The sequence below is a fragment of the Pholis gunnellus genome (genome assembly GCF_910591455.1).
Source record: "Pholis gunnellus genome assembly, chromosome: 3".
Lineage (NCBI taxonomy): Eukaryota > Metazoa > Chordata > Actinopteri > Perciformes > Pholidae > Pholis > Pholis gunnellus.
This window is the reverse complement of record NC_136529.1, coordinates 24,064,001-24,136,089: the sequence shown is the minus strand read 5'-3', so window position 1 is coordinate 24,136,089 and position 72,089 is coordinate 24,064,001. Positions and strand designations below refer to the sequence as shown.

Below are 72,089 nucleotides of genomic sequence, written 5' to 3'. Positions count from 1 at the left end.
GGTTTTGTGTCTTTCATTCTTGTTTTACGTTTTTTATTCTGCTACCCTCCTCTCATTCCGGATCACTTCACTTCCTGCCTTTGTGTGTTTTCCCGCCAGTTTAGATAAGATAAAGATAGAGTTTTATAAATCCCGAAGGAAATTCTTTAAAGAAATATATTTTACTCCCACCACCAAGCTTCATGCATCCCTGAACACAAGCATTCATTTTTTTTCACCGCCTATATGGTGTGGAAAGAAATTAGAAACACTTGACACGATGCATAGTAAACTGTTTATTACCTACATCCTACCAACCACTGGTCCCACAAACCCCAGAGGTGTACTTTGTTGTCAACTCTCATGGGAGCTTCATTCTATCGTTCCAAGTTTTCATGATTTAATAAATCAATTAGTTCCTAATGACTTCATATCATTGTTTTTTTTTTCCTGTTTCAATTAGTGCTTTTTCAATAATTATTTTAAATACCAATGTATTGGGATCCTCACTCAAAAGCGTCCAATTGCAGCAAAATAGAAAAGATAGATAACATGTTTACCACGGCTCATGATTCAAAGTACAACACTGGATCAGTGGGGTAGGGGAGCTCTCACACACACACGGATGCAGACACACATTTACTCGTGGGCTCTGAATGTTTTTGTTTCACACAATATGCAAATTACCTGTAACTCTCCTAAAATAATAAAAAATAGCTTATTTTTTTTTTACCTCAGATGGCATTGATTACATAACTAATGTTTTGAGAAGAAAGACGTTAACATTTTGCTATGACTGTTGTTTGTTGTAGTGACTCAGTCTGTAGTCTTGATGGAAGAGGATGAGGGTTAAATGGTGTAAGTGCTACGGAATAATTTGTGAATGTTGACGACAATTTCAAAATCGTAACAATTTATTTTGTTTTAAATCAGGAGAAAATTACAACTGAACTCGCTGTCAGCAGTTGAACAGTTTGCAGACACTGTGCGTGTTGAGGAAGTAACGACGTGTTAAGAGTAACTGAATTATTTTGTCATTTTACTATAGAGATTTTTGCAAGAAATAGTTACCACCTAAATACCAACAGCACTTGATATCAGACAGTCAGCTGTCACCTGTTCTCACTCCCCTCTGTCTCCATACCAGCCCAGTTCATTTGCTCTTTGTCTGTTCGTCTTCATCTTTTGTTTGTTGTTCTGTTACCTGTTTGCCCGTGACCTTTCCTTCTGTTTCTTGCCTGTCGTTTGGACTCTAAGCCTGTAAGCCACCTCCAATAAATCATTGCATTGTTCCTCCCGCCTCCTCATCCTTCCCCTGCTGTCTGTTTTCGACAATGGAGACCATCGCCCAAAAAAACATGTTTGGCCACCACTGTCCTAAACAGTCTTTAACAATGTTAAAGGCTTATAATGTTATCTGTTAATAATGTAGCGTCTATCCGTGTCCGCTGGAACCTTGCTTTGCTGAGTCGACGGCTATTTTAGGCAGAGGGAAAAGCCCTAAACATGAAAAAAAAGGCCATCAAACAAATGAATGATATCAGTTAATAAGACATATTTTACTGATTACAGACACTAGATGTCAAGACTCTTCTGGGCTCCGAGCGTCTCTCTGGCTCTGCTTATTGGACAAGGCAATCAGTAGGGGAACCGAAGAAATCAACGCCTGCCAAAACAATGCAGACGCATCTGTGGTCATAAACAATCTCTGGTTAAACATTTTAATAGTCTGTGTTCAATACTTTTCAAAAGATTCTTCACCTGCCAGAGGTTCTGGGCCATGGGCCAACATTTAGAGTAATGAAGCCCAACTGAGCTTTGAAGAACAACAACAACTAAAGCAAACCCCCGGCCCAATGCATGTAGTGAATACAACTGCAAAGTACAAGTCATCCACTGCGGGGGCAGAGGAGTCAACACCATATACAGTAGAGACATAATAAAACTGTGTCGATAACACCTAACATATAACCTGTTTTTCCGATGTTGTGCTTCATTAAACCCATAATCTGCAATCCAAGCTCCACCACCATCACAATGAGACTGGTCTTGTCGCAAAAAAATATATATGTATGAGTAGATAATGAATGATGCTTTAAATGCTTTGAATTAATAGCTTCAAAATAATTTCAGGAGTAATCTTTAATATCCAGCATCCCGTTTCCTATCTGGACTTCTCCTACAACTACTCCAATAAAAGGAAAAATAACATTATACACGAGTATTTGACAATCCGCATGGAGTGACTCAGAAGCAGAGACCCCTCTGACCACCAGGGACTCCATCAAGAAACATTTGCGACTGGCACCATGAGTGATGAGTAACATTTTTCCGAAAAGGGTCAAGGTCAGTGATGTTCTAGTTGACTACGCACTGAATACAAGGTCTCAAAGCTCAGGGGCCAAGCTGTTCTTGGTTAATCAAGCTGTGGCTTGTTTTTTGTTTTTTTTTGCTCTGTTTCACTGCTGGATGACAGATCACAGCCGGGATCAAGCACCTAAGCTTTTACATTTGTTGTCGTAACGTCTTTCCTGGAAAAAAAACCTGTGATGTACAGGGAGTGAAATTTCTAAAGAGAATATATAAATATGATTAGTAACAAATACTAAAAACGTAGGTCATTTCTCTGTATCTTCCTTACAATACATGACAAGAAATGGATTTTTCCAAAGACCTGGCAATGTGTGGTATAAAAAAAACATTTCATGCACGTGCTGAAGAGTGCACGTAGAATGGACAGTGTCAATACAGGCTAAATGCCTTTACTCTCTGCCATTGGCAGGAGGGCTTGAGATGACACATTAAAATGCAGAGAGCCACTGGGGCGTCTCACAAGATGCAACAGAAGTCTAAAAGCTGCATTACACGTCCACTCTCGATAGAAAGTGTCAGACATGATCAGGGGAAACGTAGAGCTCTTACAGGATGAAACCATGTGGGTATGTGGAGTTCATGCTGCGATTACAACCGGATGTGTGGCCAGACCTGTACTGTAAGCTAGAGACATAAGAAAGAGCTGCCTATATATCACAAATCCCATTTTGCAGATGACAGTGGCAATTGCTTTTTTTTCTGCTTTCATCAAGTGTTTAAGGCTTTACTTAGATGTGCAGAACTCCAAACTGTGAAAATTGTCAGCAAAAGCAAAATCCCACCCTGCAGCAAATAAGGCGTTTCCCATTTCCCCAGTGTCAGCCGCATAAAAACACTAAACAGCCCTGACGAATCTTTCTCCTCTTCATTTTTTCTCTCTCTATTTCGAATCGACTGTCAACAGATCCTCGAGAATTTCAATTGTGTGACATTTGTGGGCGAGCAATTCAAAGCATTGATATCCGCAGAGATACTGAGAAAACGCAACGCATCTCCCCCCTCCCCCCCCCCCCCCCCCTTCCCATAAGAAAACTCGCAATTGGAAGTTTCAGAGAGGAGGCAGTGGCCTCAGACAGAGCTCAAAGACATGGTTACTGGACTGTTCAAAACTAAACGAAGACTTTTTCCTCTGGAGACCACTGAAGCCTTCCTGGAGCGCAGCGCTGCAGACTTCTCCTCTGTGGCAGCCTTCAAGGTGCAGGAGATAAGAAAAATGAAAAATGACACTGTGGGGAGGCTGAGCGCTCTTGTTCTGGAAAAAATAGACGTGCTCTCTCCAAAGCATTGTTTATTTAGACTTTTTGTCCTCAGGAATAGTGTCTTTTGTAGGCTACCATTGATGGTCCCTCGCAGAGCTATTCGCCATAAATTCATGCCCTATTTATATATTAACGCAGCAATAGAGAAGTCTTTTTGCTTAAACTTGCGCAATAATGAATAATGACACCATCAATTCAAATTGGTTCCCTAAAAGCGCCGCTTTCACTGTGCAATTCTGCCCAGCAGGTTGTGATCTCCTGGGGAAATGATGGCCTGAGGGCCTCTAGATTAAGACATCTTTGTTTTACTGCTTATTTAGTAGCTACATGTGTCGCATTTATAATAATTGTATTTGTAAAATGACGCCGTGGGTTGGTTTTCCTCCTGTCGGCACTGTTGTGTTATAGGATGCAAGCTTTGGTCTCTTGGATGAAAGTTGAACTTGCAACACACCTATTCACCACCTCGACCTTCACGCCCTGACTTTCCGCCCCGCTACATGCGGCGCACTACTTCCTAAATTAGCACCGAGCGTTGGCGCTGGATAAACTGTGAGGTGCAGCAGTTACTGTTGGGAATGGAAAAAAGGGCCACAGTGACTAGTAGTGAGTGTGAGGCCATGTTATCTGCACATCCACAGGCACGTTTATGCAGAATTTAAACAGGTTGTCACGCTTCTCTCTTGAAAATACAGAATCTCATTGTCCTTTTTGTGCTTAGAGCAGCAACTAACATCAACTTGTGGAGGTAAAGAGACGACAACAAATGCTCTGTGCTTGTGGCTCACCCCTTACAAACAGGTTCAGTTCAGTTCATGGCTGGGTTAAAGCTTGGCATGGTTTCCTTTTCATTGTGATGGTAATCTATTCATAACCTTAACCGTGGCCTTTTCCATTTTTTAGAACCTTACCAGAACTTAACCATAATGTAAGGACCAAGATTTAGCGTATCTTTGTCCTACTGATGCAGCACTAGATCAGCAAAAATGCCCATGTCAGTCCTTTTTCATGACTAAAGACCTGTTTTAAAAAGGTAAGGACAGTCACTAACTCGTGGCCAGCCAGAGAGTTAGCTTTCTATTATATTTATCATTGTTGTGTCTTTCCTTTTTAAAGCTGTGGATCAATCAAATCCAACAACTGAAATAACCTCCCACCACATTTCAGAATTTCAGAAGTTGAGCATTTCATTATGCTCAACTTAAACAACACGTCATGGCTTGTGATGTTCAGTAGTATTTTTATATTTCCATTCTCCAACGGCCTTCTAATTAACCTCATTTCATTCAACCTGATTATCTAGTGAATAAACCCGTTTAATAGGCGTTTTGTTTTGATTTATGCCTCATCTTGAGGCAATGATGCAATTATGCTTCTAATTATGTGTCATTCTCGCAGAGATATTCCACCTTGTCGTTAGATTTGATGTGTTTTGTATGTCAAACACGGTCCGCTCTAAAAGGTGAGACTGAAAAAAAAGGAGAGACTGAAATGAAAGTTTCCATCACATGGGTTCTGCTGAGTTTGTGTAGCGCAACTATGGAGGGGCATCTCTCCCAGCGAGCCGGAGCCTGAGCTGGAATCGCAGCTCTCCATTTTGAAATTGGCTTCTCGGAGGGCTTGGTGCTCCCTGCGTTGGCGACCGCGTTGAAGGGAATGGACAGCATCTGTGCCGCCAGCTGAGTTGACTTAAGCCTCCTGGCAAGTGTTTCATTTGGAGAGCGACTGTGGCGGAGAGACAACACATCCACACATCTCCGTGTTTGTTTTTATATTACATGGTTTGTTTCAGTCAAACTCCTGTCGGTCTGTTTTGTCTCTTTTGGGCAAGACATACTATGGTGGAAGTCTTCGGAGAAGGGTTGCTTAGCAACAATGGCTGCGGTCAGGGCAAATTTATTTATAAAGTGTGTGTTTGTCAAAGTTTGTCGGACTGCTTTCAGGAACAAACAAGTACAAGGGAGTACAATATTAGCACAAATATGTTGGCGTCCGCCTTATTTTCTGAGCCATAAAGTGGTGCCACAGTAATGGCAGCACTGCCCATATGGTCTGGCAACGATAAGACATGATAAACACAAGTCTGTCAGATTGCTTTTTTAATTCAGTGAGCAACGTCCCTTCAGTTTCATGGTTTAGTCTTTTTAACCATTCACCAAAAATCTAAGCAAATCTATCCAAAAATTAGTAAGATGTGTCTTCAGAAGGACTTCTTGAAAATGTGAAAGAGACCCAAACAAAAGTTAACAACAATCAAAAACAACCACAGTTGCAGCCCGGCCTTATCTCCATGGTGTCAAATATACGACAGATGCTTTATCACCACCCTCTGTGTGATACCATCGCCCTTTATCGTCTGTTAGAGACGCACCCATTGACTGTATATAAGATAGAGTTACGATGGCGTCACCCATTGGTGTGTGGACTGCCGTTTTGAAGCCTCAAGTTCGGCACTTTGGCCGTTGCCATTTTGGATTACCACCGTCGCCATCTTGGTTTTTGGCCATTGCCATCTTTTTGCAACCAGCGGTGACATGAGAGGGTACAACAAAATAGAGAATGACACATTTGTAAGACTTGAAACTAGCAATTGAGACCATAAACTCATGTTTACTTCGTTAATAAATCAAGTGAGAAGTAGAGTCGTTTTCTCATAGTATTCTATACAACCCAGACTTCTTTTTGCAACCAGAGGAGTTGCCCCCAGCAATTAGAAAAAATTAGGTTTAAGGCACTTCACCGTTGGCTTCACATTTCAGACCCGGAGTTTTCCGCCTGGATGGACCTGGCTGTCAAGTAACTCCAATGTGAACCCATCCGCAGCAACATTAGATACTCAGAGCAAGCTCTCCGGAAGAGACAACATAGGGAGGAGGTCGGGGTGGATGGCCTCAAGTAAACACATGACTTTAACCCAGGAGCCCGTTGTTTGTGTCCCTTGTGAAAACAAAAGTCACCGTTGGCTTGTTTACATTGACATTTTAATTCACGTGGACTTGATATGCGCAACAAACTTACTTATTTTAACCCAAACCACGATCTTTTCCTAAACCTAACCAAGTAGCTTTGTATGCATTCACAATGTTTACCATGTGCTAATAACTGCGACTGTAGTGACGCATCATGATCCGACACGTAGGGCTACCCAGTTCGTTAAAAAGTGACCCCAAGGGGTCTTGACCAATAAGTGTCAGTATGTAAGTTTGGAATAAGATCGAGTTGGTCTGAACCCTGTGTGGATCATACAGTCTGTCCCACAGTGTGAAAAAAATGTAATATTCAGGTTGTTACAGGAGAGGGGACAGGTCAAGTTCCTCGTTTGAATTGACTGGAGACATTTCATGTAAAAAAATGTATCAAGCTTCACAGTAAAATACCGCCGTGGTCTGTTTTGAATATCGGCAGAACAACAGAAGACTCCCTGAAGAATCTCTGCTCTGAGAATCTTATTCTCAATCGGCTGTGATGGATGGTTGTTGCGGTCAAAAGTTAAAAGACTCAGCCAAGAAGTTGAATGAAATGTGCATTTTACTCCCCCGTGCTGAGAATTAAAGACAGAGCTGAATTAGAGGAGCAAGTTGACAGATAGATGTTTGTATTTTTGGACTGTGTGCTTGCATCCCATTCTTTTCTTTTTGAGTCTTTGGTTGAAAACCTTTTGTCCTTGATGTTTAATAATGACAAAATAAAATCTGTCTCAGGTGTAAATTCAAATAAAGGCAGGAATGACATGAAAATCATCAAAATGCCAGAAACAGCTAAAACACATCCAATGTTGGTCAGAATTCTTAATGAATGGCTCCTCATAACTGTTGATTAAAACCTACAACATTACATAATATGAACGCCTCCATATTGATCTAAGGCAGGAAAACCACTGCGCAGGAGGGCCATAATTCAGAGATGACGCAAAGAAAAACCCCACAACAACTGTGTCCTCCAGCGTACAGTATGAACTAATACGCTGTCCTTATTGTGCGTTCTCTACAGTTTCATCAAGTCACGGAGGAGACGAGTGATGTGCGAGGAAGCCCTGTGGAAAAAGATCGGCTGTGTAAGGCGGCAGCTCCGGCTCTGTTTACTGTGCTTTGTAGTCACCAGGCCCACGGCCATTTGTCACAGTGTTGGCGCATCGGCATACAGTAGAGCCCGCCCCGAGCTGCTCCGTCGTTCATCAAGTCGAAAGCTGATGAAAGACTTTTGACTTAAATGAGACAAAACTGAATAGAGCCGTTTGCGTCGTCCCAGTGTGAGCATCCTTTGTCATTTAAATGCCTTAAATTCAAATGACCCACATTCGCTTGTCCCGGCTCCCTGGGTGCGGGGAAAGATACACAATGACACAAAATTATCATTTAAATGAGACGTAGTTATGTTATTTGTAACAATGTCATTATCTTCAAATACGCCAGGCATAAAATTGCAATGTGATTACCCTCCCTCAAATTAGAATTTAAATAAATCAGCATGACAGTGATATGAGCGCGCTTCAGTTTTTTGAGTCGAGGCTAGAGTTTGATTGAGTTGTTTGACGAAATGTGAGACAACACGAGGAACAAAGACCAGAACGAACAATATATAGTTCTACTGCAGCGACTGCAGTACAATAACAACAAATACATCGTGTGGGAGAGCTTCCATCCAGCTTTAATTTACAATGTCGTTTTTTCACAGACCGTAGCCTTAATAGACCACAATGCAATTCAGCCACAAGACTAGATAGTATATCTTTGTTCACAACCCTCGTCTATGTGTCGTTATAAGTTATTCTGTGAAATATAATTAATCATAGTTTACTGTTGGGGAAAATCTAAATGACTAATTATAAGGTGTGCTTAAAAAGCTTGGTGTCCTTATGTGTCCTTGTTGTGTGAACTTCCTCTGACATTAAGCGCCACAGCTGTTTAGTCTATCCAAAAGAACACTCAGCACTGCTTGTAATGGTAAATAAAGTTGTAGACGGTGTCAATACTTCATGGCGTCTTCCGATGATAAAAGTGACTTTTGTACTAGAACGAATTGTTAAAGTGTCCCGATACTTAGAATATGCTGAATGAAGGCAATTCGTGTGTGTTATGATTTTGTGACGTACACTACCGTTCAAAGGTTTGGGGTCACCCAGACAATTTCGTGTCAATTTTCAGTTTCTTCGCAATTTCTCGCATGGAATAGCCTTCATTTCTAAGAACAAGAATAGACTGGCGAGTTTCACATGAAAGTTCTCTTTTTCTGGCCATGTTGAGAGTATAATCGAACCCACAAATGTGATGCTCCAGATACTCCTATGTAGATATTTCATTAAAACCAGACGTTTCCACCTAGAATAGTCATTAACCACATTAACAATGTATAGAGTGTATTTCTGATTAATTTAATGTTATCTTCATTGAAAGAAACAGTGCTTTTCTTTGAGAAATAAGGACATTTCTAAGTGACCCCAAAACTTTTGAACGGTAGTGTAGATTGCATGTGACACTATTGTTTACTTGGTATAAATATGTGAGGCTCAGAGTCAGACCTCTGAGCAGCCTTGATCCATGTATACTGTATGTGAATCAACTCTGACTCCTTCTTGCAAGAATAAATAGCCAATTGTTTAATGATTTTCCATCGGTCTCGGGTGAATTTTTCTAACATTTACATTCCTAGAGCTTCATTAGCAGGACTAATATTGTGTTCAATACAGGCAGCGTCTGAGGCCTGAAGCCATTTTGAAATCAACCTAAAACACACCGTAGCCTATTACTCCACTGAAGTAAACAAGGCAGTATGGTTGGTTGGATTGATAAGAGGCCATCGGGTGTGCCGTGGTGATTCGCGAATTGTTGTTTTGCTCAGTTTTTCTTTACATCTGGGGAATTTTAAAGCTGCATGAATCAGTTTGGCCACTTGCAAGTAAAAAGCTCACATGTTTTGAAATAGTATGACCTCTAGCTCTGTTTTGATCTCCATCAGCTCTTTGGGCCTTTATCTCTCCAGATGCTCCACTATGTTCCTTAGCTTGTCACTAACTTGACAGACTTGAAGACTGACCAGTGTGCCTGTCAGTGCTGGACAGGTCGTGTTACCTGTTGTTGTAAACAAGGTTGATGAGAAAGCCTTTAACCAAGTAGTGTTGTCTCTTAAACCTAACCAATCGTTTCACAACGTTGACCTCGTGGTATTGTGCATTTTTGCAAGCGTGACACGAAACATACGCATGAAACAAATTTTCTGTTAAGCGTCAACATTCAATGTATCTGTGGTTTGCAAAAATGTACAACGCCAACACAGAAGTGTAAACACAGAAGCCTGCAGCTTTAAAAAAAATCTAAATGTGATAAATCAAGAGCCAAAAACCGTCAAGTTAGCAGCACCATCTGCACTCAGACTAATATCAGCTGTAGCCTCGTATGTGGAGCCTATTTGGAAAATATGTTTCTGAAGCATCTTGGCCTGCTTTTGCCTTTGGCAACATCAATAGTCATTGTTCATGCAAATATATTCCAGATATTTCCGGCCTCATCAGGGTTTTTTTGCGAGGGGAATATGACTGAGCTGCTCTGAGAACAAAACGAACAAAACGCGCTGCGTTTATACTGTTATCTACAGCACAAATGTATTTGGAGTAATAGATTTCAATCAAGACGGTGCTAATGCTATCAGAGGAGGCTGGTCTGTCCATTCAGTTGCTTCCCTGTTTCTGAGCGGCCAAAGGGAGATCAGTAAGAGTCATTGGTTGAAATTATCTCAATATTATTCATACAATATTTTTCTTTCTTCTTTTAAAAAAAAAGGACACTATTGAAATTGTGATTTAAAATGCTTCAAGAGCAACTTGTGTAAGAGCAAGTCATGTAGGTGTCATATCTTTATTGTGCAGCCTCCTTTTCACTGAACTCAAGGTAACTGCTGCCTCCCTCAGATCGAGGCCTTGCGGTTTCAAAGGACGTTCAAGTTGTGCTTTATCTCAATGCCTCTAATATCTCCTGCTGACACACACAAGAATAGCTCTTCATATTACTTATAATCAACAATTTCAACCGTGTTCTGGGATTTTATCCATCATGTTGCATCAGAGTGCGCAAGAACAAGTCCATGGCAAATGACCGTACTTTTAGAGATACAAAATGCTTTTTGTCGTATTCTTTTACACTATTAGCCTGAATCACAAGGGAGGACTTCATTCTGTAGGACAGGACGGGACATAATGGGACTGGCTGGGACAATATACCTTAAGAATCCCAAAAGGGGATTTGGTGTGCTAGGGTACAGTAAGGACAGGATATCAATGAATGATAAATGCACATGAAGCAATAAAGAAAGGCTATTAAAAAAAAGAGCATAAAACAGGCCCCGGGGGGCACATAAGTCGCTGTAATTATCCTATTCAAGAGCAACAGTACATGTTAAGACTCACCCTATTTGTCCTTGTGAAGTTCACGTAATGCATAGAAGCTTCTCCACCGGCAAAAAAAAAGGTGCAAAATGTAAGATTCAAACACAAAACTAGATTCAAGACAAATGTAAATGATGTGGGAGACTCTGCTCAGACGTCCCAGAAACTGGCACCTGGGACAGATCTTGTTGGCATTACGCTCTTCAGTGTTATGATCCCCATAGTTATATTTTGGGGACATTTGGTGGTGTGGTAGCAGTTAATGGGCAGAAATCCAATAAGTCCCATTGATTGATTTTTCCAACGGTGGGTGCTGCTGTGTAGCTTCCGGTTCAGACTTTGTACCATATGTTCCTCATTTTCAGCTCCTGTAATGTTAACCAGGCGAGGGTGGGTATGTGTCGTGTTGGGGGCTTAATATTGAAGCAAATATTTCAATCAGAATACCACATGTGGAGATCTCCACGGAGGCATTCTGGTACTGGGCACATAAAATATCGGAGCAAAGAAAATATGAGCATATTTATTAGATTTGGAAATCCTCCCACTGACATGAAAGACATCCTGGGAAAAACATCAACAGCTTTATGTTCTTTTATGCTTTACTATTTGTATGATGTGACTTTGTACAGCATTTTTAAGTATTAATGCTTACGCTTTGCATCATATCAAACCCTGTTTTTGATTCTACTTATGGTCAACTGTTAAGTAATTATTTCTCCACCTTTTTTACTTTTTATTTGTTTGCAATGTTGTGGTTATTTTGGTTGATTCATATAGTAGCCTGACTACTGTTCAGTCTCTTTACACCATGTTTTGTTTTCCTTTTGTAGTCTGAGTAGCATTGCCCAATCACTTGAATGCAACCCTAAAACAAATTGGCTATTGTCAGAAAGCAATTTAAATTTGTATTAACTTAAAAAATAATTTGTTAACTGAGTATAAACTGGCTGCTCGTGAAACAATTACAAATCTCAACTTTTCTCACGTTGCTAATCTGACTGTAAACAATGACCAGCGTACAGAAGAGGACGTTTTGGGCCGGACATCCAATCCCTGTTGACCGGATATCAGGATATCAGATATAACACCATAGTCGTCCCCAGACTTCCTCAAAAATCCTGTCCACCCAAGCACTATTTAAAACCAAAAAAATCTCCGTCCAGATGAAAATGCAACAACACAATTGAAGCAATGTCAAGGCCAGTGGGCAACGCGCACACACAGTCGTGTTTTCATGAGTTGTGGTACCAGCCTAATGTCTGTGTCATTGGACACATGGAGACATGGGACATTATCATTGTTGGATAATGTAGCAGTAGTGACATCTGTAGCGTATTCTGGCGCCTCTGTTACTCAATATAGTGGAAAACTAACTGTACATTCACTTGTAAACATGTAAATGGTTTTGTTTGAAAGGTTATTTGCCTTTGCTCGACTTGTCGTCTCATTGATGACGCCTCACAAATCGGATAACGGCGCACACTCTGATGTTACAAGCCCAAAACTCCTCCGTCAACACGTTCCGCAGAGTTTGCTAGCAATCAACAACTTTAATGTGGAAGTTGTATTGCTGTAGAGTTGATCAATCCTTCTATTGTGTGGAATGGAACTTGAATTGATTTTGTTTGTTCCAAGACCATTTTTAAATATAACTCCTATTTTGGAAAGTGTGGTCCAATAATCTGCAGCATATCGCTGAATTTGTCAGCCGCACGCGTCTGTAGCGACTCCGACAGTTATGTTTAGTGTAACAACCCAAAAACCTGACTCTCACTAACTGGCAGAGTAAAAACTAATTTCCTAAGATGACAGGTGAGAGAATGCCATGTGTTTGCTCAGGAGGTGCACGCCGCGTTGGTGAGTATTTGTGGATGTGCTGAGTTTGTGTTGCCGTCACGTTGCTGCGACTGGGTTGGCATCGTCTTTGCGGATGTTGGTAAGCCTTTAATATGATTTGGCATCTTAATTATGACCTTTTTGTTTTAAGTGATTGCATTATGCTCTGGTGTAAAGCCGAGGATGAAGAAAACACACATTCTCTCGAGTAAAAATTCTTTATCTCATAGCAAACATGGTATTAGTCATTGCTTAAGGCGTTTGCTCTTTTGTCAATTCAAATACCATCTGGGTACACACAGTCCCCCGCTGCCCATCTGTTTGCGCAAATTCTTTTTTTTTTGTCAATTTCACAGACAACAGTGCTGCTTATAACTTGACAGGTGGGAAAGGTGGGAAATTGGCAGCTTGCCACAACACCACAGCCAGCGGGCCGGTTGCTCCTGCAGTATGTTACTGTAGACGGAAGCCATTGGACGCTGATGATAATCAACACGGTAGGTGTCAGAGGTAACTACAGAGGAAGGTTTAAAATAATACGTCAAATTGGAGCCAACAGCATGAAGTTTGACTTAGTATTCTTGTAAGTGGACCTTTCCGGTATTATTTTTCACAGGTTCATTGTAATACTGTGTGATGTTTTTGAAGTGGCAGTTTTGTGTCAAGGAAATGTACATGTTTTAATATTGTTCTGAGACATGAATTCATGTTTTTGCGTTGGGTAAATAACTATGTGATGGATGTGTGCAAAACTACCTACGGGTATCCCTCATTCTTTGGTACTTACCGACATTTCCCTTTTCCCAATATATTTCAGCTGAACATCTCAGTGCCCCTGAATTGATTGGAGGGTTATTCAGATCACCTGTTGTGCAGGGTGTGAGGACTAATTAAGAATTGAAAGCGGCTTGGTGCGTTCCCCTGAATAGCCAATCAGGGTGTGACTACGCCCTTTCTTTAGGTCTTAAGAGAGGTGGGGGAACTGAACGCTAAGGGCGTTCTGCTCTTTAGGCCCTTGAGACTTGTTTTCTGGCTTAACGTGTCTGATTGGTGTGATTGAGATGGTTTTAAGTGTTTTAAACCAAGCTGGAGTGAATATGAAATGACAGCTTTCCTCTCGGTTACCTGCATCAGGACACATCTTAAAGCTGATCTTTCATGCAAATTATAACCGACTGGACGTAGGCTGTTTTGTTTATTAGTTTATTTTCATTCAAACCCCCTTTTAAACACATCTCATTATTATAAAAGGAGGCATTTTTATATTGTGAAGGCACTTGTGAGATTTGTCTCTAAATATTTCAGGCTTTGTCAGCTGTAATCTGGGTAATGTTGCCACTCAATTCCCATGAAAAGACTAATACCAACAATGTGCTTCGCCATCTGGTGCTTCAACCTACTCTGTTTACAGTAACAAGACCATTGGTTCCTATTCTGTAAATCCATAAACAACTATTCAATAATAGAGGAATTCCACACTATTCTTGTCTTTTACTTCTTGCCATATGCTACTGTGAAAATATTTTTTTATAAAAAGTTATTAAATTTAGTTGTGTCTTCTTGGATTTTTAAGTTTTGGTCCAGCTACATTATCTGACTCCTCCTTTTTAGGTGCTAATTTTGAGATTAAGAGCATTCATTTAGCGGAAAACAATAGATCTATGTAAAACTATAGATTAGTAATGTCTGCCTAAGCAGAGAATGTCTCTCTGTGTGTGTGTGGGTGTCTGTGTGTTGTAATCGGAGCATCACTGTGCTATGTTTGATAAAGCCAGTCCTCAGGGGTGTGCACGTGTGAGAATCAGAGGAGGCGTGTGAGAGCCAAAAGACAGGGGGGTGCGAGTGAGTGCGATGGCGTGAATGCGATGGGGGTTGCGGGTGCAAGTGAGGGGTGTTCGGCTGTGACGTGAATTTAGTTTGAATTGGCGTAGGAATATTCCAAAAAATTTGGTCCCAGTCGTATTTCATTGCTCAACTGATCCGTTTCGTTTGCTCTTTGCTGTCGTGTAAATACTTGAACCGAATATCAACATGTTGTTTCAACACTTTTAAGGAATATAATACAACACATCTTTTGTAGTATCATGGTTCCACATTATGAGCCAAGCTCATCAACACACCAAAGACGGTAGGACGGCGTCCCATCAATGGAAATGGGACCATCCCCAGGAGCGCACTCTCTCTGTCAAGACAATTCCTGCCCATTCATTGGTTGTGCCCAGTTCTATGCGCTGAGCGACTGCAGCAGCGTAGCAGGCAGCCAGAACATTAAAGTGTCTTAAAACAAAATATCTGTTTGTTCATTTTTGCCCATCACGATTTTCATTTTTTTAATATGCTGGGAGGGTTCCAACAGAGCTTTAGGGTGTAGTTGCCCTTTTCTAAGGACTTGGATTAGGATCAGGGACAAAAAACCTTGATCAGGAACATCCCTCATACAGTATGCATCAGATGCACCAATCGCATGCTGTCAGTGACTGTTATAGTCTGCATGTCACGTTAACAGGATCCACTTTAAAAAAAGGGAATGTGAAAAATAGTACAGGAGGTAATTGAGGGCTGGTATTCTTTATTTAATTTTTTTTTAAATGTTCAATCCACCGTCCTTCAAACCATTTGACTGACTCAGCTTTGTGAAGACTGCAGTACAAGCGATGGCTCAGTAATGATGAGCACTGGTCAAGAAGCCAGCAGAACATGAAGGCCTCCCTTTTAAAAGCAGACTTTGATAAAAAGCATTTGTATTGGGTCATAATGAAATACTCCTTTCTTTTTATATTTCCTCCACGGCAATAAACTACTCTTTGCTGGCTCAGCAAACATGAGATGATAAAAGGATGGCGGATGCACATTTGATTGTGAAATCTCCGCCATAAAAGCGAGGATAAAGTGATTCTAAATCAACCATAAAATTGCAGATGGTAATCCAGTGCATGCCAGTAAATATATTAAATGACTATCATCATTATCGCCTCTCCCTGCCTGACCCATGGCATACATCATTACCTTATCAATGAGATGGAACTTCATCTTTCTTGGAGGAAAGTGTTTTTCATTTGATTTTTCACAAAAAAATAAGCAGTCAGTGTTATGTTTGTTTTGTGTGACAAATACAATATCTAATATTCCATAAATTGTTGGGCCAAGAAAGTAAAATATTACAGCTCTGTAGACGGTGAAGTTCAGTCTGTACTTATTAACCTTTTACATTTTGCGAGAACATCCTCAAGACACAAAAATAAACGCGAAGCCTCAAATTGATTTATAGACCGAGATCAAGTTGAGATATGTGAGCTCTGCAAAGCAGTAGCAGCAGGATTCCGGTCAGTAAGACAAGGAAATCAGATAATCTGCTCCAACATCAGATAAGCGTCGACCTGTTAGCTCCTTGCCTCTCCTCTCATGTAGAGAGGATCAATGTCAATGAGGTCGTCATTCCTGAAAGTAATCGTTCCGATGGCACTGCTGCTGGTGGATGATGTCAAGTTTTTTTGGCGGTCCGATGCATTGCAAAGTCCAACTTACTGTGGACAGGAACACAAAACCACCGTGAGCTTCTACATATATTCATTGGTGATCGGCTCGTAGTACAGGGTGACACAGAAATGTTTCAAATTCAAAACCAAAGTCGATACGTTTGGCGACAGAACAAAAACAAGTCGTGAAATTGGTCCACATAAAGGAAATCCTGCAATGGAGATGTATTTTCACAGACAGTGCATGCAGAATAACTCATCAATAGGGCACTCGAATAGCAAAATACCTCTTTAATTTAATGGATGTGGATGTAAAAAAAAAAAAGTGTTGCTCACAGTATTCAAAATGACATTAACCCAGGGGGCGGTAACCTTTTCCATATAAAGTTCCATTTTTACATTTTCTTAATCAGTGTGCCATGTCAGCATCAGGTTAACATTAAGGTTAATTATGACACCACATCAAGATTTAAATCTCCACTTTGAATGCAGGCAAGGTGCATAGCAACGTTTAAAAAAATCAATCTTCTTGATTCTTAATTTCTTAAATCAGGACATTGTTCTTACATAAGAGCTTGATACAAGGCTGCCTTCCTTATGTCTCCCTTTTGAGGTGTTTTAACTCCTTTGGTCGAGCCAGCTTGTGGGCGACGTATTTCCAGCCGCTCAACTGTCTCACTGATGTCTGACAGACTGTGGCAGATGTATGTTGGGACAGCAACACATTTTGTTGTGTTTGTAAAGTGAACGCAGTTGTTTTCATTTTAATGAGCAGGGCATTGGCTACCTGTGAAATAAACTGATTAGATATTTTAACACCAATTTGTAAGTTCAAACAATCATTTACATGAATACACAGTGCACAGTTTCCATGCTGGCCTTTCAGTTAACAATATATACCAATTTAACATGAAATATTTAAGTTGTGTTGACAGACACATAACCCTTTCTACTCAAAAAATGTAAGTTACACAAACAAAGACGTGGAAGTTGTACTCAACCTTTTGATTCCTATAAAATAAGGATTTAGTAAAAACAGAAGATTCTGGTGGTTTTATGTTAAGAAAGCAAAACAGTTTTGTGTTCATAACACTGCAACTGTTTGTGTGATTTAGTGATATGAAGATTAAAAGAAATTGAGCACATATTGTACAACCAAGCATCGTTCAATCAACTATCATAATATATAAGTGCACAATGTATGGGTTGTCAATTGGCCTTGAACTTATTGAGCTATATATTCGCTTCATACATTTTTGTACAACTCAAATCTAGAATTGTTGACGCTCACGAGTGTTTGTGTCAAGTGAACGTATTTCGTCCTGAGCATTTGTGTCGACTCTACAACGTGTCATGGATGGATTGGGGTTTTCAGTGTTGGCAAACCTTGGCATCTTGTCTGCAATTTTTAAATACAAGTTCTGTGAGTTTGAACATGCGTTGGGAATAAGCGGCTCTGGCAGAATGGAAGAAGATATCGGAGGAAGAGATGCTGTGCATGGCAAGTATTTGGTGAGGGAGAGAGAAATTTGAATGTGCATGCCAGAGATGACACTATAAAGCCAGAGCGGCATGTTAATGTCAGGTGGAAAGGGTGCCACCGCCTGAGGACATTTTACCCTCTTTACTCTCTCTGTAACAGAGAGCCAAAGGGAGACTGTGAGTTTTGACAACTAAACTCTGTAGGCGGAATCCTCCCTCGGTTTGGTTCGCTGCAGATTTATTGTGGCCATTTTGCGGTATGTGGCAGCAAAAGTAAAGACTTGTTTATTATTTCTTTGCTCTCTATTTCATCCACTCTTTTTTTATTTTTTTCCCCCCTCCTGAAGGTCAGAAGCAACAGAGACTAAATTGCTATGACTGTGGCGCATCGTGGCTGATCCTCTCAGAGTAGGAGGGTATTTCAAAGTGCCGTGTTAGGGACTCGGCTCAGAGCTTATCCCACAAGTAACCGGTGTGAAAAATGCGGACCGAATCTTTTGAAAGACCTCTTCTTGCCTCTGCGCTCCCGTGCAGGTGGCACGAAGGGAACTCACAGTAGATAAAACCAAGCCCTCACCTGATTGGATCAAAGTGGAGGAGCCTTCTCAGCAGCACTGCAGCAGCTGGGAGCCAGAGGGGAGGGCCACGGCCAGGCTCAGGCCACTCAAGCCAGAGAGTCATTAGTCTTACTCCGAGCTAAGACCGGGGCCCGTGGGGGGAAAACGCTCTCCTCGTACCACGCCGTGTCAGAAACAGGCTTTCTCTGATCGATTACTGTACAGACGTTTTTGCAGCATAACATACATTAGTAGAATTAAAAGGAGCATTTTATAACCTATATTTCGTTAGAATAATTGGCTGCATTGTAGGAACGCTGACGGGGAAACTGCAGCAGCTGACCCAAGATGCTGGATTGATTTTTTTTTATTTTTATAAATGCCTGAGTCTGTTTTTGCACAATTAGCTCTATATATTTCAACATCAGTATTTCACCCTGCTTTGTTTGACGCATCATTTTGAGTTTGAACAATGGGTGATTTTCTTTTGTCTTGCCAAGCTTGGTCATCAGACCATCAGACCATCCATCTTTCCCAGAGTCCTGCAGCGCTGCAATACAACTTTCATTTGAAGGAGAGTTGCTAACGCATGTATCAAAACCACACATACTCTGATCCGGCTATCTGCATTACACTTCCCCAGATGGCCTGTAAATTATACAGCTAATGCCCTGAGCATCTTATGACAACATACCATGTATTAACATATGTATTGCCATGCACTTACATCAAGAAGTCTATTTGTCCTTTGCAGAGGACGTTGTATCCAGAGTAATAATTGTCAAACCAACAACAGTGAACCAGGATTTGCAAGAGGCATTAAAGGAAATTTGTTCAGTACCCTCAACAGCACTTCAATAAATAATACAAACGGCTCTGAAATTGCAGCGTTATTGAATACAAGCCGGGGGCAATTCCTGGATTACCCTTTTTTTCCCCCCCGTGTATCAGTTCACATTACACAGAGTGGGAGTATTTACTGTGGAGGAACTTTATTGGATTTAATCATCATTTGAACTTTTCACTCCACTAATCATCCACTAATGCAGCGATTACATGTAATAAGGGCTGTGACTGTGTTTTTATGATTTCATGTGGATCTGTCATATTTCCAGGGCTGTCAATGTTTTAAGTGTCGAGACCACTGATAATTAAATCTACGATTACTTATTTGATTGGCCACTAGCAGGCAGCGGAAACACGTCGTTGACGTAACACCTTTACCGCCAGCTTTGTTTCTCTGATGGGAGTGTGGTTGGGGTTTGTACTGTGGGTTTTGCCTACTGCGACTGAAGACGACACTTTCAAGGCGTGAACCAGAATGGTAAAATTGTGGACCAGCCAGCTATACAATGAACTGAAACTCACGACAAAGCTCCATAAAGCTGAGCGGAGCGGTACATAATCCTCTGTAGGTGCAGCACTACGACAAAACCCCTTTGCCGTTTCCCAGACTGTACTCATGTAATTCTCACATATAATATAATATAATATAATCTCATTGTAATTTGTAGTAATCGTGAGGATGTGCAGGACTGCCGCTGAGGAAGTCGGGTGACGTGGTATGTAGAGCAACATAATCTGCATGAGGAGGTTGATTGATTTGGTCAAACAAACACAGGACTTTAACCCAGGAGACTGCTGTTCATGTCACATATGAGAACAAAAGCTAATACAGACTTATTGTATTTCTTGCCAACATGCTCACAGCTTGTTGCTTTGGGGTTGTTTTGTATTGGTGTTTATTTTTTTGTATTTTTTTTTTTAAGCCTATTACACATTTGCCACCATCGCCAATAGGCAATATCCAGATTACTATATAAGAGTAAATAAAAGAATCACTTCCTGTTTAACATAACGAAAAAAGAAAAAATATGAGAGATGGGGAATAGCAAAAACATTTGTATTCATATGAAAATGTCACAAAGTAAAACTTTAAAGCTGCAGCAATCAATATTTTTATATTATCAATGAACAAAGGAATGATTCAGTGAAATGTGAAAATTGTCGCCCCTAATCAACAGACTCATCACTCAACTTTGCAGCTTGACTCCACTTCACCAGGACTTTTTAGCTTCTTTTTTTTAAGCTCATTGTTTTGGTAAGTCTCACAAATAAAAAGTTGAATTCACAAGTAATAAAACTCTTCCGGCCTCCTCCTCCTCCTCTGTTGGGAGAGCAGGTGTCTCTCCTTGTCGCTCCTCCATGCAGTGCAGAACGAGGCGCGAACACGTGACAGCATATGAATGGAGAAGTGAGGTGAATCACGGCGCCACCTTAATCTGACGAGGCCGATGCCTCACTCCCTGACCCGACAGTGTTGGGCTGTGTCCAGGGAGGGGCTATCTGAGCTGTCTAATATAGGCCCATCTGCCATCCTCCCCGGAGTCCCCCGCTACCTTTGCCCCACCATGTGTTCCCCACGTAGCCTACATTCCCAAATCGGTGGCAGCCCACATTCAGCATCTGTCTGTGCTAGATACGTTTGTCTGTGCTCCCCCGCTCGCAGCCCCTCCAAATACAAATACTGGAAAGCTTATTCTCGCATATTCCCCAAACCTCTCCAGTAAATTATCACCTCCCCAGAAAGAGAGCGCCGGGTCGCCTGAGTTTGGATTGCGCATCATCGAGTGCTGGGCCCAGGCGGTTGACATTGCTGTGCAATCATCATTACCCTCACAACTGCCTCTCGAGTAGGGTCACAAGGAAGTCAGCGCTCGAGTATCATACGATAACAGCTATGTAAATGCTTGGATGTTCAAACTGCCCCTCGTCTGCAGAAGTGTATTTTAGTGCCTGTTTAGCTGAGTTCTAAAGCTTTGTGGAAACTGTGGTCTGCGTTTAACCAGTTTAATTTTCATGGTTTGTGATCTCTTAGGAAGCAAACATACCGTGCTGTTTATGATGAGATTTATCTTTTGACCATGAAATGGTGTCTGCAACAGGATGAAGAGACTCCTTAAAGCATATGTAGATATTCGTGTTTGCATAGAATTTGACCTTGCAATTAGATATTTGTCTTCTCATCAAGTCATTTCCAATAATGTAAACAATTTCCTGGAATCAAATGTATTTTTTCTTATGTTTTGCCTAATTCTGGCGCCTTTCAAGAAACTGAATAGTTTCTATTAAATCCTTGACACAAGATGGTTTGTAATGTAAATAATCTTACTTCTTCCCCTTGTTGTAAAAGATGAGGCAGATCCTCTCAGAAGACTTGATAGGCTGCCTGGATCAGAAAACATGTGATTCAGCGAGCCAATCAGATTTGGCTCCCCTTCTGATGTCACCTGCGGGCTCATTAGAAAATACCTTTGCAAAGGTTCGCCATATTATCCTCACAAGCCAATCAGAGCAGACTGGGTTTTGATTTTTTGGGAAGGGGACTTAGAGAGACGGGCACTAAAATGTAGCGTTTCAGAGTGTGAATGCAGGGATATTCAGACAGACCCTGAGAGGAAAATAATAAGAAAAACTAAATAGAAGTATGAACCTGAAAAGGAGCATGATGTGTCTCCTTTAACTCATCATTTTCTGCCACTGCCAAGAAGTGAATTTTGTACTTTTTTAATTACTAACACAAGATTCAGCATATATTGAGCTGAGAATTGATTATCCACTTTTATTGGAAACTTCATTCTCGATATAAACTGAATTAAGATGTACTTGGTTTTCACTGGTGCTTGTCCATCAGTGACATCATTATATCCCTTTTAATAATTATTACTAAATATTTCCAGGAAACTCCCGAGTAGATTAATAAGGAAATACATAAAGCCCAAATGCATCCTTCCTCTTCAACTCGACTTCTAAACTGTAAAATGTTCAAACTAGCACAAAACGTACACATGTCTCTGGAAGAGAGAGCATCGGTATTACACCTCAGCTGAGTAATAAAGCATTCTGAAAGGCACCACTTCATGATTTAGTTCCGCAAATGTTCCACAATGCCACATGGATATTCAGCGTGCCCCCCCCCCCAAAAAAAGAGAAAAGTTTTGCCACATTTCTTTCCTACTTTTTAAAAGTTGCTGCTCACAGGGCAAAAAAATGTGTTGATGAATGAAGCTCTCATACAAAGTGAGTTGCTGACAGCTCCGGAGACCCGGGGGACCAATTCATTTGCGGCGCGATACGTTGCGATCGGTCCCTCAGATGTCCCAGACGCCTGAGCACTTTGAAAGAGTCACAGGACTGTGCTGGCACCTTCACAAAATTCTGTGAATCTGTGCTTTGGAGCGCAAAGCCCCCGCTGCCACTGTTGGGCAGGATTTCTCATTACCCGACTGTATGAGTCAGACATCCACTGGTTTGATTTGCACTTATAATTTTCGACGCAGACTGCAATAGGCCGGTAAGTGGCTTTACGTGTGTGTCTATTGAAGAAGCAGATTGTAATATGTGCGGCTTTATCAAGGAATATGAAGTCATCTGGTATGAGGCAACAGCATGCAGACGTTTTATCACCCCTACACTGTGAAATGATAATTGGATCCACTGTTTCCTTTTTTGCTTTTGTGATGTCGGCCTCGCGGCGTTTTTTTTTTTCTTTTTTTTTTTGGCAACATGGGAAGAAATTTGTATGGCAGGGGAAAGGGTCCATTTTTCCTCGTTACTTAATGCAGCGATTCCTTTCCAGTGTGAGACCTTCGAGGCAATTCTGACGTTCATTTGACTCGCGTATTATTTATAACTCTGATTTCCGTGAACCGCTGTCGGAGCGCTTAGCCTGCGAAAGAAAAGAAGGCTCTTGCACGTCATTGGAGCTCTTAAAAGTCCACCTTGTGCTTTAATTCATTGACCCTCACTCTCCTCTATTCATCACGAAACAAATGGCGATGTCCGTAGAGAGACGCTCGCCTCTATTACCCGCTGTGAATTCCATTAGCGGTACGGACACACAATATAGCATTTCTTTAAGCCTTTGACCTTGCCATTGTAATGGACTGGGGGGGTCATGGGATATATGTTGGGTACAGTGCATACAAGTCTGGTTAAGTCTATGGCTTTCACGTTTATAGGCTAATCCGCTCACCTCTATCCCAAGTGCTGCTCCGGTTGTTTAATGAATAAATCTTTATTCATTAATCATGTGACCCCCGCGACCCCGACGTGGCCTAACACAATGCGTGTGTTGGTTGGATAGCGGCATTCACATAAGTCTGCATACCCGCGGTTCACCTGGGGGCTGTTTCGCGAAACCTATATGGCGGATTAAGATTTCATATTTTTCCTGGTTGAATTTGAGCCGTGACTCTGTTTTATGAAAGCTGTGGCACATAAGTTACCGCGGTGATCTGTTCTGTGCAGCTAGCCTGCTCCACACCAGGCTTCCAGCCAGCGTGGACTGATCCTGGGGCCTTTTCTCTTCAGTCAGCAGTCACTGCGATCAGAAACCCATGTGTTTTTACAGTTATTCCATGTTCTTGTGTATGTATTCATCATGCATTTAACATATCACAGGTACATATTGCATTACAATGAAGTACTATTATCAGTGAGCGATATCATTTATATTATATTTTTTCATCTAACAATTGTCATTGACATTAGTTATATAAATATATTGTTAGAGATTTGATGAACATATTAGGCTAGGTTTATAAATAGCCATTTTTTTTATTAGTAATATTGCCAATTAAAGGCTGAGTTGCAAAGGTGTTTTCAATGAAGTCCGTAATAAGAGCTTATACAGTCCTCTAGAGTTTCTTCCTTTTTATGGCGTTCCCTTTTTTTACACGACGTCCTAGATGATGAAGCGCTAACACTCAGAGGGGCTTTTGCGACGGGATATAGTGTTTCCAGTTGGCTTTTATTAACTACTACCTGCATGAGCGATACAGAGTTGCTGGGGATGGCGTACCTGTGCAGACTGCTGGGTCCCGAGATTCAGCATTTACATTTCTGTGCTCTCGGGTGAATTTTCTGGCGTGTTCCTGGGAGACGAGGGGTTATGCCTGTCAGCCATTTCTACTCGCTACCTTTGCAGATCCCCAGCCAGCAGCACAGCACACATACAATCTTGCATAGAAATGGCATTCGGCCTTTTCAAGTCACTCGAGAGTCGCCCTGGACAAGGCCTGTGACATCACTGTTGACTGCAATGTCCTCGGTACATGTATCTCGGGAACCAAAGGGCTCCCACAGTAGCATGAAGATGGGCTGTGACCATTAAATGCAATATCAAAATATGCTAACATGTTTTTAATCAATGTATTGCTTTTTGATGCATTATGTATTATAGATTATGTGTGTGTATGTATGTTATTCTTCCATGTGTATTTATCCCAATTTGTGGTTATAAAGTTTCATAATTGTATCCATTCCATATATCTTTTTATCTCAATGTGTAAGTCCAAGTCCTGCCATTTTCAGTTGTAATAGTTTTAGATTTTCTCCTCTGACAAGTCTATTTGGTGTGTGTGTGTGTGTGTGTGTGTGTGTGTGTGTGTGTGTGTGTGTGTGTGTGTGTGTGTGTGTGTGTGTGTGTGTGTGTGTGTGTGTGTGTGTGTGTGTGTGTGTGTGTGTGTGTGTGTGTGTGTGTGTCACTTTCTGACTTGTGTAGAAACACATCAGATAGCAGCAGGAATGCTGCACGGTGTGGATGTCCTTCAGGTGATACTAACTGCGTTGTCAGACTGGCTCTCGCGCTTCTGTCAGAAATATGATATTTTCCTGTGAGCGCCGCATCCCCGACATCTTATGCATTAAGGACTAAATGAGCACATCCACGAGACGTGATGCGTGCATCCTTCTGGAGTCCACCCCCGCCGTCTCCGCACCGCGTGCAGAAGTGCCTTCACCCTGCCACATTAAATAGAACTTAGTGTTGACCTAGTGGTGACGGGTGCCAAGCCTATGCCTTTTTTTAATGAACAATACTCACTGGATCAAGGTTATCGTCTGGTGACTCCACAATTGTAAGTGTGTTGCCAGACGCTGCAAGACAACATCAGACTGCACACAATCATGGAATAACGTTGGCGGCCTTGAATGAAGAGGAGTTGGGAGTCAAAGCTTGATTGGTAACCGTCAGATGGCTGAGAGTACATTCTTATATTCTGTGTATTTTGTGCTTTTCGATTGTAGAAAATCCTCTAAACATATGTGTATGTTGTATGACAAAACACTGTCCAAAGGTTCAGATAGGCAGAAAAAGACAAAGATCCCTCTGAGCAACAGTTGAATAAGAATACAGGAACTCACCAGCATTGAAATGTGTGCAGATTAAAACAGGAAGAGGTTCCTGCTTCAGTGCCAAGTGCACAACAATGCAAATAATAAGCGGGAATATTAACAAGAATATTTTGAGTCCAAATGCGAGCAGAGCTGTGTTTCAATAATAACCGAGAATCACTTCTGCTTTTCTGGACAGGAAACAGAATCAGAGTATTCGGGGGGTAAAATAAAGCTTCCAAACACTGTGGGGACATCGACTAAACTTAAGGTTTAATCACTGAATTATTATTCTTTTGGGGCCAAAACTAATTCAAATGTAAAAACACATTTGGTGTCTGAATTATACTCACTTTGTCTGACTATACAATTGTTATTATTGAAGGAAAGTGTACAACTGTTAACACTGGCTCTGTCCCAGTATTACACAGCGTAGCGTCCTCCTGCTCCCGCCTCCGTCTAATGCAAGTAAGTGGACGTAAAAAGAGGCACAGAAAATGGCACTCTAAAACCAATAAAGCAATGGGATCCAGAGGAAGTATTTAAGACCTCACACGAGGGAGACCGTCCCTGCTGTCCTCATATCAATAATTGAAGCTTATTGTTGCAGGTAGTGCTGCACGGTGGCGCGGTGGCTAGCACTGTCTGTCGCCTCACAGCAAGCTGGGGTTCAATTTAAAGATAATGGATGGATGGATGTTGCAAGTGGCAAAGCTGAGCTGTCGGATGGAGTGTTTGCTTTTCGGCTGTTGAGTAAATGCTGGTGTCAAAGCTCAATGCGCAAAGCTAGCCAGCATTGCTCATGTGTAGAGGGGAATCCCTGAGATCCATCAGTCACACCCAGTTACATCAACACCAGCTATTGCTGATGTAGTGTAGAAACCTGTCGTTAATGTAACAAGAAATAAATAATCAGAGCTCACAGTTGTTCATACATCTATATGAAGACTTTAACATTTTGTGAAATACACTTTTGCTCTGAGGATGAGATGATTAGATTGACGTTTGTTTTAATTCATGCATGTTAGAGCTGGCGCGTGCTTAGCTTAGCTTAGCATAGCTTAGCATAAAGACTGGGGGCGGAGGGAAACGGTTAGCCTTTCTACCAGTCTTTATGTTAAGCTAAGCTAACCCAAACAAACTTGAGCTCAGTCGTTAAACTGCAGATATTGATTATCGATCTTTGCTTCTAGCCGTCAATAAAAAAAAAGCGAATGAACTGCTCCTCTCACGATGAACTGGTCGCCGGATTTTGATTGACAGAGGTCAAACTTAATCCTAACTTCTCCCAAAAAACAGCCAGTTTAGCATTCGTAGACTATTTTCCCGATACAATTCCTGTGTATCATTGATCTTCACTTATTCATTCTTATAAAACAGCAAAGCCAGGAATATGTACAAACACATTTAGGAGCAGGAGGTGAATAATCTATTTAAATATTTAGTAAATTATTTATCTTTTTTTAAAAGAAGTGAGCTTGTGGCACCTTTCTTCATAACTTCACTGTGAATATTTTATTGTCAATTCTTTAGTCAACGAATTAAAAGAAAAAATATGTTGGTTGAAAACTATTTGTAACATATGCAGCACCAGTACAGAGGCCTTTCGAATGTAAAGGGAGTGCGCACACACACACACACACGTGCACACGCACACGCACACATACCCACACACATTAAGCTAAATGCTATAATAATAAGGGCAGGGTAAGTTATGAGCGCCAAAGACACATTATTGCAAAGTGGATGGTACTGTGTCCTTTGAGAGGGGGTTTGTCTCTACACGGATTATTAATTCCTAATGCTGAACCAAATTGCGAGTGGTAGAGGCTCCGCTCTGTGCGGCTCCGAGCAGCTTTACGTCATGTATTTAGAAAAGTCTGTCCAGAAACAAGCAGCGGGGAACTTTACATGACATTATCTTCTAGCTGCCTGCTACTCCCGAAAACTTTTTGTGGCTTCCCATCATCCTCACCTCAACTCATTTCTGTGAGACATCACAAGATGTAAGACACAGTGAAGGATGCCGAGGCCTCCCAGACCACATGACGAAGAATCCCCAAGGCCTTGTTTTCAATGGTTCCATTGAATATCTTCATTTTCATTTTTTTCAAGCACTGCAACATCAGCCACATAGGTGAAATATGTTAACTGTATCCACAAATGTTAGCATGTTGTTTTTCTATGCGTCTGCCTGCTTGGTGACTGGACGTCAAAGACTCTGGAGTTGTCTGAACGATAGCCACTGCATACTGTGTGAAACCGAGCTTGTGGCTTTAGATATAGCTTTGATTTTGCTGTTATTGTCATTAATTTTATTCAGTATTTTGTCTATATTGATCATGTCTTAATTAAGTCAAGGCATGTCAGTAATTCTCGCACAAATTTGACGGCTGGAATGCAGACATGACACGCACAACGACAGTATCTGGGGACTGTGCTGGCAGGCTGTTTTTATAAATCATTACTATTTTTAGTATAGTTTTAGTCAATGAAAACTGTTATTGTCGGCAGATTACATTCTACATTTGACTCATTGTAGTCTCGTCAAAATATGAGCTGGTTTCTTTCTCCCAAGCCTTGCTGCTGTTATTGTTAACTTTAACGGAACCGCGTTGCCTCGAGTCCTCCTGACTGTGCTGCTACTGTAGTCCTGTTTCCTGTGCTTTCCGCGCCATATCACAACTGCTGCATTGAATAAAAAAGTTATATTTTGTCTTTTTTTTTTCTCTATCTCTCTCTTAACTGCTTTTCACTCTTGTCTTTTTCGTCAACAACATTGCATGCTGATGCAGTCACAGTAAGTGTTTAATGACGCTGGCGCCATCTTGTCATCGTGTTGTCTTACTCATGGAAAAAAAAAGGTAGTTGAAGAAACATTTAGTCATAGTTTTTGTGAACAACATCAAGACTGCTCAGAACTCAATCAGAACATGGATAGATTGCCTAACGGGCACAGACCCACGTGCACAAGATAGAGGCTTCCATGAGACACAAATCAACAAAGAGACACAAATCAACCAGGTGGAGATTTAAAATGACCCCAAAGAAACATAAAATGACTAAAAAGAGGGACAAGAAAGGGATTACAAAGACACCAAATGACCACAAAGACACACAAAACAACTACAGAGATATACAATGACCACAAAGAGACACACAATGACCACAAAGAGACACACAATGGACACAAAGAGACGCAAAACTACAAAGATACACAATGACCGTAAAGGGACTCTCAATGACCAAGAAACCAAGCAATGTTTGTTTTTTTGCTCAAGTTGAAACATTCTCAACTCCTTGGACAACCACAGGAATCGGCATAATAATGAATATGTACGCAATCGCACACTCTAAAATTCACTTTGCGTTCTGCCAGCACAATTTTAAACGGTACTTACGAGTCCGTACTGTTGAAGGCGTGTTGCTTGCTTTAGACAAAGTTTGCAATTCTTGATGATGTTGTCGCGACTTCACTTCAGCCGGCTAGTTTCCGTTTAACTCCAGAATTAGATTTTCACAAAGAGTAAGGCCTGAGGATTTCTCCCCACAGGAAGGGATTATCACAAAAAACTCTAAGTCTTTTTCAAAGCATCTCCTCTAAGAAGCTTTGTCCAAACTGTATATTTCTCCAGCTGTGATGTAACTCAGCATCTCCACGGAGAGCAGTGATTGTAATGTTGCAGAATTAGCTGCCCCCCACCCACCCACCCACCCCGTAATGCTAACGGCATGGGCGTCCAGCTGTTCACACGGTCGCCAAAGAGCCGAGGACCTTCAAAATGGCAATCAGAGGGTCCATTATCAACACCTGAAGGTCACATATGTGAAAGCTGTCATCACTCAGCAGCGGCTCGCCTTAGCAGCAGCGGCGGTTAGAGGCTTCAGAGTGTGTGAGGCAGATGTGACCCACGCGGTGAGAACCCTCACAGTGACACTTGACGCTCCCTACCATCAACCATCAGACATGATTACAGCCCTCGCTCCATGATCCAGTGCCTGTCTGAGCCCACTCCTTTGGTTTCTCATGATTCTCTTTTGCCGCCGAAGCAATCAAACCAGAAGCTCATCTCAGACAGAGGCGTGACCGCGGCCGCGACATTTGTAAAAGTCACACCACAAACGGGGAACAGTTTCTCCAACATCTTCTGTTTTATTCATAAGGAATGAGGACGTTTCAACAGCAACCGGTGTCATATCTTTTTTTTTTAGCGCTGACTGGAGGTGGAGGCAGAGATTTATTCACCCATGTGTTCACCCGTGGATCATACAAACAGAACTGTACGGAGAACGTTAAGTCGTCTTCCATCAGTGACGGCTGGGACCAAACAGGCAGTCACACCATTACCAGGATGTAAGAAAGTAAAGCAATTTTAATGACATCAAAAAAACAAAACACCAATCGACATTCTTAACATGCAATGGCTGAATTTTTACAAAACATTGCAATTTTTCTTTTTCTGAACATGGTGCTAATGTTAATGCTGAGCGACATAGTGACTGTGTTTTGCGTGGCAGTATATTGGAAGTAACAGAGTAAGGCTTGTTAAGACTCATGTAACGGTTTCATCTCAGCACGCAACCAGATTACAGTAATCTGATTACATAAAAAACAGAGTGTGTATCCCATTACAGGTGCTGTGCGCTTTCTTCTTAAAGGGGCACTCCACCAATATTCACATGGACATCTGAATAGTACTCTGTATGATCGTATACAGTTGTATAATGTTCTGTGGCTCCGGAGGTGCTTTGTCAAGACGACTGATGATGATGTCACAGTGATGTCACTGGGATTATCCCAATTTGGACTTTGAGGCCGCAAGTGACTGCGTTACAAACTGTTGAATTTAAAGGATTTGGGTGTTTATCAGGCAAGATGAATTATGGGAAATGTAGGATCTGGTATTTTTGGAGCTTGACCCAAACTAAGGGCCGCTTCCACTTTAACTATTTAAAAAAAAAAAACATCTCAGTCCTCCAACATTATTGGAGTACAATACTAGATCACTGGAGAACTGCTTTAGAGGAATAGTTTGATGTTTTGGGATGTTTTATGATTTATTATCATTACCTTTTTGACCTTTTTCAGTCTTTATGCTAAGATAAGCTAACTGGCTGCAAGCCGTGACTTAATATTTACCGTAAGAAAGCGAATACGCATATTCCCCAAAATGTCAAACTATTCCTCTGAGGCTACTTCTTGAACAACTTCATTTGAAATACCGGCTATCAGCAACAGTGGCATTGTAAAATAGTCTATAAACTGGATTCAACTGTAATGGTGCTTTTTAATACAAATTCGGGTATAAAAGTGATTGACTGGACGAGACAACAATTTCTAATAATCAGATAAATAATAATGAATCATGGGTTACATTTTTGAATATCTTCCGTATCTGGTATGGCAGTGTACGTGTTGTTTACAGTGAGCACAGACTGAGGCCTGTCATTTATTCTGTCCAATTGATCTAAATGCGAAATGCGAAACAAGACACACTATAGCTTTTCTTCTAACGCCACAGGGAGATTGATGACTCGCTGTTTGTGATATGTAAATTGTTATTTTGTCAGGTACAAAACCACTGGATAGAATAAGTTAATAAGCTTCCTTCTATATACATCTTCCATCACATTTAATGAATCCATTTCAAATATAAAAGGTCAGTAACAGTCAGCTGCAATTGAAAAATATCAACTTGATATTCCCACTTATCTGAGAGGCAAAGCTGCATATAATGATGTGCAGTGGAGAGTGAAATGTTCCAAACATTTGTACAAAACGCACTGCAGCTGACGTAATGGAGATAAAACAAAAAAAAAGAAGAAAATCCAAGCCCTCTACGTATTTTTTGTGTAATAATTATAAAAAAAAGACACTCCGCACATACAATATACACTATATATACACAGTATTTAGTAAGAGTCATCCTGTTGCGACTTGACAAAAACAACGCTGTATAAAATGAGGGTGGCAGTGTGCAGTCGGCAATGACACATTACATTTGACACCAAACATGTGTGTGCTCGGTATGGATCATGTCTGTTTTCCCACTTTTGTATCTGTTCCTCCCGGCGGGGTTGGATGAAAACGTTTTCCCGGGAGTCGATGGATGGCGCTCCTCACGCCGGGGTCTGAATGGTGGCCTTGATCTCGGCGGACGCCCTCTTCGCCTTCCGCCCCGCGTACTCGCCGATGAAGGAGCCGTCCTCGTTGAACTGGACGTCCTCGTCGCCGTAGTCCACCAGGCTGTCCCCGCTGTCCCCGGCTTTGATCTCTCTGCTCAGCGAGTGCTGGCTGCCCTTCAGAGGCTTCTCGTCGTTGTCACTGCGAGAGAGGGCGCAGTGGATTTAGAATCGCCTCATTTCACCCATGGCTTCACTCTATGGTTTATTGTGTGTGTGTGTGTGTGTGTGTGTGTGTGTGTGGGGGGGAGGTAGGCTGCAGCTATCACTGCCTCTACGATGAGCTTCTGTGACTGACATTGACCTATCTCCAGCTGACCAATGGGAAATCATCGCACGGGGACCCACATGTTGTGACGGTGTTAATCCTCACACTATACGCGCATCAATGCGTTTGACGAAGTGATGGTGAAGAGGAAGGGATCCCTCCTCTTCATACTATAGATATCGAGGGGGACATTAAACCGCTGCTGATTGTTGCAGCTGAACAATCTTCGGGTCTGTGACGCATCCTAATGGCCAGACTACTAAACCGCTAAACGCGCTTTCATATGATTTCGGTTCATAAGTGGTTCAATTAACATTATAGCCTTTGACGTGAACTTAGCGCCGCTCGCACCAGCTTTTAGTCGAGTCAAATCTAACCTCGTTAAATCACAAGTATCTGCCAGGTGGAAATGTGGGCGCTTATTAGGGCTCATCAGGATCTAAATTATGACGATGTGAAGACGGTTTCCATGTGGATTTGGAAAAGCAGCTGATGGATATTCAAAGTAACTTAAGTGTTACATTTGCGAACAGAATTGGGTGTGGTAGTGGACATGCACATGCAGCCGGTATCCTGTTTGCTACCAACTTGTGAAACCAGGTTGTCGTTTCACTGAGGGACCTAATGACACTACTGAGCACACACATTTCTCTATATATGCATACAGTATATAAATGAAACAAATCCATCAGTGAATGGATGATTTGTTTCCCTTTTTAAAGCAAAATAATTTGGAAATACACTTCAATTTGCGCTCTTGCTCAGAGTTAGACGAGAAGGTCGATACCGCTCATGTCTGTACGGTCACTCTGAAGCTGCCGTCAGCAGCCGGTTCAAAGATACTTGCGCTCCTGTGCTGTCTCTAGAACATTCTCTGCAAAGGCCTTGGTTTGGACTATGGAGCCTCCGGGTTGTTTCATAAATAAAGCACACCTGTATTATTCTTTTACAATTCTTCTTGATTTTCCGCCCTGTACTATTTGGATTATATATGAAAGTATTCATGACAAAGAAATGTATCGACGTGCAAATTAATCGCACAAAAACCCCCCCGGCCCCGCTGTGTAAAGGCCTTTAGGAGGGAAGTATAAAGCCAGTGGGCCACCTTGGCCCAAACAAGGTACAGACATTAGATTGATGGATTTTCTCATCTAACTCTCGCAAGAAAGCCGATAAGCACATATTCCAAAATGTTGAACTGTTCCTTCTGAGTTCAAAGGACCACTACCACAGTGAACCGCTAGTCTGAAACTAGCTCGTGAAACAAAACCGACAGGAGTCGTCATGACGGAGTATAAATCCCGTCACACTGAGCCGCTTTTGACTTCACCGCATCAGCGTGTGTTGTGCCGTGCAGATCCCACTGATTGGAGAATTACGCCGGGACCCAGACCCATCACCGGCCTGGAGATGAGCTGCTTTCAATGACACTGATTTGGTTTTAGCCTCCTGTTGTGTTAAAGCAGCCTGCGCTTAAATCCTATCGCCACAGCTCCCATCAATATCCAACGTGTATCGCTAGCAACAACACAACACCGTATCTAAGAGCCCCTACAAAGGGATGCTACCACTCGGACAACACCGATGTGTAAACAGCTCAGGGATGCTACCTGCTGTTTATCACATACTTTCCAGGTACTCGGGGGGCCATCAAATGTCTTGAGCAGAGGAAGTGCAAGGCTCCGCCTGCACCTCGTGCATGCTGGGTTGTCTTTTCCGCGAGAGGAGAGAGAATAACGGAGAGAAGATGACAGCAGAGGAGGATTTCATACACTGTTGCACGTGAATTGCAGTGAGGTGGTGAAATAGCGCTCCGGGGGGGCTCCGCTTACCTGTATTCACAAAATGTGTCGTCATTCATGCCCTGGGACTCCACGTCTGGGTGAAGGTCCTCTTTTTCTTTCACTGCTCACAAAATGAAAAGAGGATATCAGCGATTTCCCCCGAGAGACGGGCTGCCGATGAAGTTTCAGCCTCGGTCCCCGATTCCCTGCACTTATTCACTTAATGAAAGAGCACTGCAAGCCTTGGAAAACGATTGCGACATTTCAATCAACTCAAAAACATCTTTTCCATCCAATTTCTGTAATTATAAAATCTCATTTAAGATCATAATCAAGCTGCACCTTGAACAAACTGTTTTCTTTTTATATCAATTCAAACAGTATGCATTCAAAAAGTATACTTCTGTATGTGAAAAAAAAACAAAAAAAACAAACGTAAGGGAATGAGAGAAAAGCTTGTCGGAGCTGCGGATGATAATGAGAAGTTAATGAGAAAACAAAGGACACGGCTGCGTCTCGCTCTTTTTATTTGTTTCTGCTGACGAGCGGAGCGATCGCTGCCCGGACGACAACCTGATGGCCATTAGCCGTGAATAATAAAGCCGATAAGGACCCTCGTGTCCCCAACAGGATGAATAACATTGAGGTGCCGGGGAGCTTATGTCATCATTCCCTGCTCGGCCACCCCGTGGGCAGCATTTGCATTCTGTCTCGCTCTGGGCTTCGTTTAGATTGCTGCTCGGAAAAAACAACAACAACAACAAAAAGCTGCGTGTCTTTAATAATGCCAAATTCAAATGATGGACATACAGTAGAAAGGCTTATTTCCCTATCTGTACACAAGCCTATTTCATGTGTGAAATTTGCATGAAAAAATAATTTTGTGGCTGGAAGCAAAAAAGAAAAACTGCTTCCGGTAATGGCTGCAAGTTTGATTGATCATTTCGCTCTTGGCAACAAATAGCTGAATAGAAATATAATGATGCTCCCGGCAGCATTTACTATTCAAGCAAGGTGATGTGTGTGTGTGTGTGTGTGTGTGTGTGTGTGTTTGTGCTTGACGGCGAGCACCTACCGGAATACTTCCCTCCTTTATTTCTGTTGACAAAGCATGCGATCAGCACAATGAGAGTGAGGAGAGCGATGGCGCACATCAGGCCGATAAACCAGCCCTGGGTGGATATTCCTCCGTGGACGCTGGCCAGACCTGAGGAGGACAAAAGCCGGTGACTTTGACACGCCTTGGCCTTTTCATCGTGGACACTTGATTGAATGTTTACATCGACGGGGCCTATCTGATGCAAAAGGCAAAGGGTGGCGGGGCCCGCCGCTGATTGGAAACGGTCCAATATTAATATTAAACAGCTAATCCCGCTTGTCTAATTAATCAAGTACGGGACGCTGTACAAATGTAATTCCTCTCGGCGGGTCCGCGCAGCTAAATTAAAATCCGAGTGACAACGCCGAGGACCACACGCCGAGGCTTGAGTCACTGCTCAAGGACGCGGAGGGGTGCACCACGAGAGGTCATTTAGTTTTGCCTGCTTTTTCCTTTTTTTTTGGTCTTCCTTTGTTGTTTGGCATCCCCCTCCTCACCTGTTAACCCGGTCGTGATAACGTCTTCAAATATGCTAGAATTATCGAGCCAGCTGTTAGGAATAAGGCGCACAGTGTACTCTGTCCCAGGGTCGAGCCCGTCGATGACGTGGAAGGTCTTAGAGGTGTTTAAGGCCTCTGATATCTTCCAGACACCCTCACCTGTGCAGAGGGAGGAACGGTCAGGACGGGTTAGTACCGGTGACGACAACCACACGACCATTGAATCCAACAGTGTATGAATGGAGAGACATGGAGGGACGATCACAGACTGTCACTAAAACTCACTCGTCACAAACTACCAGAATCTAAAAGAGAGTAATACGAGCTTACGGTTGTTCATGTGCGCGATATAAAACTCTGTGTGCTCTCCTCCAGATATCCAGCTGATATTTGCAAAGCTGTCGCTAACGGCTGAGCTAAAGCTCAACAGGGCCGGGGCTGGAGGTGAAATGAGAGAAGATGAGAGAGAAGAGAAATGGTTAAAGAGCGGTTAGTGAAGGACGCAGCAGATCGAAGCCGTCGTGGAGAGGTTGTTATAAGATGATGAGGAAGTTGCTCTTCTCCTTCTATGAAAGAAAGCCAGAGTGCTCTTTTGTTTCCTAACACTATTGTAAGGAGTATCCATTACGTCTGAGAGGGGGACGTTGGGTGAGTCCCTCGGGACAAGAGATGCTGAAATGGAGATTAAAGGAGAAACACAGAGGTCTGCTGGGAGATTTGTCATCCAAACTCTTTGACGATTATTAAATGTTCAATATAGTTTGAAAGAATAGTTTTTTTACAAAAGGCTTCATAGTTAAATGTATAATATTTCAGATTATGAATCTATAACAGTTAATAGATTACGTTCTTATCTTTCAAATCTGTAACTCTTAGAATCTGCAGATATGTGTGATGCATGTCTAATATCGTTCTAGTTCATTCTCTCCTGTCGTTCTTTCACATACCTGCGGCTATAGGCGTGTAAAAAGTGATGTCAATTTATTTCAAGAGACATGAAAGGGTCCCTGGTACATTATATCCGGGGTCCTTGCATCAGAAAACAATTACAATTGTGTTTTACTTGCCAAAAAACATAAAATGTACTTTCCTTTTGGGTTTATTTGTTGTATAAAAGCAGTCAAATTTAACTTATAATTATTTTCATTACCTATTAACCTCCTGATCATTTCCCCCACTGATTGATGAACCATTTAGTCATTGGAAATAGTGAAAAATGCCCAGCAGCTGTTCCCAGGCCCCGAGGTCACACCTGCAAATGTCTCATTCTGTCTAACTCAGCCCGAAACACAAATCCATTAATATCCATATGTGATAATTGAAATTTGTGATTTGTGATATTTCACATTTTAAAAGCTGGAGGAGAGAAAAAACGTAACTTAACAATTAATCTGCGATCAATGTTGTTTCTGTCGATTGACTAATCAAATAACTGTTTCAGCTCCGAATCTTAGTTTAATAAAAAAATATAAATCTGAATCCGCCTTTGAAGCCAACCATGTGTAATTTAATACCCATTAAGAACAGTGAGGACATGTCCTCAATGGTAACTAGCCCTGCTATACTCTTTTTCTTTGAAGATCCAATTACAAGCGGGCTTTAATAATTACATTTTATGTTATTTGCTTTGAAAGCAAGATCAAACTCCCTCTGCTTTAAGCTTTGTCTGCCTCAGACATATCATGTAATGTAGCCTTTTGATACCCAACTGCGAAGACAAACAATCTAATAATGGAGTGAATGATGTGCATCATTAGTATGGGGGAAGTGTACTTTGACAGCAGCTGCCAGAGCCAGTCAACAAAGCACAATCCACTTCATTTCCCCACGGCAAACATGCAAAATCTTCTGCCGTGTCTCCAGCTCAGGTGCGTTATTTGCTCAGGTGATAATTCTCCACACAAGGACACCTGCGCCGCCCGTCCCAACCACCGCAGATGACACTCTCCAGCTAATGTTGATGGATTAGCCTGCGAACTATGGTAATTCCAATCACTGGAACTACCCGATGACTTTGACTGACAAAGGCCCCCAAAACTAAAAATTGCCAGGGCCGGCTGCCTCGTTTTGTCACTGCGCCCCTCAGCTTGCTATTAAATGCTGCAGAAAGCAGCTGCTCGCCCAGCAGGGAGCTGGTGCTTCAAAGTCAGACGGCTTTTTTTTTTTATTTTATATTTTTATAGGAGAAGCCAGAAAATATTCGGATATAGGAGCTGACAACAGCTCCCACTTATCCACTTATCTCAGTGTCCCGTAAATATCACCCTCCCAGTTTGAGCTCGCTCCCCCGGCCCCCCCCCCCCCCCGGCCCGGCCCAGGAGGACGTTCACCCTCGCTGCTTTTCCCTCTCGGCTCGGTTGGTGGCCCGGACGTCTTCTTGTCCCTGAGCGATGTTGCTGTTTACCCAGTTGAAGATTACATGGAAATGCCAGGTGACTGTTCGGTCAATACTCTGACGCGTACAGGGGAGGGGGGAGGGGGGCTGGGGCCCAACAAATCAATCACTGACAATTAGACATATCTGTCCCCTTCAAGTGACTGCAATCTAGCGCTTCACTGTCGGGCTGGCAAATATAGATCTGGTATCTTAGGTTTCCCCGCGGTACAGCCGGGAAATTAAAACCAGCCTTTTCATCAGCACGCTACCTACGGAAGCCCTGTGAGGAAACAAAAAAAGATCTGGTGACCAATTGTTTGAGTCTGATCGCATTAGTTTTGTTGTTTATGAAATAAGATATGAAAAAAGGTTTTGCCAGTACAATCATAATCAAGTTTTTCTCCTCAGGATCATTTTACTAAAGGCTTAAACGCACTGAAAGCATCTGACCTGCAGGTTTTGAAGTGACCGAACGCGCCCCCAGTATTATGAGTATTAAGTATTGTGAGGTCAAACCGCCTCTACTCCGACCGTGCTAAAATTGTGACGCGACAAACGAGGACCCAGCCACCAAAGCTGTTTGGAGAAAGCTAAAAGGTATGAAAAGCTGAGGATATTCCCCCGGAGGACCATATGTTATTCTAGCACACTTATTTATATCAAATCAATAATTTAAAATATAAGGTGTTTCAGGGTTTATGAATAATACACACATTTTGCCAAAATAGGGACCTTTATTCTCAAATACTACTAATTCTGTGGCCTCAAATCAGATGCCTGCAGTGCACCGTGGGAGCATCAATTGACACGTGTCGAGTGATGCACGTCATTCATCACTTTCAGTGAGTTTGGGCCTGAGGTGTTTGTCGTAATACACAGAATATATGCACCTGGTGTTAAGAGTGCATGGAGAAATAAAAACCCTCCTGAAATGAAACGTAAATGCTTTAGGTCCTATTTAGAACATGAAGGAGTGGTGCACTTCAGCCTCTTGTGGCGGAAATGAGTATTACAACAAACACTTTCATCTGTCTTCACAAATGGGCGGAAAAAACGACAACTTACAAAAAAATGACCCCGGCTAAACTTTTTAAAGTAAAACATAATAAAAAGGAACTTTGGAAAGATTATCCTGGCACCACATCACCTGTTCCTAAGTCATGAACACAGGTGAGAAAAACATTTAGATAAGATCTAGAAAATGGATAACCAGAATTTTGTTCTTATTTCCACTGGAGAGAATCTGAAATAGCTAATTAGCCTTCGTATTTAGTTTCCCGTTTTTCTGTGTGTACTCCACAGTTTTGGTTTGTCTCGCTGGATGGATGCTTGTAGTGTCGGGATGTGCTGCCGCTCTACCTATGGTGGAGCGAGTGGGTTTGGTCACTGGGGACTTTGGAGTGCTTGGAGGTGAGGGGGAAGCTGACTTGCCTGAAAAGAAAGACAGACCTTGTGGTTATCATTCGGGACGCTACGTTCTACTGTTAGCACGCATGCTATTTTCAGCTAAACTCTAAAATTAGTAACTAGTCACGTCTACTGTGAAACAATCTAGACTCTGGAAAACACTTTACAGTTCTTATACACAAGGTGAGATGTTTTATTTGCATTTAATTTGACTTGATCTATCCTTCTTAAAGTGAACACATTTTCTTTGTGCACATCATTGAGAGGGAGAAGAATGGATGTCTGTTGCTCTTCCTCTTAAAGCATCATTTATTTCCTCAGCTTGAGCTAGACGCGTCACACTGAGTCTGCTGTTGTCAGGATAAAAGTCAATATTCGTTTACAGTCACTAATGAGCCCAGATTAATATGAATTTATAATTAGGTTACTCATTACCATTGCTATTAGAGAGAACGCCACAAACTTTATTTAAGAAGTTGACAATGTTATAATGAAAGGAGGCATCGGAGTGCTCTCTGCTGAAGGCAAGGGCAAACAGCCGACAAGGTCAATTATCTGCAGAGGAGCCGAGTGTTCGGAGCTTTTTAATTCGGCACAGGAGGAAAAATAAAGTGTGTCGACCTGTTCGAGAGTCAAAACCTGATGATTTATTCAGGCCCTGTAGCATCCACACCTGTCCACATTTCTACATCTAAAAAGCATGCAGCCGCTACTTTAAACGATAACCACGACTGCGGAAAACATGTCAGACCAACATACAGCGAAATTTAGACATTCCCAAATGAGGTGTTCCTGTTGTATGTGCGAGGTCTGACATGCCGCAGGTTCTACGTGAACACAAGTGCTACATACTGAGGCCGACAGTGGAAGCCAATGTGGGAGCTGCGGGGGGAGGGGGAGAACAAAAAAAGGAAAGACAGAAAGAAAGAAAAAAGACAGAAGGGACAAGCAATGCTAAGCAGATGTTGACACACACTCCGACATTTACAGTACAAAAGGTAACGCTCACAGCAAAGCAGGTTTTAGAGGCGCGAGCGAAAGACAATTGACAGAAACGACACCGACATAAACACGCGTGCAACAGCTCCACAAAACTCAATACAAATGTCGTCTTCCCTGGAATCATTTCTTCCTTTTTTTTTTTGGGCTGGCTTTTCAGCATGCAAATAAACAACCCCTAAGAGCCAATTAAGTTCCTTTCCCAGATTGTGAGGATTTTCTCAGTAAACACTAAGTAGTCGCAAAATTCAACACCTGCAGCGTGTTTCATCATTAAGTTGAGCCGTTTTGTTGTTTTTTTTGTTTTCGCATAACACAACCTGAGTGACGCACTTAAAGCCTTCGGGGTGCGTTTGTATTAAGGAGTGCCCCCGGGCCAATTATTTCTGCTGACAGTATCTGTTCCTGCTGTTTCCTGTTTCATTTCCCGTCCGGTCGGTCATCACACCCGCCGCCCCGCAATCTCACTCAGGCTTGACTTTTGAGTTCTCGCCCAGCCTGAAGTGCGGCGCGGCAGTCCTCAACAAATGATATGTAATTGAAAAGAAAAAGATTACACGCTGCTAGCCGGCTCATTATGATTACTTACCCGGCAACTCTTTTCGTGATTACACAATTCAGTATGAGAACCTTCAGTTTCCCCTCCTGCTCAAAGCAATTTTCTTTCTTTGCTGATTGTTTCATAGCTCGCGCTCTCCGTCCAATCAATAAGCACTTGCTCTCTTGTGACAGTGACAAATGAAAACCTCCACTGCGTCCGTATGAAATTGTTTATCCACAAAAATTACTTGCATAGAGATATGAAAAGCTTTGCTGCCCGGGGGCGCGGATCATACGACTAGTTCAATGCCGTTCTTTGAAATAGTGAAATGGCTCCGTCACCTACTTCTCTCGGCCTGAATGTGTGTTTCATTGTCTCCCCCGCACCCACCCACCCACACGCACACCACCCAGTCAATTGCTTTGCGGGACCCTCCCCCCCACTCACTTGTTTCTAGGGTGGTGGTGCACTCCTCGCTGACGACAGGCCCGCAGCCCACCGTGGTGCAGGAGCGCAGGTAGAGCTTGTACTTGCTCACGGGCTCCAGGTCGCGCAGGATCCACTTGGTGGTGGCGGGGTTGCTGATGTCCACCGTCTGCAGGGGCCCCACTTCCTCCGTGTCGTTGACTAGATGGAGAAATAAAAAAAAACATATACATGTGGTGTATATATACTTAAAAAACGTTGTAGGCCTCCTCTCAAACAGTCAAGTTGCAGTTTACATCACTTTATAATTTGATCCGGTTGGACATTACTGTGAAATCATCAGAACTAGCATTTGAATTATTGAGTTATGAAAAAAAACATCTTTTGTGAGGTGTGACCTTTGACCAGTGACCTTTGAGCATCAAAACCTAATCATTTCTTTCAAATCCAAGTGGACGTTTGTTTCAAATATATGGTCCGTTGTTACACTCATTTCCAATTCCTTGTCCTGATGGTATTGTACCATCACTGGAAGGGAGCACCTATGAGCACATACCCTTGAACTAGATTGTAAATACAGTGAAAAAGGAGAAAAGAATGAACTGTTTCATTTTCATTTCATGTAAAGTTGAAAAGTGCTCTATAAATAAAATGTATGATTATAATTACACGCCTCAGATTCCGTTGTGGCATTGACATCAGGACACTTTCTCACACGACAATGAGTAGAGACGGGGCCTGCGAGTGCCTCGTGGTACAAGGACGGGGCACTATATCAATGTTATATTGATATACGTAGATATCTTCTGAGATTTTGGATATCATAATATGGCAAAAGTGTTGTCTTCTCCTGCTTTTAAAGGCTGCATCACAGTGAGTGATGTCGTTATCGGAACTTAACAAACTCTTGTCATTATTCTATCATTTACCTTTACCAACTTAGTCATTATAACCAACCTAAAGGTTGTAAGTATGTTTTTGTACTGGTGACTGTGTGAGTCCTGTACTTTGCCAAACACTTCCAACTGACAATCACAAGACATTTCAGCGATTTCAAAGAAAGCAAACAATGCAAACGCACATCTCCCTTTTATTTTAGCTCTAGCAAAGGAAGAACTTGCTTGTTTGACTTAATACCCCGTTTAAAATGTGATTTGCATTTAACAAACAAACAGCTCGTGGCCTGCACTTTCACAACTAGAATTTATCGTTTGTCTACGTTGCGATGGGGTCTCATTTTTCACTCCCTAAAGCACCGCAGTAGGCAGGGAGGTGGCATTTATGTTCTTTGTGACAAAAACAAACGCAGCAGGTGTTCAGGCGACCTTTGCTGTGAAAGAGGTGCAACGGAAACGATGACAAGAATGTATCGGTCTGCCTCTCTTTCTGCCCAGACACCCCCCACTGTTATCAGAAATCAGGATTTCTATCTTGTTGTTTCTAGGGAAGAAAGAAAAAAACGGTTTATTTTTGGTAAATTATGCAGTCCAAGCTGTTGCAGAGAAAGAGGCCACAGGCGTCACGTTTCGACCCTTGTGGACGGATACTTTCTCACTAATCCGGAAGCACTCAGGCCTGACCGCCGGCACACGCCGTCGTGTTGAGTGAACAGGCTGAAGGCTGCAGACTTTGGCTCTTCCACTGACTCCAGACAAACGACAGTTCCAAATATTCCTCAGCCCCCCCCCCCCCACCCCCCCTTGGGCCAAATATCATTGGCCTTGTGTATTGTGAGACGGACCCAAGACTGAAATCTGACAATGACCCCACGGTTAAGAGTTTAGCTTAACGGGAAAGAAAAACGGAATGAGTTGAATTTAACTCCCACTCGCGTAGATCCGGAGTGCCAACTTCACTCGGCCCACTCTTCATTGAGTTTATCAGCGGCAACTCTAATGTGGAACAGTGTGGCAAAAGAAATCGACACACAATTCACTTTTTCATATATGTATAAAAGGCTTTTTTTTTAATTTGATCTGTAGTGTATTTCATGCTATTAACGTCTTATCTTACATTTCTTTTAATCATGTCTACACCTGTATCATGCCTCCACCTCTATTAGCAGAAGGGCTGCACAATCTGCGAGGGTGTTTTTGAATACCAAGATTACTTGTGATAAATAAACATGTTAAAGTGCACTCAGCTCTGCCTTTCCGTTGAAAGGTGAGAGTAGTCACACAGCTGCTATTATGCCATTTACACCAGACTGAATATGCTACTTACTGACGATTTATGAATAGTAGTAATAGAAAGAGTAGGCTGGTAGTAGTAATCAGAGAGACAGTCTATTGAAGGTGAAGGTGGTGGGAGTCCTGTTAGAAGCTTAGTGGACTTATCAGTTTCTGTTCTTTTATTTTTATTATTATTTTCAGTTTGAACTTTAACACAAAAGGCACCAATAAGAAAAACAGAATGAAAGTTGCTTTTTAAAGTTTTCTACCGATACTTTCTTTAAACTTCTGCAGCCTTTGTGTTCACAATGACCATGCAAAAATTTTGTGTAGCCCTAATTAGCACTTGATTCTAACTTAAATTAATAATCCTCAAAGATTTTAATTCTAACAAATCTCTGTTGAGTCACGATCCCCGAAGGAGGAAACCCTGATGCGCCTGTCTCAACAAAAAGACTCCAGAGTGCTAAACTCTGAGTGAAAACAATGGAGTTCTGCTCAAACAGACATTTTTAATCAACCAGGACTATAATCTTAAAGATTGCCACTTTGACCAACTTAATTCCAACTATTAAGTTGACACCGTGATCAAAAGGTTTCAGGACTGAAAATGTGCCACTTCAAAGCGGGTTAGTTTAACGGCTCAAACGCCCGGTTGTCCCAGCGTGCTCGGCGTGTTAAACGGTGTAACAACAGGCCTTCCAGTGAAAACCTGTGAGACGTGGCGCTGAGGATCGGACGTAGCCCCCCCCACACACACACACACACACACACACACACACACACACACAAGCAGCTGTGCTGCAGCTCCGGATTTCATTTGTGTCGCCGACGATGCGCCGACAGCTGGCTGCATTATCCTTTTCAATGTTTCGCACATGACTTCCCTCAAGGGGACTTAAAAAAAAAAAAAAAAAAAAAACAAAGAGTAAAAAGTCACACTTCAGAGAGCCCATCAGCTTTATTGCTGTGGTACAATGAAAACATCCTCTCCTGAAAATACCACCTGACACTTGTTGTGCCCCTCTTGTGCGGCCAATCAAACCCAATTAGCCGGGGAGATGCGGCGCAAAAGACGACGTCGGAAGTTAGTCACCGGCTTCGTGGTGACTTTAGTTTGAGAGGCGGGCGGAGTGTGTGCACGCTCAGTGATGGTATCCGGCCCGACGGTGACCGCAGACAGGATGGGGTCAGTAAAGCTGGAGCCTTAACGGACTGCGACACGGTGGCCTTGGTCAGCACTGGCTGAGCCCTGATCGTGACGCGCAGGCCAGCAGGCATCACCCTGACATGTCTCCTATACACACACACACACACACACACACACACACACACACACACACACACACACACACACACACACAGCCTGATCCCACCGTGACCCCGGCCCTATTAGAGCGGGGCAGGGATTTTCCTCGCCTTGTTGAGGATCATGGGTTAGACAATCACCAAGATCCTCCTCCTGCAGCAACACACTCCTGTACTGTAAATACTCGTCTGTATCAATACAACACAGAGGTAGAGGCATTTCAAGCAGCGACGCTATTAAAGTCTACGCAGTCACTGTGTATAAATTGAAACACGCGGCCTGCGTGTTTCTCTTTTCTTCAGAGGATACAAGCAGAAGAGGAACACAGGGATGTGAGCGCTGTTAAACACAAGTGGAAAAGCAATACACGCCGAGAGGGCATGGCCATTCTATCTGAGTTAGTTAAGCATGAGGCGAAGGGATACGTACTGAGCTGATAGTCGAGGAGGTACCCGGTGAGAATTCCATTAGGCTCCAATGGCGGAGCCCAGAGCAGTGAGACGGTGTGCTTCTGTACATCCGTGACCCTGAAAACAGGATTTTTCTCCGGGACTGCGGGGGGGCAAAGAAGGCAATAGACACAGTGAGCAGTCGAAATTCTGATAGCCGGTTTTCTTTGGCTATTATTAGACTTTCCCCCTCAGTAGTTGTGAATCAATACACTCCATGCTGTTATTCCACAATCCTACCTCCCTCTGGGGTTTTGAAGTTGAGGGGGTGGCTGCCGGGGCCGTTGCCCCGCCCGTTGAAGGTCATGACGATGAGGCTGTACTCGGAGAAGGGCGTCAGTCCCGGCACCGTGCCGTGGCTGCGGTCCCCGGGGAACACCAGCGTGCGCTTGTCTCCGTGGCTTTTCTTGGAGTCCGCCAGACTGCGCAGACGCCACCAGTTTACCTGAAGGAAGACGCACAGAGTCATCCTCCGCGGCAAGACATCAAACCACGTGTATATATATATATGCGTGAGAGAATGCTGAATGAGTTTAACGAGAGTGAGAGACGGATCGGGGGTGAGATGAGCAGAGGTTTAGAGCAAGGTCGGGTGCAGCACAGGTCTGCTTTTGAGGTATTACCCGGTAGCCTCCCAGATGTCCATGTAACTTGTCCTTGCGTACACGCGTCCAGCTAACCTTGACCACTGAGCTGTTCGTCACCTCCACGGCTACGTCGTCGGGTGCAGCAGAGGGAACTGCAGAGACGAACACACATTAGAATCTGGAGTAAGCTGGACGTTTAGTCAAAGGAAAGATGGCCAACTAGGATTTCAATACTATGACTATAGAACTACCTAGATTTAGAGAGCAGCTATTAGGGTTTGCTAACGGTGGGCTCTACCTACAGTCACACAAGCTAACGTAACCTTTAAGCTAAACGCTGCATTTAATAGCACCACATTTAAAGAGAGGACACAACAAAGAGAAGAGTCACGACCTGAGGTTACATCCTGGGGGCAAGTCCAGAAGAAAGCTGAACAACAGGAAACACAGTAAACTTCTGCACGTGCTGCTTCTCTCTTGAGAAACTGTTACGCTTAACGACCAAACTCTCTAAATCTAAAACATTTCAAAACTTATCCGTAAATCACTTCACAAAGTCCACCCGAGTTCAGCAGAAAGGGAGAGAAATGTTTTCTCCATAAGATCGTAAAGCTACACAGGCTACGAATGGTAGCAATGTTTGTGAACTTCAATACCCAGAAACCACCTCCGGACACATTCATCACCTGGTTTTATCCACCACCATCTGCAAAGTGTTTCCACTGAAAATAGCCACAAGGAGACTATTCAAAAGTCTCCAGGAAACACTTCATATTGTCATTTGATTTGTGATGTTTTTTCACCACAATGTAATTAAAAGGAAATCTATGATGTTGTAATACATGTATAATATATTATAATGTTGTAAATATATAATATTATATCATATTGGGTTCAAAGGCATCTTTTAGTGCACGGTTTGGTTAATTTCTTTTAAACAAATTTGAGGCAAGTGAGAAAAATAATCTATTTTCTATAAGTCTGATCTAAATTGTGACTTTTTTTCGTCTGTGAAACAGGTGTGGAAACATTACCAGGTGAACAAAGAAGTTTTGGCAGGTGTGTTTTTTTGTTGTTGTCCGGATCATTTCTCAAGTGTTTGTTGTAATACTCAAAACAACCTTTTCACCTTTTCGGAAGTAATAATCAGAGAAGAAAAAAACCTATTTAGGTCAGACTTGTTTTCCTCCCTTGCCTCTCAGGGCTTCCGTAAACAATCAGATAAGGTCAACAAAGACCACTACTCACAGTCCTCCCCTGAGTATCCTGACAGTATCTTGGGCTCGGGGGCCCAGCCCTGGTGGTTCCTGGCTTGGATCTTGATCTCGTAGGGCACAAAGGTTGGAGTGTTCGTCACCACAAACGAGTGCCTCTTCACCATGTGCTCCTTCCAGTCCTCCTCCACGTCCTGTCTCCTGTAACTCACCTTGTACTCCAAACCGGGGCCATTGTGCTCAATGGGTAGCAAGGGCTGAATAATGGGAGGAAAAGAAAGCACAAATGAACAAGGTGTGAAGGGCATCCATAGAGACATTCGCAGTTGCTTTCCAGCGCACAATGTCACTGTCTCCGTGGGATTACAATGACAGCCCAGTGAACTCTGCCTGGAACACTGGCAGTGTTTTATCCCGCAATCTAATAACGGAACAACTGACCTGGCCTAGCAGCAGCATGGCTGTTCTTTGATACGGGGCTTGCTAAGACGTCGCAGATGAAAAGATTTATCTGCTCACAGAAGTCAGACCGTGAGAAATAGAATGAGAGACCATTATCCGCAAAAAGCAAATCATTAACAGTGGGAGAGCTCATGAATCCAGGATCCGTGGGACAACGCTGCGATGACACGGCAACCAGATAATGTGTGAAGGAGAGATTTATCTTTTTACAATAAAAGCTGAATATATTACCGTACGTGTTTAAAAGATTTAAAAAAAAGAAATCATTTTCACAGCTCTCCTTTCTCTTTTCTAATCAAAGAAAAGGAGCAGCTTTCACTGCGAATGCATTCAGAGTGATCCCTGAATATGGCTTTTCTAAAGATCTGAACCACAGCATGAAATATCAGAAGTGGGCCGTTTCTATTAAATTAGGTTCCTCTTGCTAATTGCCTATAAAGCATTGATAAAACTTCCTCTCTGTTCTTTGACTTGCCAAAAGTGTAGCAGATGGGAATAACTCACCGCACAAAGGTAGCTGACATTAGAGAATGTGCGGTAAGAAGATAATAAAAGACCAAACTCTACTTCTTACCTCCCAGTTGATATCCATTTCATGTGGCAAATGACCTTCGATTTTGACATTTTCTGGGTTCTTGTCAGGGGCTGCAGAAAAGAAGGAATATAGATTTTGTCGCTTTGTTAGTGGAAGAAATCTCCGATGAAGTGGGCACACAAGAGAGCGTGTTTTGTGTGGAAGAGTGGAATCAATTATGTGGTGGGTCTGAGTCTTTCAGAGTCCGCGGAGCGGCAGCGTTGGCAGCTCAAGTGGCCTGGAGGATCTGATCAAGAAGTACGACAAACAATGAAAAAGGACCACAACGCCTCTCACCTGCCGCCGGCGGTTTGTATCTCTCCGTGGGCTCGCTGGGAGGACCCCTCCCCACAGCGCTGAGGGCGGACACGCGGAAGCGGTAGTCCACGTGGCCGTGGAGTTTGGGCACGGCCTGGTTGTGGTTGCCAGGTACGCGGAGCAGCTCCTTCCAGTTCCCCGGCTCCCACTGGCTCTCCTCGTACTCGATGATAAACTCTGTTGACAGGCAGAAAGACAATCAGGGCGGCCCCTCGCTGCTACGGATCTTGCCAAAAGGATTGCTTATCTAACCACCAGCTGTGCAGAAAAAAAAAACAACCAAAAAAATCCTCAAACCCTGCTCTGGGCTTGTGTATCCCTAAGGGAGGCGAATCATAATCCATGCTCGGATGAATCAATAATAGACTCATATTGTACAAGATGGTATCAAAGAAATCTATTAACCCCAAAACGTCACATATTCAGTATGTACCATGCTGCATGTGCTGACACCTGCACACACAGATGCTCCATTTTCATTTTTTTTTACCTGTGGTGGAGCTGTTGTGATCGTCCCCAGGGATCCATTTCAGTTTCACACTTTTGCTCTTGTGTTCAGACAGTACCAAGTACTCGGGTGCATCGGGGACGTCTGAAAAACCATCACAACAACATGACTTTGTGAAAATCACAGACACATCAATCTCTGGGGCAAAAAAAAAAGAAAGGCCAACGGGAACAAATGTTCAATCAAATCAACCCCGCGAGCCAGAGGATGTGGAACGAGCTTCATCGCTGCATAATTCTTTTAAACTCTGACAATCGGCTCTTTTTGAAGAGATATATGCAACGTGTTAGACACAGCAGTGAGCTAATAAAGCCGTGTGCCTGCGTGTCCATGCTCTGCTCTGGCTCCCTGACATATTGATCGCTTTATGAACGCCTCATACATAAATGTAGCGCCAGGGGTCCCTGATCCTTTTGGCCCCCGGAGCAGAAGTGTTGTTGGTTATTTGTTGGCTCACCTAGCACCATGAGCAGCGTCGAGGCCGCGTCTCGGTCCACCGGGGTTCTCGCCACGCACGTGTACACGCCCTGGTCCCTGTGGCTCACGTTGACGATCTGGAGGATACCGTCCTCCACAAAGTATCTGTGGACAGAGAGGATGGAGGACGCAATGTTGATGGACAAAGCTGGAGAGTACAAAATCCAGCTGGGATTAAGTCTGAAATGCTGTAGGAAAAAAAAAGAAGATAAAAATAAAAAGCAGCATCCTACCTTGAATTCTCTGTGTGGTTGAGGCCTATCGCTATATCGTCTTTTTCCCACAGGAGCTCAAAGTCGTTGCTGAAGGACTTGTCGTACTCTGCGAGGCATGAGAGCTGTGCCGCGGTACCTATTAAGATCTGCAGGTCCTCCTGGGCCGCCACTATTCTGGTGGGATCTTCCATAGGCGCAACCGCATTAGTCACATTTCAAGGACTGTGAGCCACTGCGAACACTTTTTACAAGAATAACAAAAAATACAAAAAAAGAAAAGCTGTTTACCTTTGACGTAGAGCATGGCGTTGACGGCGGACGATCCCTCTGTGTTTTTGGCAAAACACGTGTACTGTGCCGCGTCGTCTTTCTCGGCGCTGTAGATCTCCAGCGACCCGTTGTCGTGAACGGCAAACCTCGGCCCCTCCACGGATTCAGGGGAGTTGTCTTTGCTCCTGGGGGACGTTCAGGAGAAAGTCCAATTAAAGTGCTTTTGATTCCAAATGAAATATGAACACAGTGGGAGTCTGACTGGAGAGAGACACACACACACACACACACTGTGAAAGTTGCAGAACAGAACAAGTGTGAAGTGACAGGGTTACTTAGAAACAGCAGGTCACCAATAGAGAAACACGCTGTGTGTGTGTGTGTGTGGGTGTGTGTGTGTGTACAGAGGGACTGTGTGCATCCAGCAGTTGAGATCTACTGCTCTCTGCTGGTGTATGGGAGGCAGGAGCAAACTGCACACTTACCAAGTGATAGTAGAAGGAGGAGAGCTGAAGACCGAGCAGTGCATCGTCACTCCCTTCCCCTCCACCGCAGAGTAGTCCTCCTCATTCTTGGTCAGAATCATGGGGGCCAGATCTGTGAGAGGCAGAATCTGATCATCAATCTGAGGTTGTTGGAAAAGCAGAGGATGCCCTGATGTGGATATTCCGCCGTGGAAGAACCGAGTCGTGGGAGGCAGATCCTCGCGGGTTAAATGAGGCGTCAGTACTGTTAATTGTCGGCTCCCTTGTGTCAAAAAAAGGAGTCAGCTGTCATGTTGTCTGCAATGTGTGAATGCAAAAAAAATCAAAGACGAAAACAATGGAATAATAAGTAAGCCGGGCTCGTGCGCCTTATCAGTTGTAGCCAAAGCCTCCTATTAAAATGGTCTGTCTCTCCTAATTGTTTACAAAGGCAGCCGCTGGGACTTAGCATTCAGCGACTGTTCAGCTTTATTAACTCCTGTGTCAGAGAACAAACTCCGCAACTTTCTTTCTTTTATTTTTTATCTGCACTTGTAAAGCAGCACATGTTTGTCTTATGGCCCTGAAATCAGAATGGCATTGAGGAGGGAGGGGGACTTGTTAGCATATAAATGGCAGGGAGCTGAGGCTTGTTGCTCCACAGGGAGATCCGCTAGGGCCCCCGAATGACTGAGTTACAGCTCGTAGACAGCCCTCCTTTTCCTGGGCTCCTCGCTGCTTTATGGGCACATGCCAACATCAGCGCCGGCACTCCGGCTTGACACATCAGTCAGCAGCGCCCTCCCGATGACTCACTGCGAAGTCTGACACTTGCTCGCAAACGGAATCTTTGGATCCTGTTTTTGACGGTGAAACTGAAAGTGGCGACGGCTCGCGGAACCAAAGAAGCACTTACTCATAATCATGATGTTTGCGTTCGACAGAAGGGTCCCGTGCTTGTTGGAGGCCTCGCACTGATAGACGGCGCTGTCGGACGCTTTGGCGTTGTGCAAAACTATGGTGTCATCGAACGCCTTCCTGTTGGCTGCAGGGGCCCCTGTTGGAAAAAAAAAAAAACACAGATAGTTTGAGATCATCACCATTCATGCTGCAACTCTGTATGCACTAGGGCTGCTAACATTAGGGCAAACGTATCTTAATTGCATTTATTTAACAGGATAAATGTATTGACTACCAAGCACTTTTAAACACTCTCTCTCTCATGTTATAAGTTCTGTGATAAGTTGTATTACAAAAAAATGAAAGCAACAAAACAAATTTAAAGTCCCCTCGTCATCGGGACTGGCCCTGAGTAGAAAGGTTTGAAATAGTGAGGAGGGTCTGTAGTTGGACCGTCGTGGGACTCACCCTGCAGAGGTTCGCCGTTCACCCTCCACGTTATCGTCGGCTGAGGGGTCCCACTGGCCGAGCACTTGATGAGCACGTCGGAGCCGATCATACTGAGCTGACTCTCGGGCTCAGCCACCCACTCCGGGGGCTCTGGGAACACACAATCAGCGTGGCATTATCAAACCCATCGGTGCCATCGTGAGAGAGACACTTGGCGCTCACAGAGAGCGGACACAATCACGGGAACGGTTGGGCGATATATACGAGTACGAGAGTCTCGCCGCTGTAAATGCTGCATTCAGGGGTCTGGCCCCCCGGCAGACACAAGAGGCCCTTCAGCTGCCTACTGTCTCACCGGAGTCCTTGAACGCTTTGAACAGATTCTGTTCATAAGAGTGCATTTGCACATACACCAGTCAGCAGAGAGAACATTTACTCAAGTACAAGTACCTCCAAATCGTTCATCAGTACAGTGCTTGGGTATTTTGCATATTCTACATACATTTCAAAAGGACATTGTACTTTCTGCTTCATTTATTTGACATCGATAGATAGTAAAGCTTATTAAACACAACACATTGTTAAAGATGAACCCACGGGCTTCCAACCTTGTGAGCTCTTATATAAAACCAATGTCCCCTTAGATTTCAGTTGTTATCAGTTCCACCAAAGACACTTCTCACACGGCTTCATCTAAACAACTGTTCCCAAAGAGGGAACATTATTTAATATTTCACGGAAGCAGAGATTAAAATATGAATACAAATGGATGTATCAGAACTTTGCCTTTTCTTCTTCTTTCCTGCACTATTATTCATCACATGACCCCTCAGACTCATCATGTGACCCTTTGGTGGGGCCTGGTCCTTAGGTTGGGAACCATTGGACTAACTGTTCACTGTGGAAAACACTTAAAAGTAGCTACATTTCAAGACCCGCAACAGTGTAGTGCTGCTTGATGCATCGGTATTAAAAAGTATAAAAATGTCATATTTAATAATATATTGGTCACAAAGGCCATTTTTTCCATAAGGAGTACTTTTACTTTGTGTTTTCAAGTACAGTAAAGTGCAGGTCTATCATCAGTCTATTACTCAAATGATTTGACTGCTGAATTGATTTGAAACACCGCTGTGACGTCCGTCGTTACCTTCCACCATCAGCGTGAAGTAATGGATGGCGTCTCCCAGCGCGTTCTTCGCCTTGCACATGTACTTCCCGTCGTCTTCCTGGTCGACTCTCGGCACAATCAGCAGTTTCCCGTGATTCTCCAGTTTGGCTTTGGCTGGGAGCGGATGACCCATCTTCACCCACTCAACCTGTGGAGTTGGACTAAGAGAAAGGGGGCAAAGAGGGATCGAGGCGTTGACTATACGTGACACAGAAAATGACGTATAAAACGTGTGGCGAAAGAGCAAAAATGTTGGGACGAATAATACTAAAATGCGCAGGTTATTAAAAAGGAAGTGCTACTTACAATCCCTCAGCAATACACTCCCATTTCAGGTCCTCTCCTTTGACCAGCCGTGTCTCTGATCTGGCACCAGAGGGCGTCAGAAAAAAGGGTTTTCTCTCAAGGATCGCATTAGCTGAGGAAGCATGGCAGAGAATTAGACGGTAAAACAGAAAGCAGACGGCTGCACTTTGAACACGCACATCTGCCTCGTGCATGCAGCTGTTTACAGATGAGGGGTGTGTTTTACTCTAAGAACTTGAAACTTACCAGTTTCAGGACTCATGCCACTGTTTTCTGAAATGGAGGTGGATGAGACATAAAATAAAAATGGAAAAAAAAAAGACAATGAACATGAGGACAGCGTGGATCAATGAGACACATCACCGAGATCAAAACCACAACATCAAACCAAGGAGATGCACGTAGACAAGACGGCGTGACACTTTGATGGCTTTTTGAAGTGCAGCTATGAACACGGACGCATCGCTGAGCCCGTTTGGAAGCGATCGGCGCTGTGAAAACAAACTGGAGGGGAAATCGGCACTGGGAGTGTAGAGACGGAGACGCTGAAGTGTGACACCTACTCGTCTTCACAACGACGGACATGGCGGTCTTCTGGACGATGGTGCGTATTCTCGGGAAGGCGGCGAAGCAGCAGTAGTCCCTCCTGCTGTCCTTCTCCACGGCGTGGGAGAAGTAAAGGTCTCCGTTCAGGCCCATGGACACCCGCTCGTCCTGCTCGATGTGCTGGAGGTCTGGAGCACAGAAGGAGGCAGGTCTTACATCCTGGAGCGTTTATCAGCCGTGAGACACAGCTGAACTCTACTCAAGCACTGTACTCTGGTACAATATTTACATATTTAGGTACTTTCTTTACTTCCACTCCACTTTATTTCAGAGCGTAACACTGTATTACTACTACTACATTTATCTGACAGTATAGGTACTAGTTGCTTTTTAGATTAAGATGCCACATACTAAATAGATATCAAGAGATATCAACAGGTTATTTGTCCTTAGAAAATGTAAGGAATACAATTGTAATCATATTTCATTAATTATTTCAAGTGTATTTGTAGTGTGTGTGTGTGTGTGTGTGTGTGTGTGTGTGTGTGTGTGTGTGTGTGTGTGTGTGTGTCTGTGTTGGCAACTGATTGGTGAGTTATTCCGGCTCATTTTGTGTGCTTCTTGTTGCCATTATTTATTGTTGAATTTCTTTAAACTACTTTCATTTTTTTTGTCTTTTTCCTCCATTTTTTGGTTTGTCTCTCACTTTAAGTTGAGTTGAGGGCCGTCGTATAAGCCCGTGGCTTCTTAAACCTCCCGACACATGTCTTATTCTTTCATTATCTGGAATTCATGCAGTCTTATGTGTGTTCAAATGAAAATGAAAGTTCAGGAGGTGAGGAGAACTTGAGCTATATGTCCTGGGTGGGAATGAACGGGCGTACTATTACAAAAATACATTTGTATTTTGAACTAAATTGCCCTGTTGATTTCTCATAAACATGACTTACTGATAGTCATCCAGTAGATCTGGAGCGGAGGTATTCCTTTAGGTGGATCACACTGTAAAACAAAAGCCTGGCCTTCCTCCACCACCACAGGGTCAAGTGTTTCTTTAGGAAACTTCGGAACATCTAGAAGAAGAAGAAAAAGAACAGACGTGAATGAATCAAATATAGGATGCAGTTCCCGTCTACTCCAGGAGATGGCAGTAATATCATTCTGGGATTTAGTGGGAGCCTTTGTATCATTCAGTCATTCACTCTGGGATTGTTTTGCTTCACTTGTCGGCCTGCAGAAAGAAAACAGACATCACTGCTACTATTGTGTGTGTCTTGTCACTGCTGCTGAGCGACTGAAGCCCAGCCAAACGTAGTCCCCCACGGAGCAGATTTTCTTTTGAGAATGTATGTACTGAAAAAAAAATAAATGATGGAGAGGCTGAATCACACTTCCTGCTTTTTTTTTTTTTTTTAAATCCAATGCAGTGCTATAGATGAGACGCTGCGGTGGATGGAGAGCTCGGGGAGCCTCAATGACTTTCTGCCCCGTCCAATACAATGAGAGGCTCACAATGGAGAGGTGCAGTCATTACACACGACTGCTGGCCCTGAATCAATTTGAAAGCACTGTAAAAAGAGCACCGCACACACACACACACACACACACACACACAATCACACACAGATGTATGTTACTCACGGGGCACAATGAACTCAATCTCCTTCGATATGGCGGTCCCCAGTTTGTTTGAGGCGTAACAGCGATAGGTTCCCTGGTACTCTGTAAGGTTCCCATTATTGGGTATCACAAAGGTCCCAGAATTCTCCTCTTTCATCAGCCGGGGGTCCAGAGAGGGGTCGAATTCCTGGCCATTCTTCGTCCATCTGAATCTACATGAAGAAAGCCGGTGTTGAAAGGTCAAGTCCTTCAGCTAAGCCGGCTCATTTTCCAAACAATCTAAACCAAATGCAACATGTTGGTGGCAAACTGTTGTTGTTGTTTGTTTGTTTGTTTGTTTGTGACTGGTGTGTGTCTGTCTCTCCGTGCTCTCCCTCCTCCCATCCGGAGAGACGCGAGGCTTCGGTACTCACTCTGGCTCGGGGTTCCCTTTGGCTTCACACGTCATGGGGAAGCTCTCGTCAAACGGGAAGGCGATGAGAGAGCTGGGCGACTGCTCAGTGATGGTGGGCAGCTGCTCAACTGGGCGACAAACACAAAAACGAGCACGGGAATGTGAGAGACACAACACAGGCCTGAAATGCAGAGCTCTTTTCAGAAGTATCATGTTCAATGTGACACTACGGGCAGTGGTTCCCAACCGCTTTGGCTTGTGACCCCCCCCCCCCCCCCCCCCCCACACCGCAGGTTATTTAGCCTTAATGGTGAAACATTTGTGAAATCAATCTGAAAGTAACTTTTACTTTTAAGAAGCTTGATATAGTAAAAGTGTCCAGAATTTCATAAGAAATGAGCAATAATGAAAGAAAAGCACAGAATGTTGTCAGACTTGTTTCGGTCTTTCTTTCTAAGCCTTTTAATCATCTTGTGACCACTTGGCTTCTTCTTGGGGCCCCTTGGGTGGTCTTGACCCCCAGGTTCAGGGCCTTTCCCTGGCTCAGAATGGGCCTATTGGGGGGTGACTACGCAGCGCGGTAAGCATGATCGACCCCCGTTCAATAAAGGCAATGAGTCCGTGTTACCTTATTTGACAGAAGTCTATGCATTTTGCTGCTATCTCTGACCGTGCCTGAGTAAATTAAACCCAAACCAACAAACCTACGGACTACAAACCAGCGTTAAAGGTGCATGCCACCAACTTCTGTTCCACCAGCTACGTGGAGATGCCAGTTGGGGAGCCGGCTCGCGCTGCTTAACAGCCCGGCTCCGGTCGGTAACGCTGTGATCCCGTTAGCACTATAGCTTCACAGCTTCAGGCCCAGTCGAAACAATGCAGCTTAGCTGGCTTATCCAGCCAAAGCTGCTTGTGGATGAGAGGGGAGTAGACTGCAAGAAGTCAAAAGATGTCGTATTTAAATTGATGTTGTGCTTGTTCAACAGTTGTTTGATATGGTGATTTTCCTTTGGCGCTGGCTAAAACCCCTTTTGGAAGGGGTGCCAAAAAAAATTCCTCCATTCAGGAAAAACCATGAGGTTGGGAACCACTGAGATGATGTTGATGATTATATCTCTGTCTCTACATACAGAGTTGAGGTAAGATGAGGACATGCCATGAGTCATACACGCTAGAATGCCAACTAGTATGGAGTCATGACTGATGCCACAGGAGGATGAGATCCAACACATATGGCTGTGAACAGAACTGCCGCTGTGCTCGACGGCGAGCCGAGGAGATTAACAGACGAGAGCAGAGGATGGATCACTAATACCAGCTACGGTGCAGCAGAGCGAACTTACTGTTTATATGAGCTAAAACTACAAAATCCATGGCAGCAGGAGGAGGGGGGGTAAACAAAACAAAAACAGTCAGCAGTTTGCAAATAATCTCTTCATGTCTCAGGCATTCTCTACGTAAACCCTTTTAAACACACACACACACACGAGTAATGCAAAAAAACAGAGGGCTGAATTAAAACGCTACTCTGACATCAACAAAATACTTTTTGTGAAAACCTGTTTGAACTGTTCTTTATCAGCCCCTTAGGAGATATTTCTGAATAATTCAGAGGGAGAGGTTTGATATGCGTTTCCAAGGAAACTGAGGCTCCAACACAAAAGACACACACACACACACACACACACACACACACACACACACACACACACACACACACACACAAAAAGTGACTCAAAGCAGAGAGTAGCTGTAAATATATTCCATTCACAGAACGCTTAATGATTGTAACCGTCCTCTGTAGTGCGATTCATCTGCCTCTAAATTATTCGACACCTTTTTCTCCCGTTAAAAGCACTTCAAGATAAACCAAGGACAAGTCCTCTTTAGATGAACATTAGGAAATCTAAGACTCCTTTTGTGAGACTGCTGTCCTTTACATACTCTGCCGCGTCGCCTTGCTTCACAAATGGCCGTCTTGAAGGAGCTTTTAACGTGTGTTTGAAAAGTAAGTGTCTGTTGTGTCACAATTCATGCTGAATTGTTTCACTGTATAACGTCAAACGGCAACTGAATGGAAAACAACTAATCTTTTATTATTAACCTAATATAAATGGACTTTTTCAGAGTCATTTCAGAGCTAAGATGAGGCCATCAAGTGTTCGTCAAGACTTGAGATTATGATTTGAATGAATGTGCTGCTGAGTGTTCATTAAACGCATCACATTAAGTTTCTAAACAAATGTCATCAGCATATTAGCAGACTTCCCAGCATGCATTGCATGAGGGTTAAAACCTTTGACTGTATATAAGTGGTTGTAGTTATATCACCCACTGGCTGGTAGACTGCCATTTTGAAGCCTAAATCCGGCCTTTTGGACACACACTGTGAAAGGGTTTAAGTTCTAAGTCGAAATCACAGGAAACTAGCACCAGACAAACGCCACGGTAGCGACCTGTCAATCACAAGGCAGCCCCGCCCTAAAGCATACTCTGGTGTCAACAAAAACTCTACAGCAAAGTTGTCTTTGCAGGAACAATGTCCCCTATTTCTTTTGACAGAAAGCAGTCGCTATAAAAACTGCAAAACACTTTTTTTGTAATTTGAGTGAACTGCCCCGTTAGCAGACATTGAAACAAACGTGAACCCTTCACAACCCACGATGGCACTCACCCTCCAATGGGATGTCGATGGCTGTAGTCGTATAAAAGGCACAAACGCAGGCGATCAAGCCCAGCACGGCCACCGATCCGGGGTTCCTCTGCATGGTTTCTCCTTCAATCTCGGACGTCTTCAAGAAACGAGTGCTCTTATCTCTCCTACTCGGTCCTCAGTGCATTTCCCTGGCGCGCCGAAGAAGATGCGGTACCTGTGAGGGAAGCACAGACGGAGGAGGCCCCATGAATCCACCCACGCGCATGGCAGACGGAAAAAAAGGCAAACCCCAAACACAACAACTCCCCCGTGACTGGGGAGCCCGACTGCTCTCTGCTCAGCCAGGCATAACCAGGCGCGCCGCACATTTTCATTTGCATCAACAGGGACTCTGGCACATAAAGGCCTCCCACCTTCCCTTTCCCCTTGAGACTTGTTTTATAGTTTGATGTCGGTGGAAGTGTGTAGCAGAGGGTGTATTTATTTCCGTGCGACAATGGAAATAAATAAATAAACAAACGAAGGCGCCTGTGGATTTATTAATGCATGGCAGATGTTCAGCATTAGTGTGGGGGGGGGGGGGACCAAGGCAAGATTCAAATCAAAATCACCATCAAAAGTTCGGATACTATTCAGCCGATATAATCGCGACGCTGTTTTCCTCCGTGCCTGCATCTTTCCGATAACAATGACTCAAAGAGATTAACAATGCGGCTACACACTTGCCTATTATTGCAGCAAATGTTGCTGCCTGAGGGGTGCGAGGCATAAATGGCTCACGTATTTAACAGTCAGTGAGAGTAAGCAGTCTGCACTCACACACTGACAGGCTGTGGAGGAACAGAGCACTGGATCATTTTCCAGCTAACAGACCGGAGTCTGGACCATGATTAGCACATGATCGGTCCAGAGTGAGGACGGAGAGGAGCGATGTATGGGAACTTCAGTGTGTGCAGCCAGGGCTCTACGCTGGGGTGTCAGTTCATTAGTCTGACTCGTGTTGGCTGGGGGATCCGGCTCGCTGGGTCACACCGGAGTAATTAGCTGAACAGCTAGCAAACACCATGATAACACAAAGAGAAGTAAAGGCAAAAACATTAGATCTTTAGAGAAATCATAAAGCTGCTAGTCTGTAGGAAGAAAACAAGTTTAAAACAAGTTTAACATGCAAGTCCAGCAGCTGCAATTACTGTATCAGTGTTGATAGGGCTTCAAGGCGTGTGTGCATTTAAGCAGTAGTAACCAAGACATGTACAATAGCTAATGTGCGCTCAACCAGCTCTGCAATGTCTAGAGAAGAGCTCGCTGTTCACAATAAGGCTTGAATCCAACTGTGGCTTCTTTACTTGCTGCCTTGAAACGCAGGTTAGAGCGTCTTTAGCTGCCTTACTGTCACCTACAGCAGAGGTTCTCACCCCCGGGGGTGTGTGACGGCACTCCAGGGGGTACGTGAGATTTAAAAAAAATATATATTTAAGATTAGCATCCATTAAAAAATCCTTGAGAAATAGTTATTTAATAAATATTCAATGAAATATAAGTGTAAGTTCATAAACTGAATTTTATATTCAGTAGGCTATTCAATTTCATTATCCTAAACAATGCAATCTTCAGTGTTGACAGTTTAATAAATCAGACACTGATGATCTTTTTTTTCGACCCAAAATGCTTTGCGCTGGTACATCACTGAAAAAAGGTTGAGAACCACTGACCTACAGTTTACCCCACTGACACGGAATATTTTAGCGCTTTGCGGTTACAGATTGTGACCGATTCACCAGAGTAAATATTGGACCCATTTTTCAAAAGCCACATATCTTCCTGACATTCCGACAGAAAAATATTTTCATTTTTTCGGACACGCAAATCAAGAGAAAATTCACTTTGTTCGACACCTTTCTCCGTCTCGGCAACACACTCTCGCGAGATGTTGCAACTGACACGCTAGCTAACAAATTTCCGTAACGCTAAATGTGGCCGTTAGCTGTGCAAATATCTCATGTTAGCAAAAGAAGACTATAAATACATTGTTTTTTTGTCCATCTACACAACTTTCACAACACATCCGAATAAGTTGTAAATCCTTTGTGCGTAAATTGCTCAATAGGTGAACCGGGGATGTGATCTCAAAGGGTTTCATGTCATCTCTCCTTTAACAAATTCAAGAGGAAACACTGGAGTCAAACTCCGGTTCAAGGGATGTAATTAAATAATTGACCAAAGGACAAGAGAGTCGATTCCATTCATTCCGTGCAGATCTGTTTCCAGATGAACGTGCACTCTGAACTTTCCAACCATTCCTCATGTTAATGGTATTAACTCTATCTGTGACTCAATACCGGCCCTCTGAACCATTGTGACCCCTGCCCCACCCACCGACAAGGCCAGAGACTCTTGAGTGTGCTGTACATTATAGAAACCCACTCCGCTCAATCACAATTCAGGCCTATTGACTTTGTTTCCAACTGAAGATTGGTGTCTCAGAGTTATAAGTCATTACGAAAAAAAAAAGACGCCTTAGGCTTTCTTTTGTTTGTTTTTTTTCCCAGACATGGTGATTTATGTTACTAAACAACAGATTCAAATCAAAAGGTAAGGGCTTTGTGCTAATTGGCTTGTGGAGAGGGAGCGAGGGGGGGGTTACAATCCCCACAAGACTTTGTTTTCTCATTGTCCTATTGTGCCGGCCAAAATCCTTTACGAACCGAACACCACCTTAGATGAATTACATTGTTCAAACTGTGCTCGGGCATTTGCCGACTGATTTAATTTGTTCTCCCCTCGTTAAACATTTACTGAGAACCAGCACGGCCATCTGGTAGAGGGAGGTCCGCTCTCTGGGTTTAACTGCTGCAAGTGATGATGTCTACATTCATGGGGTATGGTGCCTACCGGACCTATGTGATGCACGCGAGAGGGGCCGCCGCTCCCCCCCCCCCCCCCTTCAAGCTCGCCTGATTTACAGACGGCAGGCTGTTCCTAATCCCCGCCCCTTTCAGCAGCGATCACACCAGCCTGAGATTGATGAAGCTGGCAGGAGGTTAAAAGCTGCTCACTGTGGGAAGGCCAATATGAACCCCTAACCTTACTTAGCCAAGGCTCAGAGGGGACAGAAGCTCTGGAGGGGAGGGGGGCGCGGAGAGGGAACTTTAAGTCATGTGGGCCAAGTGAAATGTGCCTCCGCACTTTAAAGCTTTCTCTGGATGACAGATGTAGAGCAACTCTTCCTTGTCAACAACAACACCAAAACACTTTCGAATGTAGACCAATTTGGTACAAAGGCATTGTAACCTAATTTTTCCCATCATCATTAAAGTGTAACTTTGGTATTTTTCAACTTGGACCCGATTTCCCCATGTTTTTGTGTCAAAGTGACTAATGGGGATAACAATTCTTCAAATGCCAGTGTTGAAGGAGAATGCTGCAGCCGCAAAACGGGCTGCAATGTAATCCTGTGGGGCAAACCACTAAAAGTGCTTGTTGTTGCCACTGACGGAATCAGATTGTTATTTAAGTGTCTGAGAAACATTAATGGAACCAGAGAGAGAAAAAGTTTGTGTGTCTAACCAAGTCTCGTTCAAGGAGAAGTCTCAATCTGAAATCTCACATTGCATGCAATTTGTCGAAATCAATCAAATATTCAGCAATGACTTTGAAAATCTTCTCTAAGCTACTCTTCATACTGGGACAGTTTCAAAAACTGTTGCCTGCATGAGTCACTTAGATACAAAAACATGGGAAAATAGGGTTGATGTTGAATCATACAAGATTCAATGCCTTTTTCAAACTTCCAACTTTTCCAAATCCTGTCATGAGTTCCATGCTGAGTCAATGCTGAGTCACCTTAAAGCTGGGTTGCATGGCAACAAAAATGATGGAGCTAATTTTCTTCTATAGCAGTCACTATAGATATATATACGAGCTAAAAGATTCTCTTCATCTTGGATTTCTACATCCTTAAATCCCACAGTGTGATGTGTTTATATCCAGGAAGCTTGTACCACGGGTCAGTTAAAATCCCTCATGTCCAACAACATCTGTTGTTCCATTTGCCATTAAAATAGCAAAAACTAGATATGCAGTTCCTCAAATGGCCACTTGAGGTCGTTTTCAAAAGCGAGTCAATCCCTATAGACCACCGTGTTAAAATGGCCAACTTTAAAGCAGAAATAAACATGTTTACAGCCTGGGACAAAAAACGGTTTTGGTCCCTAGAGCTAACTTTCACGCTCCTGTCAACAGTACAGAGGTGAATTTTTACACAACTCACTTGTTTAATGAAGTGACAGCACGTTGTAACGTTCCAGCTGGTCTTCGTTCAGCGGGATGGGTCTAATTGCTGGCTTGCTCTTGCTCTTATCGGATGGTGATGCATGTAGTATTTCCTGTCTTAGTGAACTGTATACATCTCCTATCTGATTCTGTTTCGTGTCGGCCTATTGCAGCTGATAGGAACTGTCTCGGAGTGTGCAAACTGGCTTTTAAGTAGTCACAGTATTGGCACACCACTGGTGTCTTCCTGTCTTCCACAGTTCTTTACACTTAGGAGCAGTTTGTGTCTGTGACTAAAAAGAGTTTCCTCAGAGGAAGCACTCATCTCGCTAAACTTTCGAAACCGAAACAACATCATGCGGTGTGTTTAAATGACTAAACCAACCTTTATTTAGGGAAGTGGTCTTTCAGGTCATAAAAGAAATGGCATGCAATTGGTTAGAAATAGCTTTGAATGATAGGATATAACTACACTGTTAACAATGTAACATTTCTTATTTTCTTATCAAGAAAATACTCTCTGGCTACTACTGTTTGTATCGCTCGGCCCTACTTCACCTCAATTCTCTTGTTAGTCTTTCAGCGTTCCTCAAACTATTGGAAACTGTTTCCTCTTATCGCTGTGCCGCTTCCACTGACTTTGGCACACTTCTGCAGTGGAATTGGCAAGCTCTTCTCTGTTTCGTGACTCTTATGGTTCGGCCATCTGGTGCGCCGTTAAACCTTAACTTTGACCCCTAAACACGTTCACAAACATACAAAATGGAACCCACGCTTGTAAGGATCACTTGGGTACGATTTCGAGGGAAATAAACAGCACAACAACAAGCTGTTTCCTCGTGCATTCCACACACTTGTGGATGTGTTGTCTAGTAACGGGGTGGGGTCCAAGCGCAGTTCACTACAGTAGGCTCTTGAGCTGGCACCATCTGCTTCTCTCTCACACAAAGACAACAGGCAGAGAGACGTGTGGGCCTACTGTAGTTGAATGTGCGAGCCTGTAATAGGATTAAGCAGATCCTCGTCTTGTCAGCCTGGATTAAAAATATTCTCTACATTTAAAGACCTGAGACGAGGGAAGACGGCAGCCCCACACTCCCCCTCTCGCCGTCCCGATAATGCCTCCACACTGATTCCCATTTGATCACTCCGGAACAATTAAGACAAAAGGCCGAGCTGATTAACACTAAGCGCCGATTGACTCGCGTTGCGTCTGATGTGCGTAATGAGCGCAGTTTCTTTGCTCCTCGCTTTTGCTCTTTTTTTTGTCCAATCAATAGCTCATTTAGCTTGCAAGTCTGACGCCCTGCGCAGCTCTCGGTTCAAACACAAAGCTTGTGTAAGTGGCAGATTCTTTTTTTTTCAGTATAAATTAATTTCCGTCTGTGTTCAGACTAGATTTAGTTTCCCCCACTTCAGTATTTGAAATAGATTGTATTCTGACCGTTGGCAACGATTCACACAATCCGTGTTCTACTTGCTTGGCCATGCAATTCATCTATTATTGAAATATCAGTAGCGGGAGAAGAAAAGAAAAAAAAACGCAACAGAAACAAGTCGCTGAATGAGATTAGGAAGTGGGAGCGATATTAGATAATATGCTCGCCTAATTGAGATTTGTCTCGTTCTCTTGCTGCACTTCGGAAAGCATGGCAGTTCAATTATCCCCGCATTCATATTTCAGGGGTCTGTGGCTTTGGCGGGATGAGGGGACTGGAGCCGGGCGGAGGGGTGACAGGAGGAGGGTGGAGGGTTGGGGGGAAAGCTCCCAGGTGTGGAGGAATGAGAACGATATAGAGCAGTTGCACTGATGAACCGTGGGGTTCGTGACCCCCCCCCCCCCCCCCCCCCCACCCTCCCGTGTTCTATATGAACTAATAAGAATGACCTGAGGTGAACTCTGCTCCCCAGGGGATACACCACGTCTAACCTGCAGCGACCCCGCACAGCCTGGCGTCGCCGCATACAGTACAACAGCAGGCTGATCGTGAACAAGTGAACGTGTGATGCAGTTCACTTCAAAATCAAAAGCACAAACGACTGAAGAGGCTTTCCAACCGCTAGAGGTTTCCGTCTTGTCAGTAAATGGGCAATTTTCTAAAAGCTTTTCATTTTTTTTCATGAACAAAGAGCAATGAGGGTCCCCGGCGCCTAATTAGCTGCTCCTTTGTCTGTGTGAAAGCTGCGTTTGTGTACAATATAAAGTTGTGCACAGGGTAATCAGGCCATACAGCAGTGAAACAGTACAGTACAGTGATATCTCTATATTACGGCCGGGCGATAAAACGAGCTTGAAAAAAAAATTGTACGATTACAATCTTCCATGATAAAGATGATGCATTCATGACATTTATTATCGATTAAGTTATTTTTTAATCTTGTTTTTCTCTACTTACATTCGCGTAACATGAACAGCCATCAGTAGCCATCGCTACTGTTGTGGCTGTAAATTATAGGATGCGTCACAACCCCCCCGCGAAATGACTCGTTACAGCTTCATCATCTGATCGATTTGGTTCAATAACATTTGGAAAGTCTAGAAAAGCCTCACGATTGAATTATTGAATCACAATTTAAGGTAGCGCATGACTAACTGGAAGTTAGCTGGCTTGGCTCGCGGGCAGCAGCCTCGTTCTGCTAATAAATAATTGTAAATTATAAACCATAATTAACCTTCTTTCTTTTGTTTCCTTATGGCTCTGTCCTGAGGAGAATACTCATAAAACTGCAAACCACATCATATATGTTTGTATTTTGTTTCATGTCAGTATGTCAATGTAAATGTATGCACATCCATAATGAAGACGTGGTGGCCTTAGTTAATAGATGAAGAGGTGTTGTGCAATGTCAACACACTCAATTCCCACATGTAATGTCTCCTTAATTAATGCAACGGGGGGAAAAAAGGTAAAACAATACAAATGTGACGGTAAATTGAGCTTTATTATTATAATATGCCTTTCAGTTCTAGTCTTATGTCTGCTGATTGAAAACACTTACACTAATAATAACATGATAATGAATCATGCAGAATGTATGAGCTACTGTACTGTATGTATAACAGCATACCAGGTGCTGCCAGAGTCCTCACTTTGAACCTGTTAATACATTTAAAGCAAAAAAAAGAAAAAAAAAAAAGAAAAAGAGTTTCCGAAAGTGCACTGCACCTGTGCGCATCACAGCTTACGGCTTTTTTTCTCATTTTCCCTCTGATCTGCTCTCTTTGAAGTCCCGCAGGAGTGGGCCCTCGCCCAGGACAATAATCACATTAGTGTGTGATCCTCGCCGAGTAGCCGGCAGAGAGATGAATTCACAAGCCGGACTGCAGGGACTGGAATAATATTTTGTGAGAGCTAACACAGCGTGCTCCGCTCCGCCTGCATCCACCTCGTCTGACTGATGCTGCCAATTTCCCCAGACGAAACTGTGCCACAGCAAGACATGATCGATGGCTCTTATATATATATATCCCAAATCCTCTCCTCCCATCAGGCCCAGAAGGAATTTATTTCCCACCAAACAACCAAGAAATCCTCAAGTTCCCAGCACGCACTGAGCAGCAGCAAAACCACATTTCTACAGAAATCCCATCATCCATTTAAAAAAAGGAAAATCCCTTCAGGTGTCTGATATACATGTAGTCAAAATCATAATTTGAGTTTGCGGGATGGGAGTTTCTCTGCTCACTGTAATTCCTGTTCCGTGCTGGAGCCGAGCATCTGGACAGCGTTACTCTGGGTAAGCTGTTTGACACAGCTGTCGGATGTGTGGCCCAGTTCCTGTGCCTCTCCATCACTGCGTAGCGTCGGGCCGAGGTCGTGTTGAGACAAATCCAACGGAATGAGCTCAACACCAGACACTCGTGATTCACGACTTTAAAAATCGGACAAGGGCGCAGTCTCACTATTCTCATTGGATGCCCTACAGAGACAACAATAGACCCATCGCGCTACAGTCATGGAATCCACGAGCTCGTTAGGTACGCCGAGCCAACGCTAATGCAATCTGAGCCGACAGTCCTGCAATAAAGCCGTTATTAATATATAATGTTCATTTTGGAGGCTGCAGTGGAAGTGCTGCTGTGGAATTGTACTGTGTTTATTATTTATGTCCAACACCTTTGTACTAACAGTTCGTCTGCAGCACAAATTACATTCTCCAAAATGACCACGCAGTTGAATCAACACGTCTACAAACAAAACGTAACATTCTGACCTTCATTTTGCAGGATTTAGTTCGTGAACTCAGGGTGTATGTCACTGACTGTTTGTTCCTAATGCACACAATTTGTTTCCAAGCAACAGCTCGGACGAGACAGTAAGGAGCATCATTTTCAGCTTTCTGCTTCTGTCCGCTTTTCTCTCTAAAATATTAAAACCTAATAAAACGTACAGCTATCTTTGTCCGTGTTCCATCACCTGCCTTCCACACGACTCTCTTTAGGCAGTAAACCGATGGAAGTACGATGCTTCTGCGATATTTGCATCTAAAATAAATGACTTTGGCTTCACCCACAGATACTAATACACATACAATACATTGCAACGCTATAGCAGCTCGTACTGTAGCTTAAGCCAACCATCAATGTGTTCAACAGTCAAACTTAATGCACATCTAACAACTAACTTGGGATGAGAAGTTCAATGTAAACGTTTTTAAGCCATAACTTTAAATAGGTCATCTCAAAATCTGAATACCTCTATGTTACATATTATCATTCTGTGGATATTCAGCCCACCATACATGTAAATAGAGCTGTTTGTAGGTCCATAGTGATGCATCTGGAGGCCGGTTGATGTACATTTGCTTTGGCAGGAGGCAGAATGTACTTAAGTGAACGTGGATCTGTATTTGTTTAGCGAGTGTTCCAGAAATGACACTGAAATACTGTTTATAAAGTGTACGTTCAGTCTGCTCTACAGTCCAACGCACCGGATCCAGTGAAGTTTGAGACTTCTTGAAGTTGTTTCCTACGAGGCCTGAACACGTGACTTCAGAACTGTTTAGAACGTGAAATTCATCCTGTGAAACAAACAAGAGATCCTTTAATCTACATCAATGAACTGGTGCAGCCAGCTGGTGTAATTATGTATTTATGTCTAATCTCACTTGTTTGTTTGCTGAGTCAATGTACAGAATAATGCGATTAATCATTACAACTTAAATCAACTAAAGGAAGCATTATCTTAATGAGCTTTGCATACTTACAATAAATAGCACGAATCCAAATGTACGGCTACAGACGGTACTTTTAACGTGTCTCACGTCTCCCATGAAGCACTAGTGAATGTTCCACAGTTCAAGTATCAGCCAACTCAGATATTTGTCAGACTTCTTGGTAAAAAAGACAAGAACGTCTCACGAAGTAAACATTTATATAACTGTTGATTTGTTTCCTGTGACAGTTATTTGGAGTTTTGAAGGCTTTGTTTAGTCATAGAGCTCATTTGGCTCTTAGAAGCGACCCTGGTGGGTGTGTGCTGACAGAAAAGAATGAATTGTTAATAAAACAACTGAATAGTAGGTTTTTCTACAATATGCCACAAAGCTCATTTTTTACATTGAAGTATTTTGCATTTACATAAAGCAAGAAAACAAGCAATGTGAATCATCGGCTTTTGTAGAAAAGAAATACAAATATATATCGACTGGCTGTGTCTCCTGCACACAGAAAGACCAAAACAAGCTCAGCTCCATTCTGCTGCAGCAGCTTTTGCAGACGTCCCTAGATACTACGAGATACTTACAAGACTCCACCTCATTCTCAGCTCTGGTCCCCATGAGAGGAGCAACCGTTCTCTTCCAGGTAATACCAGCCGCAAGGAAAAGGGGGAAAAAAACGTGAGCTAGGGTCAAGATCAGATTTGCAGAAACACGGAGAGTGCCGGGCCCGTTCTGCGTCGGGCCGTACCCGCTGGAACTAAGACACTGTAGCTACATGTGTTGCCAAAGCTCCTAGCTTGGCTTAGAGGCTCATTAAGCTACTGACAATCATTCCCACAAAGCCCCATCCAAAGGCTATTCACAGTGGGCGTACAAAGGAGAGTGGAGGAATGCAAGTTCCATCTCGCTCCCCACTTCCCTTCAGTGTCATTCATGAAAGACGTTCGCCGCACCTGAAAGTCGCGCTGAAAACTGTTTCATTTCCAGTGATCCACTGTAGAATGAACATGCAGAGTATACAGTGTGTGTGTGTGTGTGTGTGTGTGTGTGTGTGTGGTGGGGGGGAATCGCCTGCTGTGTGAAAATCTGTTTGCCTACAATCTTCTTCTGTCAGCCGGCGACGATCTCCTTAATTGCTAATGCTGCTGAGAGATTGTCGCTCAGCGTTGGTTCGCTTTTGTTGGAGCGACGCTCCTCTCTTCCTACCCCTTAAAAGGAGATTTTTGGATCGAAAAAATCTATGATTTTGTAGCATGCGAGCTGGATTGGAGGGGACTCTTGATTGTTCCACGCTGGTGAACAGAGACCCGGCTGCCAGACTATACAGAGGGACTAGAGTGCAGGCTGGTTGACATGTCAGGGGGAAAGCTCAGTGCACAGGGAGTGCTGAGACTGTCGATAAGAACCTAACCACACACACACACACACACACATATAAAAAAGAAAAACGCAGTCTCTCTCCCACGACACATGAGGGGGGGGAAGGGAGGAAGCGCACCCCCAGTCTGGATGATGTATGGTGTGGACCCTAGTCTGAGACTTGGGGTTTTAACAGGCAGAAAGGCAGAAAATGAAAGGGGGGAGGAGGGTCATGCTTGAATTATGCTGATGCAGGTCGTAACCGCGGTAGGAACACCAACCACGGGCGAGGGCGCTTCCACCAAACCTGCAGCCGCAAATAACAAGGTTATTATCACTCACAAATGCTGACTGTTGGGGAACGCTGGAGGTGAGATTTGAGTACCTTTTACAGCACTGGACACATATATGTAGGCGTTTAGCAGCTTGCTATGGGCAATTTAAATGTCAAATGTATTTCAACCAGCTATTAAACCAGAATTTAATAGTAGATTGCGTGCCTTTTCTGCTGTATTGAATTTAAATTGTCTTGATTTATTTAGCAATTTTGTGAATGGACCTTTTATAACCTTAAAGTTTCCATTTAGCAAATTGGGTTTAAAAGGCAGGCGAAGAACGCGATGATGCTGGTGGCTGAGATTCTGAGCTGTCGTGGTGGTGGTGGTGGGGGGGGGCACTGGTCTTTTCATAATGAGAGCCAAAGTCAGTAACTGAGAACACTCACACGGCTCTGCCGCGCCAGCGCTAGGCCCTCGGAGCCCATAAGCACTCTTTGAGCTACAACAGGATGGAGCTCCCATTATGGCCACACAAACAAGAGGGAAGCCTTATGAACTTTGCACAAACGCTTAGTGCTCCGGGGCCGGACAGCTCTGGACGCCGGGGGAGATGGGTAGGTACCGGGGGGCGGGCTGCCAGTTCCGAAAAGCTTAGTGTTCATGCACTCGGGCCAGACAGACCTGACATTGTCCTGGGCACTGCCCCGGGGGAAAGCCTCTTCCTCTTTCTCTGCGATCCCCTGGCTCATTCGCAACTTCCAGCCCAGTTGATTCACGGATTTTGGGACATGACTTACGGGGGCAAGAAGGCAAACATTTATTCACACTCTGAACCGATTGTTAAAATGCCATAAAAGGACGCCGGGGAGAAAGTTTAAGCAGGTCGCGCAACTCAATAAACTCTCGTAAATTCCGCTTCTTTTTCTGCTGGCTGTCACTGTGCGTCGCCGGCACATGATTTGTGGACAAATTCAATTTAGAAATGAGATAAGCCCACTCACTGCGCTCTCACAGGAACATTTTCTTTTCTTTTTACAACACCTTTAATTTATGACACATCTCTTATCTCCCTCAAGCAGCAATCACTAAAGGTTATCTGACCACAACAAGATGCAGCCGTATTGTGTCACTGGAATCAAAATAATGCTCTCATGACCTGCTGCCCCCCCACCCCACCCCACCCCACCCACCCACCCACCCACCCCCTCCTCGGGCGAGACAGGGCCGAATGAGAGGAAAGCGCAGAGCGTTCAAAAGCCATGTTGCTCCCCCCAAACACACACACACACACACACACTTTCTGCTTTGAGAGCACAGAATGAAAAATGCAGGTGGTAACAGTTGATGGCCCTGCACACACCTGACAATGAAGCTCACGTGATGCATCACGAATCTCCTTCAACCTGTCTGGTGAAGACAAACGTTACAGCTCCAGAGGGGATTTGTTTAACCGAGTTACTCTGAAGCCATCGACTTCCCTGAAGGACAACCAAAATCGCTGAGGTAGCACGGAGACCGACTTACACGTTTCCCACCATTTGGCGAATATGCTTTCCGCACACACAGTGTGGCGCTTTTAATTGAACTTTGGGCACGCGGCCCGTTTTTTCTGCTGCTCAGTCTGTCAAAAAACGGTCAATAAGCCTCGAGCCTGGCAGACAGAAACAGGCCAGCCTGCCGTTGGCTGATACCATGTGCTTTTATTCTCTGAGCTCCGAATCAATATGAGAAAACCCAATGCATTTCTGTGTATGGTTTTTATAAGTTGCCATGGTAACAGGTGCCCCTTATCTTTCACACCGATCTGAGCTGAGGCATTTGATGAAAAGTTGTCCCGGGTTGATGCATGGTGGAGTCGAGCATGTTTGTTTCAGGTCGTGGTTTGGGGGGAGTTCCGCCTCGAACAATTTGAACTCAGTGAGAACCAGACATGCGACCGGTACCGTGTATGACCTGTGACGTCAAAATGAAAAACAGGCGGAATTCCGGCGACGAAATTGCCCACATGCGTGCACAATTCTCCCGTTATCCGTGGCCCTTTAACAGGCTCCTCAATTATTTCCAGATCCACGTTGACAGCTGATTTATTCAGCGCGGCGCACTTCAGAGAAGCTGATCAAACAACATGTGTCTTAAAACGGATAAATCAAAAACATCCGCGAGCCGCATGCTTTATCTGGGTTATCTGAAATGTTTACTGTTGTAATGGCGGCGTAGAGGTGTGTGAGAGGCAAGCGTTGAGTGGTTCCAGGTTTTTTTTTCTTTCTGCAGCCCCGTGAGGACGGGGAGAGACTGCAGCAGACTGTTCTCCGGCTCTCTCAGCCAGACTGCCGGTCATCGGAGCACCACAGATGGTGCACTCAGTGATCATGGCAGCGATCAGAGGATCCCGACTCCTGATTAGCACACCTACTGCACACAATGTGCACAACAACGTCTGTTCCGAAAGCCAAGCGAATGTCTCGAACACAATCCAACGAACAATTCAAGTTCAAGATGTAAAAAGAGCAAGTGAATGATTTTTATCTTCACGACTAATAAACCAGCAGCCTATTCTCCGTTTCAAGACTATATGTTTTAACAAAACTTGTTAAGCCCCATTTTCTTTTTAATTAAAATTGGAAGTGAATGCGACAATCTATTTCTAACACGAAAAAGAATAGAATGCAATTAATTTAACCACATCAAAGAGGAAATAGAAGTGGACCAGAACCCGGACAAAAGCAGACCGGCTCCTTTACTTTCCTATTCTCTCAGTTCAGATGAAGTGTCCACTTAGACCTCCATTTAATCATGCCCCCCCCCCCCACACACACACACACACACACACACACACACAAGAATCAATAAGCT

The 72,089-nt window shown here is 43.4% G+C and overlaps 1 protein-coding gene across 1 annotated transcript; it reads right to left on the bottom strand.

Annotated features, from left to right (window-relative positions):
- Nucleotides 1-31,600: 31,600 nt before the first annotated feature.
- Nucleotides 31,601-58,276, bottom strand: chl1b (cell adhesion molecule L1-like b; the record flags this gene model as incomplete). Its single annotated transcript, XM_079186361.1, has 29 exons — nt 31,601-31,844; nt 33,803-33,875; nt 34,830-34,961; nt 35,351-35,512; nt 35,684-35,791; nt 39,090-39,161; nt 39,990-40,019; nt 41,125-41,304; nt 45,013-45,135; nt 45,273-45,477; nt 45,656-45,771; nt 46,868-47,090; nt 47,870-47,940; nt 48,167-48,364; nt 48,678-48,779; nt 49,153-49,277; nt 49,406-49,571; nt 49,676-49,842; nt 50,143-50,254; nt 51,038-51,178; nt 51,490-51,621; nt 52,622-52,803; nt 52,949-53,060; nt 53,512-53,682; nt 54,445-54,567; nt 55,136-55,326; nt 55,528-55,636; nt 56,852-56,869; nt 58,183-58,276. The coding sequence occupies 29 exons, from the start codon at nt 58,274-58,276 to the stop codon at nt 31,640-31,642; spliced, it is 3,843 nt and encodes a 1,280-aa protein (XP_079042487.1). The 3' UTR covers nt 31,601-31,639.
- Between the last annotated feature and the right edge of the window lie 13,813 nt (nt 58,277-72,089).